The sequence below is a fragment of the Cyprinus carpio genome, chromosome A15 (assembly GCF_018340385.1).
Source record: "Cyprinus carpio isolate SPL01 chromosome A15, ASM1834038v1, whole genome shotgun sequence".
Taxonomy (NCBI): Eukaryota; Metazoa; Chordata; class Actinopteri; order Cypriniformes; family Cyprinidae; genus Cyprinus; species Cyprinus carpio.
The window spans coordinates 27,349,462-27,410,409 of NC_056586.1; the positions used below are offsets into that span (position 1 = coordinate 27,349,462).

Below are 60,948 nucleotides of genomic sequence, written 5' to 3' on the forward strand. Positions count from 1 at the left end.
ATAATGGTAAAAATACATAATTTAATCTCTAGTGCCAGCTAGTGGACACCTGTGATACTGACCTGACAGTCTCTTCACAGTGAGCTAGTGATCTGCTGCAGACAGAAAAAGCCCTGATTTAAAATTTTCACCAGACTGGAACCATCTGGTTATATTCACTTTTGATTTTACAGGAGGAAGGTGAATCTCCACCTGCGAAGACGTAAAATATCATTATGCTCAGTCCAAATTTATATTTAGCAATGCCAAAATCATAGGATTGATTCCCAGTGAATGCATATACTAAATCTAAATTTATAATAAAATCGAATATTAAAAAAAATGCTACCGTATCCTACCTGATCAGCTGGGAGCCCCTGTATATGATAGTATGTAGCTGGTCCATAATATCCTCCAATGCCTCGTATGAATTTACCTCCACCAATCACAAAATAGCCATGTGTGTCATCCAACATGACATTCTTGCCAAATCTGCCCAAAACAGCAGTGCTTTCTTATAGCAATGATAGTGACATTTAAGTTGTACTGCTTTAAATGAAGTTTCTTACATGTGCTCAGCTGTGCTAACAAATTTCTGCTGTCCTTCCATACATGCAATAGAACTTTTCACCTACAGGAGAGGGAAATATGAGAACATGAGTTCAAATGTGTCAAAAACTGGATCAGTTTGAACTAGAACATTGAATCAAACTACAGTAGAGAAGTGTATGAATGTTTGAATGTGTGGCTATATTCTTTTCATATGCATAAAATAAGATTACTTTTACCAAATAGACTACCCATTTGGATTTCAAAATTCTTCAAAAATAAATAGGCTAAATAAAACGTTTGACTCCAGTCTCAAGTTGCTTTCCACAATTTTTTATTGTAAATGCAACTTCATTTATTTATTTCTCACACATATCCACATTATAAATCAACTGGAGATTATGGGATGTCTCATACTGTAAGATTCTTTCAAAATAAGATATTTCTAAAACTCCCAATCTGAGAACCAAACCTCTGGCCTTTGTGCACCAACCTATCATGAAATACTATGAGATCATTACACATGTATGCGTCCTAATATAATCTCACCACACGCCCCAGAATCTCCAGGCTATGACGACACCACTGATGAAGAGGAACCTTAAAAGGTGAAAGGAACGCTGATGTGTGGCCAGTGTCTCCATGCACCTGGATGTGAATCTTACCTGAACAAATCAGACAAAAATGAATTCTGTAAGTGATACAAAACAGAAATGAGTGAAAGTCGTTTGAGTGGTTCACAGCCTTACGAGTGTCAGTGAGAAACAATGAAGTAGTGGCATAATTATTTTCAGCATCAATGTGGAGCAGAAGTCCACATAAAATGGTTACTGCAAGGTTTCTCCACCAAAACCCAAAATGAAACAGCAAACCTAGAGTCCAAACCTTGAATCATATTTATCATAAGTTATTCCATGATTTAAATAAGCTTTGTTGCCAAATAAGTACAAATGCAGAAGCTCTCACCAAGAATAATAGATGGATTTGATTCTCAGCCCTTCCAAAACTTCTTCAAAAATTTCTGAATGGCTGGAGGGTTTTGATGATGCCTTAAGGTTCACCAGTAGAAGCATAAATTGTGGAAAGAAGCGATGCCACCTCTTAAAAGAACAGAATGAAAACTTGTGAGAAAAACTGACCCATTGCATGCACTTTTCATGATTAAACTTACAAATAAAAGGCAATTATTGTGCCATTTATGCATATTAATACAATTTTCCCTCCATGCACTGTGGCATGCCATCTCTCCTGACTCTCCACTCTCTTTTTGCTGTGTTCATGGTGCAGTCGCGCATGTTGCGTTATTTAGCTGGTTGCACCATATCCGCAACAAGGACCGTTGCAGTAGAGGATTTCACGTGATCAAATGCCAAAACAGGTACCCAAGCACACCAACAGGCCCGGAATGACATCCTGTTTGAGCTGCAGTAAGTTTAAGCAACACTTACTGAAGTTCCACTCTCTCTTGTATAGCTCATGAATAATTACTCTCAGTGCTGTATAAGATACTGGAAAACTGTAATTAGCATTGGAATGTACAAGTGAGGCTTCAAGTCCATGTGTAATATATTAATAAACACCCAATGCAGTTTTAAAATTATTGACATATGTCAACGGATGTTGCGAATTTCAGAATGAGTTCCATTTTAAGTTATTTTAATTAAATTAGCCACAGATAGGTAGTTAGATACCTTTTTTGGGGGGGCTACTGTATATATTAATAGAGAAAAAACCCAATATGGAATAATGGAAATCTCAGTTGTTTTAAAACCATTTTTATTGCTTTCATGCAGGAGTGATATAAAATTTGAAGATTACAGTTTTGAACATTACAGAAGATGCAAAATTATCTTTTTTACTTTGTTTCCCCACCTCTGTATAGTATAGGCATAAATAGCTCAAATGGAAAATTGAAACAGGAATATCTAAATGGGGAACAGTCTAAAACACCTCCCATCTCTCTCCTGTCCATGTTTGAGAACTGGTGTTGAGGGGGTGTTGAGAACATGCATCAACACGGTGAAGTGCAGTTCACTGGACCGGACTGATGCGCGCACACTGACACATACTCACTGACAAAAGAGCTTCTTCGTGCAAAAGAGGCACAGACGAAACAAATACATCTGCACCGTTGTATACCTGTTAAAGACTGATTGGTTGATATACATTTGGATGTGGTCTTTGTACCATCTTTCACAAAAAGTAATGACTGAAGAAACAGGATGTTCCATGCAGCGCTGCTTTGGTGTGCCTCCAGGTTAGTGGATATGTTGGACCTTCAAAGCCTGTGGGTAAAAAAACTATAAAAATGCATACTGACATCCCTCACCAAGTCTACTGATTCTTAACCTCCTCTCTTTTCAGAAAGTGTGCTTGTAATTTTAACTGCTCTGGGATAAAAGACGTATCTTAGTGAACATCATAAGCCACAAGAAGAGCAGAGACTGGTCTCCACTTCCTCTGAAAATGCACAGTGGTAAAATCCATCTGCCCGAACATCTGACCATTTAAAGGCAAGTCACTTCATTTTAACAGCAATTGCATGTTGCCTAGCTTTAAAATTACATAACAGAGCACCTGAAATCAAAGATTCAACTTTTTGTGTGGGTCAAAGAAAATATGACCTAATTCAGCAAAACAAAATAATATCCAAGCTCTCTTTCAAACATGTTAAAAGTAGTAAATGTAGAAACCCACTCTTCCACCACGATTTGGACTATCTGCACCTCTATAGAAAACCTATTTAATATCAGACCTCAGATCAGTGGTCTAACAAAAACTGAAATATAACCTTCGGGAAGTGTATACATTTCCTAGATGGTGGCTTTAGTTTGGCACTTTGAATACAAGATGGCAAGATCTGCTAAAGCTTTAATTACTCTTTGTAATTTGAACAAATTAAGGTATGCATTCACCATACATTTTCTTTCTTTGTCTTTTTTAAAGACATGTTTTCATGGGAACTTGGATTTTGGATGATGCCATTAGAAACAGTCAGCAAACTGGGCATGGTTAAGAGTAAATGCTCAAAAAACATTAATGTGTATGTTCATAATCCTCCTTGTATTTTTCTAAATGATTTGGAATGATCGACAATGGTCAATTATTCTAATCGCGTAATTCTTCAACATACTGTACTAGAAATCCCTGAAGCCTTAGAGATATGTCCAGTGTCTTGGTTTGTGTAAAGGTTTTTAGTGCGTATTCCAGCATATTCTAAATTTTCTTTACAAAACCGACACATCAACATTCAGAAATAGTGCAACATATTTTAGGGGAGTTTCACACTGATAGTTCAGCCCTTTTACAGTTTCTCTGACCATTGACAAACACTTATCAAAGAGTACCATTAAACGCTAAGCTGACAATTCATTTGAACTTGAAATACAAAGGAGTGTGCTGATAGAAACAAAAGAACCAGGCTGTTTCGCGTTTTAAGCAAAGGGGAGCAAGAACCAAGCAAACATCTAGGAGCATTCAAAGTTCAATCAAACAAAGGCGAAGACATGCAAACTGATACGGATTATACAAGGAAAGAAAAGTCCATCAGAGGGGAAGATTCCTTTGAAAGTCTGGCACTGTCTCCTGCTGAATAAATAATGCGTTACATTCTCAAAAAATAGTCCATCCCATACCCACTGGTGTGTCATTCCCACCCTCCCCCAAAATCATGCTTGTTCTCAAGTGTTCCTCTGAAAAAAGCAAACATTTCTATAAAGACCTCGGAAAGGTGTCTAGTGGTGCCGTAACTTCTGACCAGAAGGGGGAAAAAAATCAAAACATTTATATTAACAATAGGACAAAAAAGACTTTAAGGGGAAAAACAAACAGTTGTCCAGTTGTCTTATTTCTTCTGTTTTTTGAAGATCTTGAAGGTATGTTTCTTGCGACTGGCAGCAGAGTCAGTGTCTTCACCTGTGGAGCCACTGTCCTCCTCTAGGGGGCTCTTTTTCAAGGAAATCTGGGGTATGCGGTTTCCGGCCTTCCCCTCAGTCAGTCCAGCGGGGGACGGGGTATCAGGTTCAGTGGAGTTTGGGCTCAAGGAGTGTGAGGATTCCGACACGGACATCACCGCTTGGGAGCCGTGGATCTCGCTTATACTGGCGGATTTTCTCCATGCAAATACACCTCCTTCATTAATATGGGACTATCAGAATCTCCATCGGGAGATGCCCCCCCATCTTGAACTCTGTTGCCTCCGTTATGGGTGTGGGAGTGAGCTCCCTCTTCAGAGCGTGAAACGGGGCCATGCAGGAGCGAAGTGGGCTTCACAGGGAAGCCTTTGGAACTGTAGGATAGGCGAAGCTGCTCGCCTGTCTGGGATATACACAAGGAGGAATCAGAGTCGGAGCGATTCAAGTCCCTGTGAATGAAAATAATGAAATTAACATCAAGAAATGAGTGAGATATCAGACTTATCCTAAAAAAAACTTGCTGGCTATATGTAATGGCGCTTTTCCACTGCATGGTATGGCTCAGCTGAGTTTGTGTTTCCACTGCGAGATTATAGACATGTTGTCAAAGTTGCGCTGCCTGAAAAACTTTTTCATTCGGTGTCGTCCCATCAAGCTCTCGCTGAATCCGCTCCTCTGCTATCAACGAGAGGAACGTCTGTGATTCCTAAACAGACCACAAAACAGCCATTATTCTGTTGTTTAAAAAAAGTTGCGCTCGGTCGAAACGGTCGCGTTCATTCAAAAAAAAGTTGTGTTCGAACCTCGCTGGCTGTGCTGATTTAATCTAGTGGGTCTAGTGTCATGTGTCGAAAGTTTAATAACACGTATTCAAGACACCAAATCACAAATCAGCAATCATCACATTTCACACTTCACAAACAGTAAATCTCACATCTAACCTCAGCAAAAGTGGCACTGAAAAAAGTACCAGGTAACCAGGTACTGTACATGGTGGAGACCCCCCCCCAAAGTGAACCGTGCCGGGCAGTGGGAAAGCACCAAAAGGTAACACTGCATTTACAGCTACCTGAACCCTTTAGAATTAAGACAGCAATAATATTTCCAATCTCCAAAGTTGTCTAAGCTGAAGCACAACATGCCAAGGCTTAACTACCCAGCACTAGAAAAGTACAAGCTAACAGAGCAGAAGTCTGCTCCTGCTTTCAAGCAGATGAACTGCACGCTGGACCTGAACTCTACAAGGTGGCGGCCCTCCAGGAACAGGACTGGATAGCTCTGACAGGGTTGTGGCTAGCACAATAAATACATTTTTCTACCTTGATGCAATATCTCACCATAATATAACAACAAATTAAATTTGCAAAACCTATCACATTGTGTTTTATTAACACCTACACCTACCCAAACCCTAAACGTACTATAACAACAGTGCAAATAAAGCTATTATTGTTGTTCAGCATGACAAAAATGATGCAATATTGATGTGCGCATGCCCAGTAAACCCTGGTGCCCATAGCTTTATCCCTTTTAGCTCCAACCCTGACATGGAGACACCCAACAACAAGGGTGTCCAGTCCTGCTCCTGCAGAGTTTAGCACCAATCCCAAATAAGCACACGTGAACAAGCTAATCAAGGTCATCAGCACTTTTAGTAACTTCCAGGCAGGTGCACTGGGGTAAGTTCGAGCTAACTAAGACTCTTCAAGTCCAAATCCAGTCCCAGTTTAATTAAAGTTAAAACTTAAGTCTGCAGGACCCTGGCCCTCCAGGACTGGAGTTGAAGAGCCCTGAGCTACACTCTGCCGGATGTTACCCACCCCTGCACAACATGATCAATTCAGGCATGCAGGTGTGAGAATTAGTTCAAAGTATGTGACAAACATTACAAGAACAGATTAAGCAAGTAGGTAGAACGTCACAGGAAGTTGCCCAGACAAGTTGCAAGCCGCAGTGTCATGAACTGTAGTGAGTATAGCAAAATACATCAACAAACCCCACAAGTAGTGGTTCACCAGAAAGTGTGAAATGTGTGGTAAAAGAGCCCTGTTAAATGTTTTGGACGAAAGTCCCAGGATCATGCCAGGTGAGAAGCACAAATCAAGCACAACAGAATGAAGTGATACCCATAGCTGCCGTAATGGCGGGGGCGCTCTGGGCTGGCATCATAGGGGAGGTCTGGGATGGTGTCCATAGGCTGGAAATGTGAAGAGTGATAGTGGGACGCATGAGGGGCAGTAGCGACAGAAGAGCACTGGGGAGCGTGGGATGAGGCAGCGGAGTAGATAGCAGGATGAGACACTGCTGAGGAAAGAGGGAGGCAGTCCCAGAGAGTCAAAGTGCCCGAAAGATTGGCTGCGTGCCTGGCGCATCGCCGTCCTAGACCTGGGTGAGTACAAGCTACCCTCCCCTTCCTGCCCACCAAGTGTGAGACAACTCTCTACCAACCTCTGCGAACCCAGGGCCAGCTGCGGGTCAATGTGTCGTTGCCGGAGTGACATCATACTGGGAGCTGTAGGGGCACAAAACAATAAGGTCACTCAGAGAAATGACTCAAAGCATGCAGACACTGTGATAACATTGGGTGATGGGTGGCAAGCTGGAAAAGGTGAAACAAGAAACTTTGAGAATAAAGTGCGAAGTGTACAGATGTGTACAGTCAATGGCTTTTCTCAGAAATAGACACAATAACTAAGTTGTGGACAAGTTTGGACCCTGACCATCCCTTTAATACATTTATTCATATCGCATTTCCTGTTTCTATCCATCAGGAATTGATAGGAATCATGAAAAAACAAAGGGATTGGTGATGTCACTTGATAAAGAAAAACATATCAGGTGATTACTATATTTTGATTAAATATCTATATACTTCTACTTTACACTTAACTCTAATTGTTTGCGATAAGACCAGGAATGTGTGCTAAGGAAGTAAAAAGGTCTATTTTAATTTCATATTGACTCCAAGATTATTAAGATGCACAAAAATGTAAAACAGTATCATGTAAGGATCGACTTGCAAGTCTGAACTTAGTGATATGTGATAAACAGATTAGAAAACAAAACAAGCTAAGACAGGTCATGCATTTTAGAGTAAATCATTTCACGGCTGTGGACAAGAACAAGATTGAGATGCGTAGACTCAGAGTGTTTCTTTCGGTCCAGTTTCCCTTTGTAGTAGCTAGGGTTCTGGGCAGCATATCTTTTTAAACGAGAGAGGTTCAGGAAAACAAGAGGGAGTAAGAGGAGTTGCTGGAGTGAAGGGCATAGTGGTTTAGCCCACCAGAGTACTTCCAAATGACTGGCAATCCGAATTCAAATGAGCAGAGATCACTTGCTCGGCGGCCCAATAGCCACACTGCATCTGAAGGGGGTAAGGGCAAGGGTAGGGGTGCAACTGTTAATAACTGTACTACTAACACAGTGCTACAAGAACAGACCTCTTCTTTTTGGCAATGATTTGCTCAATCAATTAAAACACTTAAAGGGTTTGTACAAATCTTGAGCCAACAAGTTCTAATATGAAAAAAGCTATGAAAAATTAACTATTTGTTAAAACAGCAAATAATGTATATTGTGGAATGACAGATCATCAATACAAATTTCAAAATGAATACATTTTGCCCAATAAACACCAATTTTATTTAATGTTTTGTACCTGGGAAAACAGCTATTTTTCTACGAGCTTGTTTGATAAACATTATTTCACACATTACAATTATTACAATCCACAACAACAACTTCAGACTTCGACTTCAGACTTGTACTGGACCTCTAATCTTAACTCGCATATGGACCCGTTTTCTTCTGGCCTACTCAGTAACCCTCCATCAAATTCAATATGATAAACTAAAAAAAAAAAGAGATACGTACAAAGCGTGCATAGTTGCTTTACCAAAAAACATATGACAGCAATGTGTGGTGCAGATCTTGAAGTACTCCCATCTGTGTAATACAGATCTGTAGATGGGGGAAAACACTCCAGCAGAAAGCATATATAAGAAGTGTGCAAACACGATCGCTGCATACAACCATTTCTGACAGAGCTTGCGCACAGACAATCTAAATAGCTCAAAACTAGGGATTTTTAGATTTGGTCAAAAGACCACGAGGTCTTTGCTGGCCTTTGGTGACAGGGGTTTATCCCCATCGCTGTCCGGCAAGTCCTACATTGGAGTGTTCCTGGTGCCACTATGTCCTCGTCCATGTCATCCATGTCGTCAGACATGAAGTGCTGGGGTGTGCCGCGGCCCCGCGCCCATGAAGCTGGGGTCCAGGTTGAGGGCAGAGGCCAGAGAGGGCAGGCCTGGGTTATTGACCAGCATGAAGCCTGTTAAGATCTCAATCTGCTGCCAACGATGGAGTCTCTCTCTCAGAGCTGCTGTTACCTCACCCAGAGCTTGCCTAGACAGAAAGAGATTAAAGGCAATACGTGTTAAAAGGTAATTTTTTTTCCCGATATAGTGTTCCTGTGGCTCAGTGGTAGAGCAGTGTGTTAGCAGCGAAAAAGGGTTGTGGGTTCAATTCCCAGGGAACACACACACTGGTAAAAAAAAAAAATGTATAGCCTGAATGCACTGTTAAGTCGATTTGGATAAAACCATCTGCTAAATGCATAAATGTATAAGTAAAATGTTCTAATATTTTTTTTTTTTTGTATTTTATTTTTAAATTTTAAATTAGCATTCAGAAATATTGAGAAATGTTTGTGAGACTTACTTGGCTGCAAGTATTTTGTGATCCACATCATCCAGTGAAGAACTATGTGCCACTTGGAACGTCCCAAATAAAGTATTTCTCTTCTTCTTAATCTTTTCTGCCTAAAAAAAAAAAAAGTAGTTTCAAATTTTTAAAAGAAAATTATTATTCATAAGTATTTATATTTTATTGTATTATAAAACATTTACTTATCTCACAAATCTATTAAAGGTTTTGTCTCACCAAATTATCAAGATTTTTGTTAATTTTTTAATAAGAGTCTAGCATCCTAGTCAAACCTTACATTACAAAAAAAGTATATATATTTTCTGATAGTAAAATATATACTTATTGGACTATCATTATAGTAGCATTCTATTATCACCTTAAAAACATTAAACATTTCTAAAAAGACCTAGTAAAGTTTTTATCATCACATTCTGGGGTTGTCCTACAACAAAGTTGCACTGTCATTAATAATCTAAATGTGTGTTTACCATTGTTCCATCTTAGTTAAATGAATGACTGCGACAAATGCTGCTCACCCCTCTTTTGGGCCACCTGCAGCTGTCTCTCTCTGCGCTCTGTTTTTTTGTGTTGTAGTACTGCACCTCAACCTCATGAGTGAGCTGCAGCCATTTCTGCAGGGCATTAGGAGGAAACCAGCTTCTGCGAGGACTCCAGCTCCTTCTCTGCCTTCTTCAGGGCCATACGCACCTGCAGGGGGCGCCAGAGACACATCAGATCAGAGTACAAAGCAAAAAACCTCACAAGGCTACTTTCAGATGTGGGCACTTTTTAATCAATTAAGAAATCGCTCTTATCAGCTCATAATAAAAAAAAACATTAAGTTTTTATTTAATATTTGATTTCTGTTTTCGTTATATTTTTCGTTAAAGTTTTAATTTGTCGCAGGTTTTTTTTTATGTCTATATAGTTTTTTGGTCATTTTTATTTGTTTTAGTCATTTTTATTACTTCATGTTAAGCTAAACAATACTGAGAATATTGTCTTGGCATTAGCTTAAAGTTGTATTATTTTTTTTTATACATTTTTTTAATGGTTTTTAGTTTGGTTAACAATAACCTTACCACACAGAATACGAAATCGGTAAATGCAGCAAAATAACAACCCAAAACACTTGGATACTGAAATGGCAACTATATTTAACCTTTTAACTTCTTCTATTTATCCCATAATTTGCATATGTAATTAGGACAATTAGCTAATTTGCATGACTCATGAATGACTAATTTGGCAAACTAATGAGAATAAACAGCATCAATTTCACCGCCTGAAACATTTTGCAACAACAAGATGCAAATTAATTAGTCACAGATAAGCTTTACACTCCAACCTAACCTTACTAGGATAAACGCAATTAATCAACTCCTCCGTTATAGCAGTAAATAAACAGATCTCATCCAATAAGGGCCTAGGGGGCTGAGTGGGCTGAGGGGTCGGAGAGCCGAAAGACCCCTTTTCTTATAGAACAGCGCTAATGAGCTTCAAACCCACAGAGATTTGTACCGCCCTCTGACCCAGAATACCCACTTAGCGCCAGGGGTTTTAATAGGCCAACATGAAAACAAACCAATTCATCCAATAACATCCAGAGCTGCCACAAATACAGGTTGATTAACACATTAACGGTCACAGAAGCGCCTTGAATATTGGAGCTTGTTACAATTCTGTGATCAGCTTCTGCAAAAAATTTTCACCAGATCTGAAGTATTACAACTGCCCCTTCATGCACCAGCACAGCGGTAATTTCTGAGTAAAGTAGGCCACAGCGTGGTGGTACACTGGATACTGCACTGGGAAGATACTCAAACTTCATCAGTACAGAAAATCATTTTGTTGATAACCTTTCAGATCATCTTGCAAGCATTTCCACCCACTTCCTGACCAAATCAGAATCAAGATATGGGCAGTATTGCAGAACCTGCAAATTTAAGTTCTACACCACTTAGAGCAGCTAGATCCAATCTAACCCACGCTTGAACATCTTGCATATTATTAGGGGACTTTCACCTGCTCCAGCTCCTCCTCCTGCATATTTCTGTCGACTCAGCTCGTTCTCAGTTCCCTCTCGGAGCCCCTTCAGTCTCTGCGCTTCCTGTTTGGCATCATTGATCTCATCCCTCAGCTTCTGCTCCAGGTTTACCTTCTCCACCTCCACTGAACGGTGTTCATCCTGAGCTAATCTGTAGCCTGCGAGAAGGCAAAGTAAACCACACAGAATAAGTTTGCAGAACACTAGTGTTACATTCTGCTAGTACAAAATTTTTTCAAGAGATTTATTTTTGCTGACCGCATTGCAAAAGTCAAGAAAACGTAGCCAGCAGGGTAAAATCAACAAATTAATGATCAAGCAGTAAGTGTTTGTTTTAGCATTGGGCTGAATGAAATACAGGTGGCAAAGCATTTGATTTCTCACTAATGCTAGGCGCTCACCTACAAGGCTTGCCTTAGGGTGAAAAGTTAAAACTTTGCAATTAATATTCAATGAACCAAGCCACGCCTGGCAAAGTTTGTAGACTAAACTTTCAGAGGAGAAAACGACACATGAACAATCAAGTCCATTAAAAAGTGTGCATTTTCCATCTTTTCAGATGCATTCCTGCAGATCAAAACAGTAGAACATTCCTTTAGCAACACCCTTGATTTTCAGCTGTCCTGCTGGGAATTTGAGTAAAAATACAAAACTCCTATCTATCTAGGGTCAGTAATATTTTTTTTAAGGAATTAAATACTTTAAGACTGACTGAAAAAAAAAACAAAAAAAAAAAAAACAGGTTCTTAACTATGTGACTCTCATTCAGTTTAGATAACAACCAGTAGACTGGGAATCAAAACTTCTGCACATGGTGCATTTCACAGGAATCAGTACTGGGGAGCGGATTCTACGCTCTTAGCCAATTAACATATATCTCACTGGTTTAGGACCCAACGAGATTTTTGTGTTTGCAACAGTTCAGCAACACTAGATAGCTGTGCAAACAAGGACCAAAGAAAGTATGATTGCAAGGATAAAGACGCTAAAGTAAAAATGTGCAGCTGAAATGACTAGGATCCAAGACTTTAAGCAGTACATTGATAAGAAATTGTGCTGTAGCAGACAAAACGAACCACATATAAGCGTTCACAAGTTAATTCTCAGCAGCTCCTTACAACCCAAGCTGTGCATCTTTTAGTTCAGGGCCAAGGAGAAGTAGTAGAGGGCTTAAGGTTCCAAAAAGAGCGTCAACGCTCCACAGAGATTCCAATTCATAAAAAAAAAAAAAAAAGAAAAAAAGCTATGTTTTTTTTTTTATATACCAATATGACCACCTGGGGTGCCAAACATCTGACAACTGAAAATGGTTAGTATGTTTGTTTATTTAGTTATTAATATGTAAACAAACAAACAACAAACAAATTAATTTTAAAAAAATAGTCAGTTTGAAGAAAAAATATCTGGGCCACCGACACAACACAACACACACTTCTAGAGCCTACATCCCTGATCCATCAAACTAAAATCTCTGACCACGTCTGGCGCAAAAGTCGTCCTTTTTAATCTTCCAAAGGTCAACTTGGCCCATTCATTGCCAGGGCTTATACAGTTATATGGCCTGGTCATAACTGGACATACCCTTTGATCCGTTATTGGGACAACAATGATTCCCAGATTTTGTCACACCCACCCAACCACACTTCCCACACTAAAAAAGGTATGTGGGCCCTCATAAAAATTTTTTTATAATCGCACATTACAGGATCCCAAACTTTCAAAATTTGGATATGAACCACAAAATGAAAACATAATCCTTCTGTTTCCCGGGTTGTCGTTGTGGTACATATTTGAGCAGCCAATTTCAATGGAGTTTTCCCACAAAAATCCAGCCCTTCAAACAAAAACGGGGGGAAACTCGGGGAACGCAAAACGGGGTTTTGGGGTTTTAAAAAAAAAAAGAATAAAAAAACAAGATGATGATGTCATATCGAGCAAGAAAGAGCAAAAGAAAGGACCACTCCCAACCCTGGGTTTCCCCTGAGCACGACGGTTTAAACCCATTTTTTCCTGGGGGACAGAGAAGGAACAGCGGACCCCCTGTTTTAATCGGGCGCGTCTGTATAAGACCTCAGATAAATCTTCCCCTTAAAAGGGAAAAAGGGTTTTTATCTGCTGGGGGTTTCGCTTGGGGCTTTTCCCAATAAAAAAAAGTTTAGGGACACGGGACTCCCTCGAAGACACGAACCGATCGCCCCAGGATTCTTAGTACATTATTTTTCCACGGGGAATTTAAAATTTCCCAAATGAAGCTTAAAACGGTTGATTTCAGTTTTTGCAGCAGGTTTTAACATCCCCTGTTTAAAACCCCTGTCATTTGGGTGTGAAATTTTTTATGTTAATTTTAAAAAAATCTTTTTTCTCCAGGAGAAAAGAATGGGTTTTTGGGGAAATTTGGACCCCAAAAAATTTTGGTTGGTATGGTCATGCAGGGGTAAATGATACCAGAAAGTGGGCCAGACCAAAGGGCTTAGGGGGCCTGATAAAAAAGGGAGAAACGGGTTTGGAGGGGGGGAGAAGTGGTCTTTGGGGGAAAGGGCCCGTTTTAAGGGGACGGAATTACAGCCAAGAACTAAAAAGGTCAAGCCCCAAATCCTGACCTTCCCTTTCACCTCCCCCCAAAATTTAAAGAACCCTTTCTGGGGGTTTACAAGCCAACAAAAACTATCTGGGAAAGGACAAGCATTTTCCTTTACAATTTTAAAACTTTTTTATGAATAAAATACTATTTCTGTCTCAGGAGCAAAAGGGGTTTTATTTTTTTTCTAATCTTTCAATCCCATTTTTTCTAATTCAAAAAAAAACTTTTCTTTTGCCCCTGCCATTTTTTGCTCGAACGGGAACGACGTTTGTTGTTTTACTCTCACATTCAAACAGAACATTCTTTTGTGCTGGTGAAAGAAACAGTTATAAAAACCCAAAAGACCCCTACAAAAAAAGGGACTGGGAATATGCAGCAATGTTTAAATTAAATCCTTTTTAACCCTCCCCCACAAACATGCATTTCCCAAGTTTAGATAAGCAGGTTTTCCACTGTGCACGAATGGGGAAAACTTTTTCTCACTTTGATTTTATGGGGGCCCCAAAAAAGCATGGGAGTGAGGGAGAAAATTTGGGGATTCCTAAGAAAAAGATTTCCATGTAAGCTAACTAAAAATACAATGAGGGGGAAAACAAAAATGACAATTTTGTCGTCCTCTCTCTCTCTCTATATAAAACTAAACACATATAAAACAATACCAAAAAACCCCTATAAAAAAACACTTTTCCACACAACATATATTTTTACACATTTTATATATATAATATATTTTAATATTGATAATATAATATATCCACACACACACACATTTTACACACCCCAACATATATTAAACAAAAAAATAAATTTAAAAAAAAAAAAAAATTAAAAACCTAAAGGGCCCGGGAAATACTTTTTTCAAAGCAGTTTGCCCCCGAGTGCCAGTTACATTTAAAGGGGCCCAAAAAGTGAAATCAGCTTTTCAATTAATTTTGGCAATGGTATTGGGAAATATTTTAAATGAAGTTTGTGAAAGTCATAAAATTTAAATGTATTTTTTTATAAAATTATATACTACTTGATGAAAAAAATAAAAAAACTTCAAAATAATTAATTTGGGCAAATGTTTTTGAAGTCTACAATGCTCACCAAGGCGTAATTTTTTGATAAAAAATTATTTTATTGGTAATTATTTCCCCAATATTGCTGTTTTTCAAAAAGTAGCCCCTTTTTGAAGAAAAAAAAAAAAAAAAACTAATTACCCGGGGAGTGTATTTCATATATTTAAATTTTTACATAAAATAGTTTAGTAGTAGCAGATAAATACTATGTCCTGCTCTCAAAAGAGTAAAATATGAAAATTGAAAACAGAAAGTGTATTTAATTTTTTTAAAATTTGTGTTCTTTAGACTTTGGCTGGTAATGTTAAAACTAAAAGGGTTTCCAAACCCCTGCAAAAAAACCCCCGAAAAACCTAGCAAACCTCCTCACCGGGGTTTTTTTAAATTGGGGAGCGTTCGAGGAAAAGGGGTTTTTGGGTGAAATGCAATCAAACACCTCACCCGGAAACTGCTGGGAAAAAACCCCACTCAATTGCCACGGTCTGATAAGCCTTTACAATGTCTCAAAGGGGGGAAAAAAAAGCCCACATACAAAGGCCAAATGCAGTTGTTTTTAAAGGGGTAAAGAATTTGTTTCCCTCTCAAAAAGTTCCTAAATAAACCTACATAAATTAAATTACTTTTTGGGGAAAAGGGCCGCCCCAAGGCCTGCGTTCATGTTTTGAGATTAAAAGGCCCGAGTCATTTTTTTATTTTTTTCCTTTGGGGTTTTAAACTGAGATGATCTGAAGTTTGGGATTATACCTCCCTCTGGGGGGGACCGAAGCATGTGGCCTTAAACCCCCCAAACCCCGGAGACGAGACCCAGTGAAATCGGCCGGCTGTGTCAAAACCCCAACCTTTGGACGCTCCCACTGTAAACAAAACCTCGGTAGTTTCCATGCCCGTCCCCTTCACCCCACGCTCTCAAACTTCATTAACCCTGTTTAAAAAAATACAGGAACTCTTTCCCGGGCCCCTCATGTTCTGTGCCTTTCTTCAAAAGGTGCAAGGGCTATGAGTCTGAAGGGGGGACTTCTACAGGAAGCTTTGCGGATGAGGGGGTTTGGATTGCGGGGTCAGAGCGTTATTCCCGCATTACTGCAAGATAAATGAAAAATTTGTTTTATGTTGGGAATAAGCCCTTTTAAAAAAAAGGTTTAAAATGGTTAAAAATGTTTGTTTTTTGGGACATTACAAGTACCAAAAAGGACTATTTTCAAATATTTCAGTTTCATTTGTCATCCATTTTAAAAAACAGCCCCTCCCAAAAACATTTAAGACAAAAACTTTCAAATTTAAAAATTTAAAGAAAGTAGTGAAGGAACAATGATTAAAAAGATAGAATGCCCGACAAAAAGACAGATAGGGGCAATAGAAAAATGATAGGAAAAATAGAAATGTGGGCAGTGGGAAGAACGGGTGGGGTAGACAGACAGAAGAAAAGAATGCCAGAAATAATAGAACAATAGTTAGAACCGGTAGACAGGGCAGGGCAGGGCAGAACGGTATTTTAGAATGATAGACCGATGACAGAAAGATAGAATGATAGTAAATTTTTTTTAAATCATTCCTCTTTCTCCCGACCCAAAAACGGATGTTTTCTACAGCCCGTTTATTCCCCTGGGGCTCCCTATCCGGGTTTCCCCACAAGGGAATCCCAGGCTCCTAAAAAAAAACCCTTTAAAGAGGTTTTTTTAGCGTAAAGGCTTACCCGTAGTTTAATTTACTATAAACAGGAGTACAAGGGTCACCTGGAGGTCAAGGTTATTTCATAACATGGCGGCCTCATCTAGAACCCTTGGCTTAGCACAAAAAAAATGCCCGAAGGGCGTTGCTAATTTCCCACACAAAAAATGGGATTTTTAAAAACAAACTTGGGGGGAAATTTTCCACCTGATGCAAAAATTGGGCCCCGTGTACGGCCCCCCTTTTAAAACAGTTTGGGAAAACGATGTATTTTAAAAATCGGTTTTTATTTGGGTATTAACCCAAATTGATTAAAAATGGGCACCATTAATGGAGATGGGGCACTGAGAAAGGCCCTTGTGCAGAAGTTAAAAAATGAAATGAAAAATATCTATATAAGTAGTAGTGGATGCACCAAAATTTTTTATGACTTTTTTTTGGCATGCTATTTTTTTAAAGACAGGGGGGGTGCAAGGTGCACAATAATTCTCATTAAAATAAAATGCAGAAACTCCGTTTTGAGAAAAAAATTTTTTTGAAAAAAAAGGAAATGATGCCCCCATTTATATTTTGGGGACTGATCCCTCGGCCGGTTGAAAAGGTCCAAACACAATATGTACAATACTGCGCACAGAGATGTTTATGTGTGCAGGCAAAATCCTTCTGTGATAGTTTACACATTTGGGAAAGGGTAGAATTTTTAAAAGGGAAATTTACACGTTTATTTTATTTTTTTTTCAGGGGGCGCGCCGGGGGTATGCATGGAAATGTATGGAGATGAGGTTATGGGATGGGAAAACTAGGCGGTTTGCTCATATATGGTTTTTTTGGGGCGGGGGGACGGGGGGGGGGGGAAAAAGCAAAGTTACGCCAATCTTTCTCTCACTGGGATTTTTGCGCAGGTTCTGGTGAAAGAATGGTTTTATAAATCTGAAAACTTCCATAGCTTTCGTGCGTATGTACACTTTTAGGATGAATTCTACATAAAGTTTTATAAATGAGGCCCCGGGTCTTTTTGAATATCAAAGCATGCTCTGCAAGTTTTTAAAAGCTCGTCAAAAACAATTCAACTTCATGCAACTTAAAACTGTGGTTAATATGGCATTAGACACATAGCATTGGACAAAGACGCCTGTCTAACGCATGTTCATGCACAAAAACAATTTAAAAATAGGGCAAAGGAAAGCCTTACACCAGCGCAAGTGCTTCAAGAGTCAATAGTTTCTCACACTCGTTCAAGGATCTAAAAATAGAGACAAAGCAGAACAGGTTCTCACTTCTGCTGTAGGTCGTGAAGGCTCTGCTCTGCCCGCTGGAGGCTCTCCAGGTCTTTCATCATCTTCTTCATGGTCTTTAGAGTGCGGTTCTGGGCTATCGCGAACCAGCAGCCCTCCCATTCCGATGACTATTGACACCACCAGCATGAAGTCCTTCAGATGGTTATGTCTGTTCACTGTGAGACAGAAACCAGCATATACTTTAAACCAACAAGTAGTCATTTAGCAAACCCAGGGAGTAACCTGGGGTTAAGTGCTATTAGCCCAAGACACAAATTAACTCATATTTGCAGCATTTCTAATAAGTCACTTCCAGTAAAAATTACTTTTCTTTACATCGTCTTTACAGGGTTCACAGTCCTTGTGCTAAGAATGAATTTTGAACTGATACTTCAGTACTGAATGAAATAAAGACAAATAGATAAAAAAAAAGACAATAGCTTTCACATCAGGAGTGTGTCGAGGATGCTTTAATACGCTGCACATGTAGGCAGCTCAAAAGGTTTTGGAACACATCCCATGACTAGTTTAAGAGTGCAAAGCTGAGGTGTAGGTGTAGGTTGTAGTAGTAGAAGTCAATCTGCATTCTGAACAATGAGGTAGAACATCTAAATTCAGTTTGCAAATTGATACACGTAAAAACATTGGCTTTCTCTGCAAGCTGTTCAAATGCTTCCCACAAAAAGCTGTTTAAGCAATTTTCTTGCAAATATTGTGCTGTACAATAGTGTAGCTGCAGTGCTTTCATCTCGTAAAGGTTAAAGCGTTCATTTACATTTACTGTAGGGTACATGGGCTTCTGCAGTTAGAGTCCTGCAACACTTACCACTGCTGGGGCCACTGGGCAAGACAGTTACCCTAACAAACAGCCCCGGGGACAGCACACCGTCCTGACCCTGGATGACTCAATTTCTTACTCTATCTGTACCATAATCATGATTAAATATAAATGTCTGCATTAAGAGATGGAAAATAACACTCTTCTCAACTCCACATCCTCTAGGGAGCACGACGGTTGTCTCGACGAAAAATAGTCTGCATCAGCTTGTTTAGCTTTAATAAACAACCTAACATACTAAAATACTATTTACAGAGCTTTTGCCTTTGATTGTAAGGATAAAAATTACGGTAAAAGGATTTTACTGTTTTAAAAAAAAAAAAAAAAAAAAAAAAAAACTCTCCAAAGCTGCATATATTTAATCAAAAATATAGTAAAATCAGTAATATTGTGAAATATTATAATAATTTAAAAGAACTGCTTTCTATCTTAATATATTTTGCAATTTATTTCTGTAATGCAATGCTGAATTTTCAGCATCATTACAGTCACGTGATCCTTCAGAAATCATTCTAATATGCTGATCTGCTGCTCAAGAAACTTTTCTTATTTTCAATGCTGAAAAGAGTTGGGCTGCTTAATATTGTTGTTGAAACCTTGATACGCTACCATTCAAAAGTTAAGTAAGATTTAAAATAATAATAATTTTATTTAGCGAGGTTGCATTAAAATTCATCCAAAAATGACAAAGTTCTTCAAAACTGACAGCATAAGATTACAAAAGACTGCCATTTTAAATCAATGCTTTCTATTCAACAAAAAACCCAGAAAAAAACTGCATGACAGTTTCCACAAAATATTAAGCAGCAAAAACTGTACAACACAGATAATAAAAACCATTAATAATTAAGCATCAGTAATAACTGATAATAACTGAATAGCAAATCAGCACATTAGAATGATTTCTGAAGGCTCATGTGACACTGAAGAGTGGAGTAATGATGCTGAAAATTCAGCTTTGTATCACAGGAATAAATTTCATTTTATTAAAACATATTCGATATTACTGTTTTTACTGTATTCCGCAAAAAAAAAAAAAAAAAAAAAAAAAGGGGGGGGTTTTGGTAAGCATAGGGCTTCTTCAAACATAAAAAGACCAGTAGTGTACAAGTAACAGGAAATCAAGGAGGCCAAACTTAAACCTGCACTGACCCACATGAGGGACCACAGCTCAATGAATCTGGGAACATCTGCACTAACAGCTGCAGCACTGTAGCTCTAACATTAAAAAAAACAAATCTCACAAGCAGAAGGCTGTGATGGGACGCCTCTCTGGAGACAAATTAACCACAAATGGTGTTGTTAAATGTTGAAGCGTGGGCTATTAAAAGCCTAATCCAACTGTGTCAGCCGAATGAACAAAGCGAGGGGGTAAAAGGTGTTCGTGTTTCTGATGGAAGTATTGTCGAGGTACCAGGGGAGCAGCTGGAATCAGTAGGGTGGTGTTGAGCCGTCACATGCAGGCTTCCACCATCTCCCTTGTGGCCCCTGGGCGGGACCTCTTCAGGGTCCTTCCCACAATGAGATCTGCCACCTTACAGAGCCCTCCTGTCTGTGACTCCTGATATTCAGACCTCTGAGAGGGGCGCGGTCTTGATGATGGCTGCCAGCAGATATTTCTTCTAAATGGAACCAGAGTAGGGAGAATGTCCAAATGCAAATCACTTAAATTAAGGTTGCTGGATCTGAAGAGGCTGAATTGCAGACTTTTATAGCATTTGGTTTTTTCCTAGTTAAAGTTAGATACAACAACAACAACTTGGCAATTTTCCATCCTTGATGATCTAATAGAGACAAAAATCTTAAATTAATAAAACTTGGCGAGACAATAATAATAATTTAAAAAAAAGGTTAACTGACATCAAACTGTTAAAAAAATATACAGTACTGTTCAAAGGTTCGGGGTTGGGTAAGATTTATTTAATGTTTCTGAAAGAAATTACCTTTGTTCAGTTACACTGTGAAATAATTATAATTTAAATGAATGGTTTTCTATTTTAATATATTTAAAAATGTAATTTATTTCTGTTATGGCAAAGCTGAATTTTTAGTAGTTATTACTTCAGTCTTCAGTGTCATATGATCTTTCAGAAATCATTCTTATATACTGATTTCAATGTTATCAATGTTGAAATCCGTTTTGCTGCTTAATATTTTTGATAACAATGATACGTTTTTAAGATTCTTCAATAATATTTAAAAAAAATTTATTTAACCTTATAAACCTTTATATAATCTTTATTGTCACTTTCAATTAAATTAAGGCATCCTTGCTAAATAAAAGTATTATTTTCTTTCATAAAATAACTGACCCCAACATTAAACGATAGTGTATACAATCCAACAATAAAAATATTTGTGTAAAAGAAACACGAACACTCAAAATAACCAAATGCACATTTCTTGTTAACTGCTGGGAATATTGATATTGAAATTCTTATTTTCATAGTGTGGCTGAGAAATGGTCTATGTTAAAATGTATACAATTTTGTCTATTTGACAAAAAAAAAAAAAAAAAAAAAAAAATGTAAAATCACAATATTATAATGCATAGTACGAAAAAAAAAATTTTGAGAAAAAAAAAAAATGCAATTAAAAAAATTAAAAAATTAATAAATATTAATTATTATTAAAAAATGTAAAAAAAAAAAACTAAAAAACAAACAAAAAAAACTTTACATTTAAAAACTACTATCAACAAATAAATAAATAAATAAATAAATAAATAAATAACTAATGCATCTGTAGTTATTGAAGATATATATATATTTTTTCCCTGAATTTCATAGCTTCACACCGAGAGTGTTGTGGTAGAGTATGTCTACATAGTACAACAAACTATAAACTTTTATATATATAAAAAAAAGGAAATTCTTGATCATAACAAAAGGCATGTGTAGCTGCATGGTTATGTCAGCCCTGGTGTATACTGGGGTGTGGCGTAAATCAAATCACATTGCAGTGTTACTGTCTAATCTGTGACGTGCAATCCGAGCTGATGGATGGTTAGCAAACAGAAAGAGCAAATAGTGCATGGCACAGACTGATCCCGTTTCCATTTCAAGGCAGATTCTTTAGATAACACTCCCAGGAATGTAACAGACTGTGCAAGAATGTGCTCCTGGGAACAAGCTTTGTAAACACATAAGGGCATTGATGGGGAAACAAAAGAAAGGGAATGGATCAAATACGCTCTCTCTTTTGCAATACCTCTAAACCTGTCGAACAGTACACCAGCATTCTGGAAGGATAGACATGATGGGCCACATCCGTTTTCAGTGTGTAAGACGTGTGCTCAGAATGCAGAGTGATTGTCTACACACCCTCCCTATCCAACCCCTCAAGCCTTCCCTTGGCCGATACAGCGAAGATGACTACGAGCCTCACAAGACCTGTGGATACTGGCTAATTGGTCTCAGAGAACATTTAAAGAGGAAAAATGGACCACCGTAGAAAAATAAATGGAAGAGGATTGCATTGATCAATATGGCAGAATATGACAAAGGGCTCTGGACTTTTTGGTCTGGGACCAACTTAAAAGTGGCTATTGTTAGCCTGTTTTAGGTCTCTATAATAAACTACTGTTCAAAAGTTTGGAGTTAGAGTTTCATTTTTTTTTTTTTTTTTTTAAGAAATCAACAGTTTTATTTAGCATTAAACTTCTAAAAATATATTTAAAATAAATGATGTTCTTTTCAACTTTCTAATTACCAAAGAATACTGATGAAAATGTAACACTGTTTCCACAAAAATATTAAGCTTGTGTTTTCAACACTGGCAATAATAAGGATTGTTCCTTGAGCAACAAATCAGCATATTAGAATGATTTCTGAAGAATCATGTGATGCTGAAAACTGGAGTTATGATGCAAAAAATTCACTACAGGAATAAATTACATATATTTCATTATTTTACATAGTAATACAATTTCCCCCAATTTTAAATGTTTTCAAAAAAATGCGGGCTTGTTGGAAAAAATTTTAACCAATGTCAAAATTTGAACAAAAGTGAAACTACTCCCTTTTGACTCATTAAAAAAAAAACTTTTTGGCCTTCCTGCATACAAAAGACTTTTAAATCATGATACTTTCCAAATGCCAAAGCATTTTTGGTGATAGGTTTTTCAGAAAAATGAAAGGGGCCAAACAAACAGTTGGCTTTTTCCAGTTTACTAATCTAAATCCAAAGTAACACCAGGGGGGTTTGAATTTTACTGCTCCTCCCATATATGGGATCAGAAATTTGGGGAAAATTCAAAACAAAACCCAAGTAGAAAGCAGGTTTTCTAAAATTTTTGCATGTTTAAGGGGTTTATCGACCCCCGATGTGAAAAAGACACCTAAAAAGCAGCGGGCTCGCTTTTTGAACATTTTTAAATTTAAAAGGGACAGATTAAAACCCGAAACAGAAAAAAATCCCCAAGCAGCCCCAAAAGGGTTTCCAGATCGTTTCAAACATTTCTAGAAAATACATCGGTTGAATTTTTTGGGTTTTTGGTTTAGATGGTCTACCAGGGGGAAATCTCCTCCCCTCATGGGAAAGCTCCAAAAGAACTGTACCCGAGCCTTGAGTTTAGTTTCTGAAAGGGGACCCCGGTTGGGGGAATCTTGGGGCCGGTCTCTCAGAGGGGCTTTCTTACCGCCAATCTAAAAACGAGAAAAATAAATCAATAAAAAAGTGCAGCGATGGCTCTGAAAAGAGGCCCCGGGGACTTTTGGAGTCAAATAAAAAAAAATGAGTTTCAGATTTTAAAAACCCAAATGAATGTGCTCTAAGCGGTCAAGTTTTGAGTTTAAAGTAATTCTTGTCTCGCTAAAGTGGAATAAATGCCCCAGTTGGATAAGTTTTCAAGTTTTTTCCCATTACACTCAGACCAAACAAATTAAACCAGCAGGTCAGAATTTAAAAAAACAGTTTTAAAGGTATTTAACACATGTGCCTTTTTTTTTTTTTGAAAATTTCTTTTTAATTTCTCCACAAATGGGTACCCCCCAAAGGGCCCAAAAGATGGCCTTTTTTGGGGGGGAAAAAAAAAACAGATTTACAAAAAATTTCCCGTTGTCTTGGGAAAATAAAAAATGTTTTTTTTTCAATTTTTTTAATATACTTTCCCTTTTTTTCAAAAAATTAATGTTCACAAAAAAAAAGAAAATTTTTAAATTTTTTAAGCAAAGGGTACATTAAAAATGTTTCAAAAGGGGATTCCCGAAGGATAAAGTGACTCTGGGAAAAAAAGACTTCTGAAAATTCAAAATTTTTCCCTTACGAAATAAACAAATTTTTGAGTAATTTTTTCACATTAATTTTTTGTTGTGCCTAAAAAAATTTTTTTAAAAGTGGGGAAAGTAAAATGTGTAGGGGCCCTATAATTAAAATTTTACATCAAAGCAATATTTTAATAACACAATTTAATGGGTATTTAAAAAATATTATAATAATTAACACAGCAGCTTTAAAAAAAACTCTTCTTGTTTAATTTCTGCTGTTTTAAACTCACCGAGGCATGGATGTACCATTGAAATTCCCCTTCCCGGGGGGGCTTCCCCTATTGTGGAAACTCGAGGTAGGGCGATAAACCAATCCACAACCCAAACCCCGTCCAGTTTTACAATGGAGAACAGAAACACAAACTAGAACCCGGCCAAAAAATTTTAAAAAATTGCCCAAGGGCCAAATTCATTTTTCAAAACAAACTGATAAATGCTGGTTTTACAAAAAGTGACCCAAAAATGGGGGTTTTGACTTAAAAAGGGGGTCTTAAAAGGAAATTTTTAATTTTAGTAAGAATCGTTGCGGTTTTTAAAAAAAAATCGTTACATATCAGAGGTTGCAGGGAAAGAGCGTGCCAAGGCGGCCCAAAATTCTGTTTTGAAGGGAAACTTCTTTTTATGTAAATTTATCTTAATTGATAAAAAGATCCCCATTCATAGGTTTCAATTTATTTTTGGCCCTTTTAAAAATTTTTGTTTGTCCGACTCTGACGGCCAATATGGCCCCTAAAATCTTTGGTAGAAGCCCCAAAACTTTTATTTCAGACCCGAACTATCTGTATTTTAGAAAAGCTTTTTTCCCAAAATGGGTTTTTGGGGGAAACTGCAAAAGGGGTTTTTGAGGTTTAAAATTTAAAAACTAATAATGAATTTTAAATAATAAAATAAAAATCCATTTTAAAATATAATCTATATTAAAAAAAAATAATAATAATTTTAAAAAAAAAATAGTGAATAAAAAAAATTTAAATAAAACACTTTTCTAAAAAAAATTAAATATTATTTGGTTTTTATATTTTAAGTGATTTTTTTCCTACCTTCAGCTATTTTTTGGGGCTGGCTAGCATTGGGCCCGGGTTTCTGAGTGTCCATTTTTGACGATGAAACAAAAGGAAATTTGAAAAACACAGAAAAATATTTAAAAGAGGCTAAGATTTACCAAATTTAAACCCCCGTCAAAAGGGGAAAAAAACTAAGCGATCAAAAAATCCCATGATTTTTTTAATGAAAAGGGGAAAAAAAAAAAACCAAAAATAAACCCTACACAGAGAGGGACCCGCTGGCATAAAACCCTCCCCGTACCATCCCCCTTTAAAAGGATAAATAAAACTGGCATAAAAAAACAGAGATAATCACTTCCCCACCACATTTGAAAAAAACATTTGATGCCAGCTTCAATGAAAACACTGTAAGGTATATTTTCTCTCGCGTCACCCTTTACCATAGCCAAAAAAACTGTGCTTAGGGGGGGTTTTTTGGGGTGTACTGCTGCTGGGACAGAAATTTGGGTTTTTATAGCCCTTTCCCCTTTAGCTGTGGTTTGAGGAAGAGCGCAATGCAGGATAAAACCGACCAGAGGAAAAGAAATAAAAAGAGGGGGGACCCGGGGAAACACTAAGAGAAAGCCCGACCCCAACAGACAATTTGGGGGGTTTTTTGTCAGATAAGATTTTCCCAAAAAAGTGCAGTTAAAACAACCATTTTTTTTAAATTTTTTTTATTTTTTCAAAAAAGGATTTTTTGAAAAAAAAAATCTTCTGTAACAAATGTCCCTTTCCCGTCCTTTTTATCAAATTATTAGTACTTGCTGAAGGAAAAAAATGAATAACCAAAAAAATAAAATAAAAAAATAAAAAATAAATCTTACTGACTCAATTTCAGTGTAGTGTAAAAAACATTTTTTTGCACTAAATATCACTGGATAAATTAAAAAGGGGATAATCAATGACGCAGTCACAATATGTTATTTCTTCCAATAAAGAAAATAAAGATTTCTAACTGACAAGTTGGTTGCTGAATAACTAGTATTTTATTTTACCCTGCAAAGTTTTGTTCTGATTTGAGAATGAGCAGCAAACCGTTTCATTTTATATCAGCCTCTTACCTTGACAAAAAAATTAAGGGGAAGCGTTTCCTCTTTTTTTTTGAAACCCATAGGCCAATTATTATGTTGTCCTAACTTACACTAATATTGGTTACTTAATTCAGCACTTTTTTTCTTTCAGAAAAAACCTGTGACATTTCGGTCCACAATCACTGCATTGTGCAGCAGTATATCAACTGCAGCCAGCAGCACACCCTTTTATTCCCTTTAGTTTTAGTTTTACCAAGGCCTCATTCAACTTTATGGCAGGCGCACATGTTGAGGTCTGGAGGGGATTGGGGTTTATCTGGATTTGGAGGAGGTGTTGAAACCACTGAAAAGTGGCTCCCTAAGTGTTCACTCCTGCAGTTAAGAGGCCCATTTAAGTTAACATTTAACACAACACATGCCCTACATAAAAGAACCATGTCCTAGCATTATGATTGCACCATGTTACATTAGAATTTCAATTTTCATTATTATTACTACTACTACTAAAATTAAAATATTTATGTTGTAATATTTTAATGTAAAATAAAAAGAAAATATAATACAATATTAAATAAAATTAAATATAATTATTAATTACAATAATAATATAATTTGTATTAAAAGTTTACAGTTTACAGACTGTGAAATAATATAAATGGTATGACAATAATAATATAATTATATAATACTGATTCACCATCATATTAGCATGGCCAAGTAACTTAAAAGAAAACCATGTTATTTATAATACATTTCCAGAAATGCCATGGAAAAAACCCATGTGGTATCACAGAATGAATCTGGGATGTATTTTTAATTTAAATCAACCTTTTTTTTCCACATCATTTTACCCAAAACTGTACAGTTTAAGGCACACGTGCAGTCAACTGAAAAAAAAAAAAAAAAAAAACTTGATGTAAAAAAAAAAAAATTATGACTTAGAGTATTCAGGTCAGCAAAAACCTTCTAGAATCTGAGTCTGCATTAGCAAAGGTCAACCAATGAGTTGTTTTTCAATAAAAGGTACAACATATTCCACTGCATGTGAGAAAAGCATGACATGCAGCTTTCTGCGTTTATGGGTCATATAAAAGATTGTGCTCACCTTTCGAACTCTTCCAGGCATCCAACAGGTCCTCACGTTTATGAGCTGGTCGTCACCGGGAAACTTTTGGTGCTTTGCTTTGGGGGTCATGGTATTTGAGGTCCTCTCTTAAAAACTGTTGGATAACAGGGAACAAATGAAATCTATTTCAATAGGCACTCAATGATACCAGTGCATTCAAAATATGATCGCTTTATTCTCCACTAGCAGAGATTTTTTTTTTTTTTTTTTTATGTTCCTTTATAAAGCCTTGAAGCAAGATATATTTATTTTTAATATTTCCTCAAAAGACCTTGAATGGAGATGTGGTAGAATAAGTTGGTTGCCACAACTGAAAAAAGGGTAAACAGACACTGAATCATTCCTTAACATTACTATAGTGTCCATGGTACAGTGAAATATCGCGACAATAAAAAAATTAAAAGTAAAAACCATATATAAAAAAAAATTTTAAAAAATAATAATTAAACATAAAAAAAAAAAAATCCAAAAATAAACCAAAATACATAAAACAATATTATAAAAAAAAAATTTAAAACAAATAAAAAAATACAAATAAGCATAAAATAAAAATATTAAATGCCATAAAACAAAATAATTAAAATATAAAAAATAAATAATAAATAGATAAATATTTTTGCTAATGGATAACAGAAGCCTTTACAGTCTAACAGAACTATGTAAGGACTTAGATTTTAAACCCGGCTATGACACACAATATACATTTTGTTAGTCGCTTGGTTTCCAAGCCCTATCCTGCTAAACCAAAAAACTGACTGGAGCAAAAAAACCAGTTTTTTGCCCTGAGCAAATGACCAGAACGAATTCAATGACAATTTAACGTTTACTCTAGGAACATTTAACAGCCAATCAAATGGACAAAACTCCTACATGTAGCGGCATGATTTTTTAAGACATTCGGGGTCTATTAACACATTGGTTTTCTGACATATATGAGCAAACTCTGTTTGCTCAGCCCACAGCAGACGGCAAAAATGATTAGGGTTGCACGATAAATATCGGCCAATAATTTATGCGCATCTCGTCAGTAAAGCCGGTTATCTAATCAGTGGTAAATTCCATCAAGTGCATGATTTCACATAGAGCACTGTTACTACACAGAGCCTTGTTAATAACAAGCTGCGCAATCCAGTTTCCCTTATCAGCGTGGTTTTTGCACAGTTTGTCAGTTAATTATCAGCCGTATTTATTGTGCACCCCTAAAATGATTACACAACAAAACACAACAGAAGGTCAGAGTGCAAGTCACAGAATATTTAATACGGTAAAGAGTTTCAAACTGTGGTTAAACTGCAACCACGTGGGAGTTTGTCATAAATGTGTATAACTTAGATACCCTGACAAACCAAACCTCTCTCTTGAAACAAATTTTGTTTTTTAACAGCATTTAAAATGGCTTTGACTGACATATCAAAACATGTAGAGATGCTTGACCTTTTTCCACAGTGGCAATTAAATCCACAATTTCACTGGAAATGCTGTCACCAAAGGCATAAAAAGAAATGAGTCATGGTTTTCAGATAAAGGCCAAGACATTTTCGACTTGCCCATCAAGACAAGTGCTGAGCAAGATGAGCAAGACTGCTGTGTGGAAACCAAAACTGAACATAGCGTAACCGTTTCTATCAGCTACATTTGTGATTGTAAAATGCACTACATGCCTTCAAATCATCATTTTGAGATTTTGGAACACCAACTCTCACAAAGAATTCAGGATGCTTGCAAATCTATGGTTGCCATTCCGTCCGATTTGCCTTGATGCTGCTTCGAGGAGGCTGGGGCAGCGGGCAGCACGCCTACACAACATATCTGCGACTGAAGGATGCCAGGGAGGGGCAGGCCCTGGATGCTTCCAAAACGACACCCAACGAACACGATGACTGGCTTTTCTGGGCAAATGGCCACCGGTTCAAAAGTTGCATCAGAGATTTTGGATACCATTAATAAAGAGTTGGGTACAAGAGGATATGTGTGAGTTTATGTTAGAAACTAGTGCTGAAAGAAAAGAACATGAAAAGCCCTAGTCTGTCGGGATCTTGTCTTTCATTGCAGTTTGAGTGGGTTAATGTTGCTTATGGTAGCTAGTGGGCTATTTTCACATGTTGGTAGCAGCTAGGCTAACTTTATTGGGTGAAAGAGAAAAACAGATTGCATTAAAATGAACAAGCAGGTGCACTTGAAAAACATTTAAAACTTATAAGACTAACTTCTAAATTAAGATAACTTAAAAATAGTTTTATTATCAAAAATCTCTGTAGTTTTTCTTGTAGGGGGCAAAACATATTGCAAATGAAAAAAGGCCATTGCTCGAGAGGATGAACAAACAAAACATTCCAATAAAAAGCCGCGCTGAAGCATCAAATTTGGATACTATTATTTGAATGATTTTTGGGAGATTTGAATGAAAAAAAAGGGATGTGGAGGATTGTGTGTAACAACAGGCTTGTCAGAAATATGTGGGATTTGTGTTGATTTCTTATTTCAATCCTAAAAATCATGTATTTCAAATTAGTATTTATAGACCTTAACAAACATGCTAAGGCGGGAAAACCTCCAAACAACTAAACTTTCGTGATCCAATGCAACGCTAAGATGTCTCGCTTGAAAAGTGCAGGCGTACAACAATGTTACTTAAAAGAAAAGTGCATATAAAACGCAAAAATGCCGGGAGAAGGTTATGCATCTTATTTTTCAATGCGCAAACATGTTTATTTCCTGTAAATGTGTACAAGACGCCTAATTCATTGGCCAGTTGAGATAAATTACTTAAAAGATATCAAATGTAGGTAAACAGATAAAACGTGCACTATATAAACTAGTGTGCTTATGACTTTGATAATGAATTAAACTAAAAAATTATAAATAAATTAATGGATTTGTAAAAACCTTTAAAAAATAACAGGGGACACTGAAGCCTTCAACATTCAAGCTAAAAAAATAGCTGAGCACATACACAGAAAAAACATAAACAGGATATGCTACTAAAAAACATTTACTACTTCTACTGAAAACCACTGCATTAAACGCATCTGGATAAAACCAACTGGACAAGGTGGTGTATGGATAGTTAGTATCATAAAATCCTTGACGTATTCTTATTCCTGGAGAAGTTTCTGAGCCTGCCAGTCATCTGAGATGTGACTAGGGATAACTGCTGAGAAAACGAGCAAAAATATGTCCTTTCACAACGGACTAGTCTGCATGCAATATCCTTGAGTCATAGAATGCTGCTGACAGATTCAATCATCCATAAAACCAGTTGGCAAAAGTCTTTAAGATGAAGGGTCAAAAACACATGACAAAATGGACATGCACAAGGTTAGACTAGTGCAAAGCCTCTCTATCTGTTATTCTTTTGTAATCAGGGGATGTATTAAGTGACAGGTCAGGCTGATCCCAGATGAGACCTCTTTCTGCAGGAGTTTGTAATTTTTAAAATCATCTCTGAGATAGCTGTTATGGATCGCGGAATTTTGCAGAAAATAAATTTGAAAAATACTGCCAAACCACCGCAGCTCATTGTACTCCATAGAGTAAATGAACCGATAGCTAGTAAAAATGAAAAACATAACCCTAATATCAACAAGCATCAGGATACCTATTACGCCTGCTGCAGTTTACTCATTCACCATTCTGAAAGCTGTGAAAAATTCATGCTTGAGAGAAAATTAATCAGCTGCTTAATCAGCTACACTGAGAGTGAGGGTTAGAAAGTGGCAGAACAAAGGTCAAGCAGCTGCCTAATTAACCAAAAGTTGTCAAACTAAAAGCAGCCTTTCGCAAGTAATTCACCTGACCCACCATCGGGTTTCCAAAAAATACACATTACCATTGTCATCGGCCATCCATTTGCTTGTGGATGCTATGTAATGGCCTCAAAACTTAGGATGTATGCTTTCATCCTGGCAGAGCAGGCTCATCAATGCGGGCAAAGCTCTCCAAGAAAAGAGACAGACACAGTTACTGAGATACTGAACACAAACCAAGCTGCATACAAAATTCAATTCTTAAATTTACCAATTTCTATTGTATTATATTTATAATTCATGTTCTGGATCCTTGTAATCTTTTTAAATGAACTGCCAAAAGCCAATATCTTACAGACTAGGCCAATGGCTGACAAAAACTGAAATATGGATGTCACACTCATAATTTAAAAGACAGTAGATAACATGCACAACAATTGCCTCTGACATGAACCTTATATTTTAACTAAAGAATCAACAATGCTATAGTACTTTGTTTTTCCATACATCAATTATTTCTTAACAGTTCTGTAACTAATATATTAGGATAACAAAAAAAATGATATGGGAATTTTTAAAATTAAAAATGCTGCTGAAGATGTTTGCATATTCTTATTATTATTATTATTATTATTATTTTTTTTCAAAATTATAATCCAATATGGTTGCATATACTTAGTTTTGGCGAATTTATTGTTCAAACACTAAATGTTCTGGCAAAGTATATCGGACTAGTCCTTCTTGTATAAAACATCCACTTGTTTATAAATCCTGATGGATAAAATAAAGATGGGGTCATATAATTTTCTAGTTTATATCCTGTTTCACACAACCATTACAACAAATTAATATGTAAAGTTATGGAAGTAGAGATGCAAAAGGAAATTCCACGATACTTGTAAGTACTCATTTTGCAGATGCTTTTATCACTTAGTTATGTTCACATCACTAGTTGCAAACCTGGGATCAAGTGACTGCTTTAATAATCACAATGATGCAAGATCCTGTTGAGTTCAAAACATAGATAGTCTTTCGGTTAACCAAGCCACAGGATCCTTTAGCATTAACCAACAAAAAAAGCCTAGATTGAAGCATTGTTGGTTTTTGTAATTGAGAACTAGCAATCATTTTAAACCAGGGACCACATCAAAACAATAAAAAGAGAGCCTCTTTGGAAATAAAGGTGAGGCTTAAAAAACCCAATATGGCCTGTTGCCTTAGACAACAAGTTAACTTGTAATTTTTCAGGGGCCGCGAAAGCACTCTTAGATGAGAAAATTGCGTTGCTAATATGAAGACATTAATGATGAGAAGCCACCGTATCCCAATTCCAGAAATTCAGAGATGGCTTCTAAACAAACCTTCTCCAAATCCCACGGTGTCCGTGGAGGTTCCAGGCTCAAACTGTGAGGGGAGCTAAAAAATTAGGACCAGGCGTGGGGTATTAACTTAAAACTAGCAAACACTATTGTTAGGACCGCAAATATATGCACAGCTGTTGTGTTACCACAGTCAAGGTTCTGGAGGGCCAGGAAAGCTCCGGTTTGTGCGGAGTCGCGAACACTGGAGTCGCTTGTATGAAACGTTCACAAGTGGGTCAGGGGTGTGGTACTAGAGAAACTGGCTGTGATTGTATCCGGTCGGTGTTTGTGGTATCTCAGAGTGTTATAACAACAAAGAAACCGGTCCAAGAAGCTCCTGAGCTTGCAGAACTACACCTTGCCATTTGTTTTTTTCATAACACCAAGACATTTAGAAAACTTAAGAGGAGACGTCTCTTAAAGCTCTCCCTGAACAGAGACAAGAAGTCTATCCTACGCCTTTAAAGTTCACCTTGAAGGCGTTGATAGATGATTGGAAACCAAAGTTGGGGGCTAGGTAAATGGAAAGGATGGAAGCATAGTAAGCAGTATCTGGTGTTCTGAAATCGTAATCACACTACCACAGTACAATGAACTACAAACCTTTATGTTAGATGTATCGTCTCTTGAATAACCAGGCTGTTGCTCAAAACAAATTGAGCCAAACCTGAAGAACACTGACGTTCAATATCTATTTGTTGCCTGAAATACTTGTCTTGGGCAGAGTAATCACAAGTGATCAGCAAGGAACAAGATTGCTGCTATTACACCCGTAGTAAACAATGCTAGTCTCCTGGCCTAGTTACATCTCCTGTGACATGTCCTGTGATCGGATTCAAGAGGAGGGTCTCTCTTTGGGACTCTTGTTTAAATGTGTTCACTGTTACTGCATGTTAATGTAGGCAAATAAGCCCAACTTCCCAAAAAAAAAACAAATAAAAAAGTGTTACATTATTTTTCCCCAAATATAATACTTTTAGAGTCTGCACAAAAACTACCATTCTCAAGTTTGTTTTTGAAAAGTAGTCGCTCACCAAGGCTTGGTACAGTTTAAAATACCTCTCTCTATGGTAATATATTTTAAAAAAATGTGATCCAATTCCTGCTGATGCAAAAGCTGAATTGTTTCAACATCAATTACTTCAGTCTTCAGTGTCATTTATGCAGCTGTTCAGAAATCATTCTTATATGGCTGCTCAAGAAAGCATTCTTATTAATATCAAATGTATAAACAGTTTGTTGCGCTTAATCGTTGGATGTGATACTTTTTTCAGTGATTAAAACAGTTCACAAAAGAACAGCCATTTATTTCAAAACAGGAAAATCTTTATAAACATTTCAAATGTCTTTATAATAAATGAGTATTTAATGAAATCCTTGACAGAATAAAAGTATTAATTTCTTCCAAAAAAACTTGTGGAATGGTAGTGTATATACACAAAATATGGAATAATAAAATATATCAAAATAATAATAATTCTATTACATTCTATATATAACTTTTTAATCCACAAGCACAAATGAGATGTTTCAACCAGATTGCATCAAAAACAACCAAACAAAGGAAATACTATACACCTGCATTATTGTGACTTTTAGGTCACCGCAAAGACGTACAATTTCCCTTGTACAGATTTACAATGCTACAAAAAGCATGATTGCATATCGTTATGTATGTATCAAAAAGAAAGTCATTGACCATACACACATTTCGCCAAAACTGCCACATCAAAACATGTTGCCATACCCCTATCAGTTCGTGTCTTTTAGTGGTCATGGTGATGCAAAACAAGTTGGAGAAAACTGAGTCAGAGTAGCTAGTTAGTTTCAAGCATTTATAATGTAACTGTACCAAAATAAACAGACAAGGATATACGCTATTGACCCCCTGATAATATGGGTGACAAGGAATGATATAGAATAGGACGTACACACTTGGCAAACGCATTTTGCATACTTGATATGTAGAGTGATGTCTTTCTGGCCTTTTGGTACCTGCTGGTTGGTCCCTATAAAGTGCTTTATATAACCTAAACAGGCCTAAGATCAAAACCACTGGTCAAAGCCACGCACCACTGCCTTTGTAAGAAAAAACATGATTCTCGGGTATCTAATTAGAGTTCAGGGAATACAGTTATGTAATGCAAAACTACCCTTACAAACAAACCAATTATATAGTCTGCTAGACAAGAAAAAGTAAATTCATCAAATTAAAGACTTGATATAAACGGATTTTATCTAGCAAAGAAAAGAAGGACAGACAAGGCCACTAGTTATTTTCTGTCAATTCCGCGGTTATATAACAGACAGGGACTAAGGAGATGACGGGGCCAGCTGCCATTTTTCGGGGAGGCTGAACAACTAGCACACCAACTGTGGGACATGTCATTTCTCCAAACAGGACTGGAAACCCAACTCGGACCAGTGGCATTGGGGAGCTTTTGTACTGTCTGAACCTGACCATCAGCCCAGGGACAGCTTGAGCTTCACATCCGGTTGCGGTTCTCAGACCTCATCCCGAGTACAGCAAGTTGTCCAAAGACAAGGCATGTGGAGGCTGATGGGTAATGATCCTCTCTGCTGAAGCTTGAAGAGAGTTTTTGGTCACAGAGGAGGCTGATGTTGTGGTCAAGAATAATTAATAAAATGGTGATAAAGAGCGACGTTTTAGGACATTTACCACTACTGTGTTCAAAAGTTGACGTCGGTATAAGACTTTTTGGACCTTTCAAAAAAGTCAAGTCTTTATGCTCAGCAAGACTGCATTTTTTGATTAAAGAATATGGTTAAACACAGTAATGTTGTGTGAAAACATTTACTACAATTCAAAAATAACTTTTCTATAGTGAATATATTTTAAAATGTCTATTCTATTTAGTGTTGTATGGCAAAACTGTTACATGTTGTAAAGTTTATTTTATTTCAAATATTTTTTTTTTATATGGATTTAGTTACAACTATAATAACCACTGGTGCTCAATAAAATATTGGTTTTCTTACTATTATCAATGTTGAAAGCAGTTGTGCTGCTTTTTTTGGAAAAACCGGTGATACATTTTGATGATTTGCAATAATTTAAAATTTAAATTGTTTTTAACATTAGATAGCAATGTCTTTACTGTCACTTTTGATCAAGTTAACGTTGTTCTACTGAATTAAAGGGACAGCTATCATAGAGGTGTTGACAAAGGATTAACATTAATTCATAAACCGTTTTCTTGTTCTTGTGTAATGAGTTTTGTAAACAACACTCATGGTTAAGAAACGGGGAACAGGAGGACAAAAAAAAAACCACGAGAAAAAAAAAAACGGGAAACCCCAAACTTCCTTGAACTGCTTGTGACACTGAATTCGATTAAAGGCCCAAAGTTTGCCACATTTCCCATGTGATTGTTAATCTAAGTGCTGGGAAAGCCAGGAAAAACCTCCATTATCTAAGACTAATTTCTGTTGCCTTAATTGTCTCTTTATGCTGTATATATAAGTGACTTGGCATGTTATTTTTGTTTTAAGTGAAGTGAAAGTAGTGACATGTGGCCAAGTTTGGTGAACCCATACTCAGACTTTTGTGTTCTGCATTTTACCCATTCCAAGTACCACACATGCACACTGTGAACCACACACACATTGTGGACTGATGCAAAGAATAAAATATCCTTAAATATAAAGAAAATAAAGCATTGTAAAACACCAATACATGAATTTCTAAACTCACAGTTACGAAATTTAATAGGCATACGAGCCCAACCTGCTCAGAAAAACAGGATAGAACACACACAGTCGCTACAGTGTACCAGACATTGATAATTTTGCTTTGCAAACTTCTTACTCTTAAAAAAATATTACATTAACCATGTTCAAGATGCAAATAACCAACCTATGGTATGTTATTTCCACAGTCAGAGAAAAGAACACATGTTAGTTTAGATTCAGAAATAGCATGCTACTTTTTATCGTTTGCCAGTATATATGTGGTGTGGTGTGTGTGTGTGTGTGGTGTGTGTGTGTGTGTGTGGTCTGGTGTGTGTTTGTGTGTGTGTGAAAGTATACAAATTCTCTGCATGCACAAGATACCACAGGTTATCTGCTACTTTTACTTAAAGTTGTAGTATAAACTTCAATTCCAGTGTTAGTGAATGTGGTGGGAAGTAATGTTTTGATCACTATATGTATGCCTAAACGTAACATACTTGTCTCGTACACAATTATTGCATTAAAGATTGCAAAATAATCATGTGTTAATACTACAATACCAAGAATAGCATACTAACTGATTGAGATACGTAGACCTGGATTGATTTGCAAGTACAGGTGACTCTCTTACGGGTCAGATCAGTGCCAAAATTTAGTGTGAAAAATATGGTGGAGCAGTGACACCATCTACAATACAGATCATTCAAACCAGTAGCGGGACGGTGTGTTTTATCACTTAATGACTGGGCTCTATTCCAGTTCTACAAAGGTTGAAACCACTCTGGACTTTAGGCAGTTTCCCAAAGGGCTCTTAAGTCATTGTACACTGCAATCAAGATCAGACGGTTTGATTCACTAAACATAACACAGAAAAGCCAGACCACTAGAAGGCCATAGCTACTTCCATTGTAGAAAGACAACTTTTTTTTTTTAGTCTTTAAGTTGTACTACACAAAAGCCATTGAGGCAGGAACACTGATTGATGACAGACAAATATAACTTAAACATCAGTCTGGTTCACATGTAATAATAATATGGTAAAAAGACAAATGCATTAAGAAAATTGGTGCCACTTAACATTTGCGTTGAGAAGCTCCATAAATAAGATATGGAAATAATAAAGAAAATAAGATTAAATCTAAAACTCAAAAAAATCATCATACTGGTTACAAGCCAATAATGGCACTTCCAGGGTTCCCAGGTTATTGCTGAACAATGACATGGAAAAAACAAGTGAAAGTGATGTGACATGTCCCATACTTGGAATTTGCGCCTGCATTTAAAACCCATCCATGGGCCACACACCACCATCAGTGAGTGGTGAAAAAACACACACACACACACCATGGAACACACCCCCAGAGCAGCGGGCAACCATTTTTGCCACAGGCTCCCAGGGAGCAGTTGGGGGTTCGCGTGCCTTGCTCATGGGTCTCACCTCAGTCGTGGTTTACTGAGGGTGGAAGGAGATCACTGGTAAATTCAACTTCCCTTACCTACAATTTAGTTGATTTTAATAATTAATATATTGCATTTTTAAGGCTGAACATTAAACTATTTTTCATTATTGCATGTATTATTTAATAAAATTATACACTTCTGCATTATTTATAATTATACGCTTTATAAATTACATTATTAATTATATGTACTTTTCCATGTCTCCTCAATGACTGAAAGAAGAAGGGAATCCCTCAGGGGCTGAGTGCAGTGTAGAGAGTAACACTGACCCCTCCTCCTCCTGTGGTGGTGCAAGCGAGCGGTCAGGGTCACATGTGTGTAGGATGGTCGAACTTAAGGCCCGCGTAACTTTCACATTTTCAGCTTTCCTTTCAGTCTCGTGCGTACAGCCGCTTCCGCACCGCTTTCAAAAGTCTACCGCAGATTGAGCGCGGACGGGACCCCGAGGATTGACACCTGCGCAGTACCACGGGGTGCGCAGCTGTCCGGTGAGCCCTTTTGATGACGAAAATAACGTAATGCCAACGGTGCACGGACGGACGAAATATACTTTTGGCCTTTACGCAATCGACAAACGGGACCGTTTTTTGCCTTATTGCAAACTCTGTTCTGGACTTGCACAAAACTGCTTGCAAGTGGCAATCATTTTCCAACAGAGGCACTGAAGAGGGACGCAGAGAGGAGAAAATACTGTAGCAGGCTGGCCAGAGGCACTGAAGAGGGACGCAGAGAGGAAAAAATACTGTAGCAGGCTGATCACTACTGTTCCCATGATGCACGAACTATTGAAAGAAAATCCTCAATATTGATTTGGGGGTTTATATGAACGTGTTTCTGAGGGGAGCTGACTGTCTTTTGAACAGTGTACGTAGTATAATTTGCCCAAGTTGCTTTGTCAGAACATTCTGTTTTTGCTTCAAATTGGGTTATTATTGAATCAAATTATGTGTATGATTATTATTATATAACGAAATGATATAAATGAAATGTATATGAATATATAACTAAAATTAAATTAACTAATTACAGATTAAGGTTAAATAAAGATGTCAGTCTTTAAATTTTATTTTTAGGAAGGAAACAATCAAAGAAGAAAAAAAAAACTAATTTACTGTTTCTACATTCTGTATGCTGCTCAAAATCAAAATATATGTGTCTCAGCGGGAATTTTATTTTGTATTATTTGGTTTTACCCAGTCATTTAAAAATAACACATAAGGTCAAAAATCTCATACTGGCCCATGCTAGTGTAATTTAGAATACTATTTATTTTGATTTAGAATACTATTTATTTATTTTTTTGTTCTCTATATTTTTTTTCTTTGCTTCTTGGGTGTAACTTTATACCAAAAAATGTTCACATTATTGAAATAATTTTCTAGGCCTGGAAAATCACTTTTTTTATGAGCTTTTAAATAAACTTATTGCCAAAACTCAGAAATGATTCAAATTACAACAGAAAATCAGAATTAAAAACAGAAAAGCCCGCACACACCCCCACAACGCACACACTTTGGACTGAAAAACTGGTTTGTTTCGTAGAGCAAGCATCGGGCAAGAAGCAACAGATCCCAATCATCACTTATAAGTAAACTTGTAGAAACTCTAAGGACAAGGCCACCCTTTATATGGGCATTTTAAAAAACCATTTCCTAGAAGCAATTGTACGCGCTATGATGCTCTAGGCACCTTTATTGACCATGCTGCACAAGTAAGGACAGTGCTTAACAGAGATTGCATTCCCTGACTATTCTCAGCCGGGCCACATTTAGACCCCCATACAATTCTAAAATAAAGACTACAGCATGAGCACAGGGGGCTTGCAAAGCACAGAGGCACTCTAAAGTACATTTTGTGTGTTGATAAGGCTGTCAGCTATGATGGGACACAGCTACTTTTATCCAATGTAAAATAATAATTCAGACAGTTCAAACTCACCTGAGACACCGTTGTCCGATGGTAAAGGGGTCTGGGTTTTAACATGATTGGATTTGTCGCTCGACATTCCAACAAGAAGAATATACATACAATCCAGAAAGGCACAATCTGCTGAGATCCATAGTGGGACAGCTGGTTGGGATACGAGAAGAGACAGATCATGTGAGCAAACAACAATCCAACCCTGCATGTCAAGTCGGTGTGTTAAAGTAATCCTGAGATGATATAAGGAAGAATGCAGACAACCTGAAACACACTCTGAATAAGCCTACTTCCTCACTATATAGTAGGTGGAAAAACAGCTGTCCAAAATTCAATAATACCACCCATATTCATACTATACAGAACATACTCTTTAACAATGGAAAAGTAAGTTTCATTAAAACACAATAGTACATATTTTGGACGGAGCTTTAATGTCTTTAATTATGACACTTAGTCTGCACATCGCTGTTAAAGTAAAGGTAATAGATAAAAGACTATATTTTGAAGCTATATGTTTGTTTGTTTTTTTATGCTCAGTATTTTTTCTTCTACTGTATGAACTTACAGTGCCTCCTGAACTTAAAGTTTCTATTTAAAACTCAATAATACATATTAAAAGTATTTAAAGGTAGTAATATATTGTGAAATATCAATAATGTGGGCACCACACCAATTAACTTTTTTTTCTTTAAAAAGCATCATTTCTAACAGGTAAAAAATTAAAGAATTATAACAATATAAAGGTAAAACCCACTCAGTAAGCAGAATATAAAAGGGTTTAAATCAATGTTAGTTATTTGATAGTAATTAAGATACAGGGTTTGCGTTAAACATTTGAACTCATGCTGTGCTGAAATTCTCCCTGTAATTGACCTGAAAATTATTTACTATTTTACTTTTTTTTTGCCATTAATTTATTTTAATTATTTTATTAATGCTTTCAAAAACTTTTGACATTAAAATATTAGACGGAAAAATGACCCCCAGTAAAACACTGTTGAAAAAAACAAACAGACAAAACAATAAATAAATGTGCCCCAAAACACCAACAAAGAAATGTTACAAACTGTTTGTGTTTTATCAAAACGAATGCGACGGTTTTTTTGTACGCATGACCTGTGATGAATGTTATCGAGTTACTCCCCTACTCACCTGCCAAACTAGTTAAATTTCTAAGGGGAACCATGTACCGTTAGTGTAACTATACTTACCATTTGAAAGGTTTACAGTCTTAAAGGTTTAGCTGTACCATATGAAGGGCACAGACTTTACACAATAATAATCTTAATAATTAACACTGACATTAACCTACGTATCATATCTCCAGATATGGCTAAGGAGCAGTTCATAACTAGTAAGAGTTCCTTCACACGGCATTTCGCCCTAAACAATATCAGTCATAAACAGCTGATTCATATCAACCGACTCAGTATATATTTGTTTTCATGCGGTTGAATGCGCAGCTGGCTTTGTAGCGACACGAGGCCACTGGTTTCCACCTTTCCCTCTTTCTAAACACCCAAATCCATCTCTAAACAGTCGTGTGATGTAAAACACAGCGAAAGCAAATGTTAAACGGTTTAAAATGAGCTGCGTTACCTCGGATCCTCGCGTAGACCGTCTCAGTGTTCGAGGTTCGTCTTCAGCTGCTCTCTCCTTCCATCAGACTCCATGGAGGCTTTGTACTGAAAACACTCCTAAAACACACGAGCACACGGTTCTGTGCGCTTTCCCGTGCCGACGATAAGAGCATACGGCAGGTGGACGTTGGTTCGCTCGTCCTCGGTCAGGGACCGGAAGCATAGGAGGCCGAACGAGCTGCGCTTTCCTCCCCTCGACTCACGCCGGGCTGGCAGTCTGCGGCGCGACGCATGCGCAGTCACACACACTATGCCTAATATCGAACGGCCTCTGTTACAACCTTTATACAGTCGTATGGTTACAACAAACACACACATGCTGCTTGTTATTTAATGGTGTCGACTTTAAATGCACTTACTTAGTTTTTTATTTAAGTAATGATATTTTCTAGTATGTTTATTAATGATTAGTGTGTTTATTATGTTTACCACAATTAAGGGTGTTTTATATTTTAAAAAATTATATAATTTGGCATAGTCTGTTTATAATATATAATATTATTATAAATATAACATTTAATATTAATCTATGTTATTTTTTTTAATATTTGCATGTACTTTATATTCCCCTTATAGTATTATACTTTATATTAATATCATTTTAAAAATGGCATATATGCTACAATGTAGTTTTTATGTTTAGTTAATGATTTTATAGTTAATTGATATCTCCTGACCCACTTGTGAACTTCACAAAAACCTTTTTGCAATTTTAGTTTTTCATTAGGTCAGTATTTAGTTTGTTTATTCTTTACCACAATGAAGGGTGTTTTATGATAATCATATTAATAATAATTATTATAATATCTAATATAATTATATAATATTACATTCATTTTAATAATTATTATAAGGCTAATTTTTTATTTTATTTTTTTATCAAATATTTGCACATAGTACTTTATATTCCCTTATAGTATTATACTTTTATTCATATCATAATTTTTCTCTTAATTTATGCACTTTTATCCAAAGTGACTTACATTACATTCAAAGTATACATTTTTATCAGAGGATGCATTCCTTAGGAATTCCTTAGGAAGTGGCCTTTTGACTGGTGAAAAAAAGAAAGTGCATTCACTGTTTGGTTGGCCACCCACATCTGTTGTGAAGGTGTTTTCCTAACACTTTTGTTTTTTCCTACTCAACAGTTCATGTGAAGGAACTGCAGAGTGTGCTCGTGTCTGTGAAAAGATTACAGTGCCTCCGAGTGGCCTCGTGATGACACTGAAAAAGTTACTAACTGATGTTAACATTTTACAGTTTCAGTTTGAGGCATCCCGGACCCTTGGATCATGCATTTTGAAGGAAAAGTTCACCCAAAAATGAAAATCTGATGAAAATGTGCTCACCTTCAGGCCATCAAAGATGAAGATGAGTTTGTTTCTTCATGGGAACAAATCCTTCAAGGCGTTTTAAATTTAAAACTATAGCCAAAATACCAGTCCATCAATCCATAATAAGTTTCCTCCAGTGAAAAAGTCCATCCACTCTTGTCCTCTCACATGAAAATCCACCAACATATTTGTTTAGAACTGTTTGTGCTTGTAAACAGCTCCTTGATCTAGCATATTTCATTCCTGATTGATACAATATGACTTTGTCACTGGAGAAAGCAATATTGCAGATAGAGGACTTGCATATATTTTTGGAAGCAATGATTTGAAGTTAAAAAAACCATCATATTGATGGACTGTTTATTACAAACATACAGCTTTCTTCTTTATGAGAAAATAACTTATGAACAACAAACAAATTCACCAAAATCTCATCATATTAACAAACAAATCAGCTGTTTGGACTTATTGGTGTGCACCTGCCCAACCTTCAGGACTTGTACAACTCCAGAGTGAAGAAAAAGTGAGAGAACACGGGCAGACAATATCATCACAGACCCCTCTCACCCCGGCCCCATCCTGTTTGCACTTCTCCCCTCTGGCAGACTCTATAGATCTCTGTGCACAAGAACATCTAGGCATAAAAAGTTTTTCCCCATGCCTTCTCCATCTTAAACAGCTAAAGCAGAAATGATATTACCTGTTTTATGTAATCATTTATCCATTTCCTGCAATTGGCTGTCTTTCAAGTATTATGTAAATACACAAGCATATTTTATTTTATACAACTGTACAGCAAATAATGCACAAATCTGTACCAGATTTTACCCACATTATTATTATAAGGATTTTACTTATTTAATTATTCTTTTTGTTCTCATGTCATATATGTATGTATGTATGTATGTATACCAAGAGCACAACTAAAAAACACAACAAATTCCTTGTGTGTTTGCACACACTTGGCAAATAAAGCTAATTCTGATTCTGATTCATTCTGATAGCACCCATTCACTGCAGAAGATCCATTGGTGAGCATGATGAATGATTGGATTGCCTGAGAATGAGTACAGTTTTTTAGAAAATGTATATACATTTTAGGCCATTAATGTATGGCCTATATCATCTTTAAACATCTCCACCAGCTTTTTGCCTTTTTGTTTTCACTGACTTCCTCTCAGCGCATTAGGCTGTGCTCACTTCCCTCCTTCAGTCCCCTGTGTCACTGTGTTTAGGGAGTTTTTTATTCATACCACTATTGATAATTTCCTGGACGCTCTTTTGTATCATGCACGGTGAGTTTGATCTCTTATTTGCATTTGATTCTCTGTCCCAAAACTCTCCTTCCTATTAGCTTTTATTCTAGGTCAGATTTAATTCGCATCTCGGGTTTGATCATTTGTAAACTGAGAAGAATGCATTGATGTCATTAGAGCAGTTACATGTTTTTTTTTTTTTTTTTTTTTTTTATTCGCTATAGTAAATGGAGCTCTGTTGTGGTTTATATATCTGACCAAATAATAATAAAAGTTAATGTAATGGTATTTTTAATTTATATGTATTATATAAAATAAAGAAAGAAAACCTTTACTTTTCTACTAAAAAATACAGTGCAAGTTACAGTATGTGAAGCCTACATAGTATTGGTAGCATTTGGATATACAAGAACACAGACAACAATTTGTATTTATTAGATAATAAATGAAAAATATACAAGATCAGAGGGTTTGATGGAGAAAGTTTCATAATCTGAAATATGTGAGATGCACATACATTGATTTGATGACTCTGGCGAGTCTGACTCACTTTGTAGTTTATTCGGACAGCCTCAGAGACAGAAAGAAACTGTCAGTAAAAATACCAAACCAATGTGCAATTCAGAAAATATCCTTGTGAATATCTAAAACTGCTATTAACAAAAAAAAAAAAAAAAAAAAAAAAGAAAAAAATATATATATATATATATATATATATTATATATATAATATATATATATATATATATATATATATATATATTTTTTTTTTTTTTTTTTTTTTTTTTTTTTGACATGGCACCTAGTAATTATAAAAACATGCATTCCTACTACTGGAATTTGCAGTGTACTCCTTTTGATTGGAGCTTAAGATTTTTTACACAAATACTTTCCTGCACAATATGAATCATACAGTAAGTGAATGGACTGTTTGCGGTTCTTGACCCCTAAAACAATGCAGCTTCAAGTTCTAGTTTCTTTGAAAAATAAAAAAGGAACTGTCTTTTTGTCAGCAAAGTCATGTCAGACCCCTAAACCTATAAATACTGTACTGAAGTCACATTTCAAACTCAGATGTGCATAACTAGGCCTTCAACAGATGTAAAAAGAATCGACAGCCTCTTCATTTGATTTTTCTATGATGAGGAGAATGAACATAATATGTTCTAATAAATATTGCAAGATTATTACATTATTGCATCGTTTCAGATGTTAACAGACACCCATGTGAGATGAATTACTTCCCTTCCAGCTCTGTGCAACTGTTCTTCTCAGAAAGATATAAATAAAGGTCACTGACAACACTAATGCTTTGTGGGCGTTAAAGGCGGTCATTTTTAAGCTTAAATGCATGTGATAATCTGACATAAATATGACTTACTCAACCATAATGGACTTCTAGCATGAATATGTTAATTTATTTTGTTAAATCAGTATTGGAATGACTGTTTTTGTCTAATATTAAAGATTCAAGATTGATATATTCAGTATTTTGCATGTTGTTTCAAAAAGATACCTGTTTAAAATAACTGTTTTCTATTTTAATAAATTTTAAAATGTAATTTAGTGATGCAAAGCTAAATTTTCAGCATCATCCGGTCTTCAATATCACATCATCCTTCAGAAATCATTCTAATATGCCGATTTGCTGCTCAAGAAACATTACTTATTATTAGCAATGTTGAAAAAAGTTGTTCTGCTTCATATTTTTGTAGAAACTGATACACTACCGTTCAAAAGATATTAAAAAGATAAGAAATTTACACTTTTACTGAGCAACAACACATTAAATTGATCAAAAGTGGCAAAAGACATTTATAATATTAAAATAATAATAATAATAATTCAATTTGAAATAAATCTTTATATTCATCAAAGAATCCAGGAAAAAAGTATCACAGTTTCCACACACACACACACACACACACACCACACCACACACAAAAAAAAAAAATTCTTTAAAAAAATCTTAAATATTAAGCAGCAAAAGCTGTTTTCAATATTGATAACGATAAAAAACATAATCAAATATAGCTGCAAGCAGCAATTGCGGGGCCAAGCACTCCAGCGGCAAGTTGAGGACCTAAGCATGGCATGGAGCATCAGATCAAATGCAACAATGAGCAATAAAAGCAATTTTAGGATGATTGTAATTGAAATGGCTGAAAAATCATAATACAACCTCTAGTAGCATGATATATTGATATACTTATGATATACTTGATATATGATATACTTATCAAGTGTGACCAATAGGTGGCGCTGTTATCAAATCGATGTGGTGTGTTCTGTGTGAGTTGACAATGACACACACAAAGTTTGGTGTCAATGTACCAAAGCATTGCAGAGATACAGCTACAAGTGCCATTTTGGCATCATGCTTCAAATTTGTTGCTGTGGTATGCGAAAACGGTTTTGTCTATCAACACAAAATCCAGAACTTTTTGTCAGCACAGTCTGAAGATCATCTGACTTAATTTTGGTAAAAATCGAACCAACGGTTGATGAGGAGTTCCAAAAAGTAGGTTTTTTCAACATAAATCAAATGGCGGACAGGAAGTTTTCAGCTTACTCTGGCATATTTGGTATCTATGTTGTCGGCATAAGCCCCTGGATATTTTGAGACCATTTTCATTCCAATAGGCTAATGCAATAAAAGTTATTAGCATTTTTATAAATGTAATTATTACTGATTAATGAATGGTTTATTACTCTTGACCATAGGTGGCGCTGTTACCAAATTGATGTGGCATGGTCAGTGTGAGGTGACATGGCACATACAAAGTTTGGTGCAAATACGTCAAAGCTTTGCAGAGATATAGCCTCAGAATCATTTTGGCACCGTGCCTAAAATTTGTTACGGTGCTGTACGAACCGGTTTTGTCAATCGACAAGAAATGCATAACTTTTTATCAGCACAGTCCTGAAGATGATCTTGACTTGATTTTGGTGAAAATCGGACCAACAGTTGAGGAGGAGTTAGAAAAAGTAGGATTTTTAACATAAATCAAATGGCGGACAGGTAGTTCAGATTTCCTACTAAAAAAATGATATGTCTGTTGTTGGCATGACCCAAGGAATATTTTGAGACCAGTTTCATTACAATAGCCTAATGCAATCAAAAGTTATTAGCGATTTTGGAAATTTTCATAATTAAAGGTTAATGAATGATTTATTACTCTTTGCCAAAAGGTGGCGCTGTTACCAAAATTGATGTGCCGTGGTTAGTGTGAGGTGACAATGGCACATACAAAGTTTGGGTTTAAATATGTCAAAACCATTTGCAGAGATACAGCCCTCAGATGCAGTTTGGCATCTTTCTAGCAAATTCGTTCATGCGCTAAACGAAAACCATTCCGTGTATCAACACGAAAATCCATAGCTTTTTGCCAGCTTTGTCTGAAGATGACCCGAGCCAAATTTGGTGAAAATCGGACCAACGATCTAGGAGGAGTTTCAAAAAGTAGGTTGTCAACATGAATCAAATGGTGGACAGGAAGTTCAGGCAAATATTGATAAAAATTGGTATCAGTGTTCTCGAAAAATTGGTATCAGTGTTTCTCATCATGATCCAAGGAATCTAGCAACATCAGTCGGATTACAATAGGTTAATGTTAAGCAAAAGTTATTACATTTTTCTAAATTTCATCATAACTTTTGACCACAAACGTGTCGCTGCCCCCCAAATTTTTGAGTACCATGAGGGTATGGCGCTGAAGATTTTTGTAATTAGTTTTCGTAAAGATACGCTAATGGCATTCGTAAATACAGCGTTTTAGAAAATAATTTCAAAATTGCTGATGCCCAAAATGGCTGACATTGGAAAATTGGGTTTCATTTAATTCGGGCATGATGCAACCGATCTAACGAGACCAGTTATGTGAATTTTGGCCAAAGCATTCAGAAGTTATGAGCAAAAATATGCATTTTTCATATCTTCTGACCACTAGGGGGCACAGCGCTGAAACACTGCAGGTAGTCTCAGGTCATGCTTGTTATAACACACACCAAGTTTGATCTCAATAGGCCAAACCGTTGCGGAGATATAGCCTCACGTCCACTTTTGCATGCCTTTCGTAGAATTTGTTCACGTGCTATTCGGAAACAATATGAATAATCAACTTTAATTCCATAAATTTTTGCCAGCGTGGTCTAAGGATGATCTGGTTCAATTTTCGTAACAATCAGTTCAATGGCCTAAGATGAGTTCGAAAAAGTAGTTTTTACGAACAATTGAAAACAGCAAAAAAAAAAACTTAAAACTTACGATTTTTTAATTTTGGTGTCTCTTCGACTCGGCATGAGCCAAGGAATCAAAGGAAAAATTTTAAAGAATTTTAATTTTGTGGTTTTACGGTTTCAAAAGTTATTAGCATAAAGAAATTGAAACTTTGGACAAGTGGTGGCGCTAGACAGTTGGAGTTAGAGACTCCAAATTTGCTATGGTTAATGTTGACACTGTCCTCTATCAGTGTCCCAAATTTCACAACTTTCCCACAAGTGGTTCTATGGGCTGCCACCTTCGGTGCTTGGCCCCTAATAATGGAACACTAGTAATAACTGATCATATTTTAGCAGCAAAATGATCTGGGGGATATTTTGCAATATTACTGTTGTACTATATTTTTTATCCAATAAATGTAGCCTTGGTGAGCAGACTTCTTTAAAATATGTAATTATTCCAAACTTTTATAGTGTATCTAGAATTTAGTTTCTGCTTAATATCTCATGTACTGCATGTAAGTCACAGAACAACATTTGGTCCTTGTGTATCTTTCAGTTATTGAAAGTTGAAGGAAGAAACAACAATGCAGAACATCAAGTGTGGTTGTGGTTGGAGATGGTGCCGTTGGGAAGACCTGCCTCCTGATTTCCTTCACCACCAACGCCTTTCCTAAAGAATACGTCCCCACGGTTTTTGACAACTACAGCGCACAGCTCGCTGTAAACTCTAAAGTCGTCAGTCTGAACCTGTGGGACACTGCGGGACAGGAGGAGTACGACCGTCCTACGGACCCTCTCCTACCCACAGACCAATGTCTTCATCATCTGTTTCTCTCCATCGCCAGCCCCTCATCCTATGAGAACGTCAAGCTAAAGTGGTACCCCCGAGGTGTCAGAACACTGTCCTAATGTGCCCATCCTGCTGGTGGGAACTAAAAAGGATCTGAGGGATGATCCAGAGGTGCTGAAGAAGCTCAAGGAGAAGAACCTGTCTGTGGTGTCCCAGCAGCAGGGGGTGGCACTGGCCCGACAAATCCAGGCCAGCAAGTACATGGAGTGTTCAGCGCTCAACCAGGATGGGGTGAAGGAAGTGTTTACAGAAGCTGTTCACGCTTTCCTCAACCCCAAATCACGATCCCCCAAGAAATCATGTGTAATACTTTAAATGGGATAGGACCTGAACATATGTATTTTTATATGGGGTATTTGTTTTAATCACATGTACAAATAAATGGAAATCTTTTAAATAAAATCTTAAAAAGTATAAAAGTTTTTACATTATATAACAAAAAATCATACCAAGTGGTATTTATTTCAAAGAGAAATTAAATATATAATTTTTTTTAAAGAATATTAATATAAATAATGTTAGGTTTCAAATAATCAAAAATAGAAATACACTATACATGTTTCAAATAATTAATTGGTTTGAGTAGGCCATACTTAAACAAACAAGATCACACAAATTAACTTTTATAAGCGCTTGGAACTTTCTCTCTCTTTTTTTTTTTTTTTTTTTTTTTGGGGGGGGGGGGGGGGGGTCACAAAAACTGACACAACAAAGGGCATCTGAGTTTTTTTCATTGTTTCGAATTTAATGAACTTGTTTTTGTTTGTTTTTAATTCTGAGGAACTTAAATTTTTACAAAAACTGGGAGACTGGGGGGCTGGGGATTTCTATTTCCCAGCATGCTTTGTCATGGCACTCAAAAGGGCACTAACTAAAATGTTGAGATTTACATGATCATTTTTAGTGATAATCAAAATGTATGAGTTACAGTGGTTTACTCAAATATTTCAAGTTACGAGCAATTAGCATGTATTAGTTACAAAATAACAATCTGACAGTTCTTCTTAAACTTTAACTTAAAATTTTGAAGTAACTGATTATCTTATATTATGTTTACAATTGACGTGATGAGCACAGTGACAAATATTTTCGAAGTTGTAACTAAAATAAAGATTGTTGGGGTACATTTTTCGAGAAAATCCTATTTCATTTTTTTTCTACTTGAACATTTCTACTTGAAAATTTGTTACTTGCAGTTTCTTTGTAATTATTTGTGAAATTATCTAGCAATTTCAGGTTCTGGCTCTGAGAAAAGCTCTAGCATAAATTTTTAATTTTAATTTTAATGTCACATGGACTGTTTTACCGATGTCCTGCTACGTTTCTGTGTCTGGGAACATTTCAGTTGCATTGCTGTCTATGGAGGGTCAGATAGCCCTCCAGATTCCATCAAAAATCTATCTTAATTTGTGTGTTCCGAAGATGAACGAAGGTCTTACGGGATTTGAATGACATGAGGGTGAGTAATTAATGACAGAATATTCATTCTGGGGTGAACTAACCCTTTAAGTTTCAAATCACTGAGTCCTATTTGTGAATGCTCCCGACTATTAAATTGTGTTTTTCTTTGTTACTCAAAGGTAAATATAACCAACAAATGTAAGCAAAGCTGTCACTGATTCAAACTACAGTATATTAAACTATGAGGTTTAATTCATGATATTCCAAATAATCTGCAGATATAAAGCATGAATAAAAGAGTCTGACTTTGCATGTAAAGCAAAGCCTGTTTTCACTATGATGTTCAGTGGCATATTTAATCTCACTGCAGCAAATAGTATTAAAAATCATGTACTGTTGAACACAAGAAAGAAATTCTGTGCCACTTCTGTGTGAATAAGTTCACACAACTACTGTCACAGTATTATAGGTTTTCTATAAAATGCTGACTTTGTACTTTTCTGCACACGTTAATAAAAAGGAGGAACCGTTTATGCAAATCTGTGCTTTACACACTTACCTCACGATTACAAAACATGAAACTCATTAGTTTCAGGTTCAGTTTTTTGGGGGGAGATGAGTTTGTGGCCGCTTATGAAGCAATTTTCATGCTTTCATGTACTTTCTTTTGTATTGATTTTCAAGTCTCTTGTTAGTGAGAGCAGAAGAAATGAGAAACATTCAGTTCCCTCCTCAAAATCCTCAGCTATTTCTGGCACAGTTTGCAGCAGTCTTGGTTTTGTTGTATGTCTGGAGTCACAAGAGAACAGAACAACAGAATTAGTCGCTTTTTAGCTGGAAAATAAAATAAAATAAAATGAATCTCAGGGTTGTGAATAAAAAATAAAAACTCTAGCCCTTAGAAAAGCTCTAGAAAAAAAAATATTACGGTGAGTGAGACATTGAACCAGATCTGATCTCATCCGTCTCATCTCACAGAGTTGCATGGTGTTGCATTTGCCTCAGTGTGATTTGAAAGTAAAATGAAGTAGACTAACATGAGACTGCTGCAGTTGTATGATGAGGCAAACACTGCTGTTCATTCACTTAAATCCTGACCACAAGCCAGAGAATTTGACAGTGAAATCAGTGTTATGGCCTCTGGCAAACCCTAAACAACACTCTTGTCTTCGTTTGGACCTTGCTGGCTTTCATTATGTTTTAACATTTGCTTTCTCATTAATTTAATTATACAAATATGAGCTCCAGTTTGCAAACCTATTTACAAATACATCTATTTCTTTGATCATGTAAAAATATATATATATTATGTGCGAATACTGCCAGCCTGTGGACAAAGATTGAAAGCACCTCATTTAAACTTGCTAAACATGAGCTGTTGGTTTTATTCAGGCCTTTCCCTAACAGTATTTGCAATCAAAATAATGTGGAAATTGGTGAATTTCTGTGAGGGTCAGCTTATGTCTCATCAATTTTTGTATGACAATTGCATTAAATATATTATTAATCTATTGCCAGGGTTTTGAAGCTTTATCTATTTATTTATTTATTTGCCAAATAATGACACTTTTGTCTTCTTAAGAGCATTTTGACAGCAAAAATATGTCATTTCATGGTACAGTTTTGCATCACTTATTTTCCAGTTTGTTTCTGTGAAGCTGCTTTAAAACAATTTGTATTATATAACACAGCTATAAAAAGATCCATAAAAAATAGATTGACGGACATAATATTACTAGTAATATATAGTCAAATATATTTTTGTTAATTATTATTTATTTAATCAATTATGTACTATTTAACATTTATGAACTGCCTTTTTATGAATAAATAATATTAATAATAAGAAATAAATGTGAACTCAATGGCAGCAAAAACATAATACTATGTCAAATAGAGTGAGGCACAGAGGCTGGATTACACACATGCTCTGTTTGGAGGATTAAAAGGTTTAGTGTCTCTGTGTTTTATTGACTTTTTTCATATAGCAGCTGTCATCTGGAGTTGAGAGACTAGATCTTCAATGAATCGAACATCTATTCACTTGTCATTTAATTCCCCATTGCAGGGCTTCAATCTACTGAACTGCGAGATGACTGCCAAGAATGTGCAATATTTTGCCTTTTTTACCTTCTGCTTGATGTTTGTGCCAGGTAATGCTTTCTTCTTTATTACATATCAATGTGGCACTGTGCTGTTATTAGTTTCTGTTCACAATTGTTTGATTTTTAGACCGTAATAGGTCTTAAACCTTCTTTACATTCTAAGCATATTCATTTTAAACAGTCTAATTAGTCAAAAGTATAACAAACTGTAAAAAGTGGCATTGAAGTGAAAGTGCATTATTTGCCATTTATGCAATGATTTCCATCTATATATCTATTTCTGAGTATTGACATCACATTGTCAGTCCAACATGATAATCCTTTCTGTAAATCTCTTTTAAAGCTTTACTGACATGACAAAGCAGTACATCTGGCAAAGTCTAGACCCGTGTCTATATCACTCAATTTCAGATAGATAGTTTTCAGTACCTATTTAAATAATAATTTTCCTCTTATGCACTGCACTGGGGTACCCTGTATAGTGAGACACCATGTTCTCTGCTACTGGGGCATGTTGTCACAAAGTGTCAGTGTGTTTCATGAACTTTATCTATCTATTATATATATATATATATATATATATATATATATATATATATATATATATATATATATATATATATATATATTATATGTATATTATGGACAATAACAGTGGGAATATTCAATATTGGTATACTGACCAGCTGCTTAATGGTAGATATACTCAATCTCTTGTGTTGTATAGCTTCAAATGGGTAATCTAGCACAAAATCTCATCCCTCCACTCCTCCCGATTAAGCCATCTGTCATGTGGACGTGTGTTATCCATCATACATGTGCTGTCATGTGGACATGTTTTATCCATCACACATGTGCTGTCATGTGGCTCTAATTGACAGGTGGCTCTGATCTATTGCTGTTCAGTAATAGAAAACCACATAATTAAAACTAAAATATTACAATAAAACTGAAAAGTTATGATTTGGTTTACCATAGGATGAATCTTGCCTTGTCTTTGCTTTATTATATTCCAACATTTGTAAGTCGTCATCTGTTAAATGAATAAATGCAAATAACTCGCCACATCACATTAAGACTAATTTTAAATGTTTTTTTTTTTTTTTTTTTTTAAGAAGTCTCTTATGTTCATCAAGGCTGCATTTATTTTATAAAAAAATACAGTAAAATCATTAATCTTGTGAAAAAATATTACAATTTAGAAGAACTGTTTTATATTTAAATACACATTAAAAATAATTTATTCCTGTGATATAAAAAGCTGAATTTTCAGCATCATTACTCCAGTCTTCATTGTCACATGATAATGTAATGATTTGCTGCTCAAGAAACATTTATTATGATTATCAGCGTTAGAAACAACCGTGCTGTTGCAACTTATTTTTGTTTTATTTATTTACTGATGAATTGATGAATAAAAGTTCCAAAAGGTTTAATTTGAAATAGAAAACCATTAAAAAAATTATAAATGTTTTTACTGTCCCTTTCGACAGATTTGCATCCTTGCTGAATAAAAGTATTTCGCTTCACCATCACAGGAACAAAATTTTCATTTTAAAATATTCAAACAGAAAAGAGTTGTTTCTTTTTTTCTTTTTTCCCAGTTTGCTGGGGGGCCAATGGGATCTATGCCCAGAAACTGCTCAATGATTTATTTAGAAACTACACAAGTGCGCTGAGGCCAGTGGAGGACACAGAAGACATTCTGAACGTCACACTACAGATCACCCTCTCCCAAATCATTGACATGGTATCTCCCACAGGATACACAAAACCACAGCCTACCAGAAAATGAGCTCCAATGAGGACACTGTAGAGAAAATGTTGTTGTTCTGTTGGATAACAAACACAGATACATGTGCAAGCAACGCAAATACTGTGTTATAAGTTAGGAAAAGTCAGTAAGGAAAGAAATAGTGTCTAAAATAATGCATTTTACATGATTTTTGGAGTATGGTTGGATAAAAAAGGTTTGTTATATCTTGTAAAAATGCAATAATAATAAAAAAAAAAGTTTAATAGCCATTTTGACGAGTTAAGGAGGCTAACTAGTTAGTGTTGAAGTGAAGATTTTTTGAATGTCGTTAATGATGCCTGCCATTCAAATGAAATCTTTCTGTAAACTGGCCAAACAAAAGCTTTATTTGAATTTATTTGCTTGTATATTAAACCATGCACCTAAAGATGTTTTATTTTCTCTCTAAGGCAAGCAGTATAAATTGCTGAGTGTGTGTACCCTTCTGTTACAGGACGAGCGTAACCAGATTCTGACGGCGTATTTATGGATACGTCAAGTCTGGATTGATAAATATCTCACCTGGAATAAGGATAACTATGACGGGCTTGATACCATCCGTATACCTGGTAGTTATGTATGGAGACCTGATATAGTCCTATATAACAGGTCAGACTGGTATTGAGATTGCCTTTTTTGCTTGCTCTTTCTTTTTTCCCCTCATGGAGGCACAAGTTTAACACAAGCATTTATGATTGAATGTTCATAGAAACATATGCACCTGTTTTTAAGGCTCTAAGTAATATTGTTAGGCAATTAATTTATTTCAAATTGAAAAAATAAATAAATAAAAAAAAAAAAAAGATAAAACATCAAATGGAGCAATATTTAAGTATCATTCTATAGCTGCCCCTGCACTGAATATGGAGGATATTGTACACTCTTATTGGAATATATTAGTCAATATTGTATTGGTCTTGGCTTCAAACAGACTACCACTCTATCATTAAATTTGTCCATGTTAGTATTTTATTGTAGCATCTATTTCAATTAAATCCAATGAACGACAAGAACAGAATAGTTTTTGTCATGTCAGTTAATAGTTAACTCAAAAATAAAAATACTGTCAATATTTACTCATTAACAAATCCAAATTTAAGTCATTTTTCACTGAATTGTTGACTGTTATGACTAGATCAGAAAGTCATTAAGTTAGATTCAATTAGACAAATGAATGAATAAACCATTCAGACCAGTTCGGTGACTTGAATCAAATGAATCTTTAAGCAAATGTTAATCTAGATTCTTTCTCAACCACTTTCTTTGCCATTTTAGTGGAACCTAATGACTCTACAGTGGCTATAAAAACAAAACAAAACAAAAACCACACAATCCTGTTAAAACAGCAGCTTTTTGAGGTGTAAAATGTTAGATGTGCTTTGGGGAAAATAATAACTGTGGGTGTTCATGAAATATCTGAAGATGAAGGCCTGCATCTTTCAGCACAATAATGACCTCAAACAGGAGAAGAAGGTTTTAAAATGGACCAGTTCCAATTCCAGAATTAAATTTAATTGAAAAAACCTGTGAAATGACTTGAAGAGGACTGTATACAAAAGATCCCCCTGAAATATGATCAATCTGCTAATCTTTTGTAAGGAAGAGTGGAAAATATTGATTAATCAAGATGGGCTAAGTTGATAGACTCTTAATCAAAAATACTGAATGCTTTAGTTTAGAGACATGTACACTTGTTCTACCAGGTTAAATTTCTATTCTTCTTTTTTATTTGTTTGTTACTTGAATTTTGAATCTTTTTTACTTGGATTGATTAGATGAATCTTACAAAGCTGGAATTTTAACAGGGGTGTGGACTTTTTATGGCCACTGTAAAATGACCCTAATTTCTCTACCGTTTACTGTAGAATATTCTATGTCTTGTAGCGCTGATGATCACTTCACCAGCACCATGGACACTAACGTCGTGGTCCGTCATGATGGCCAGATCATGTGGGATGCTCCAGCCATCACTAAAAGCTCCTGTAAAGTTGACGTCTCGTTCTTCCCCTTTGACGCCCAGCAGTGTCGTCTGACCTATGGGTCATGGACCTACAACGGCAACCAGCTTGACATTCTGAACGCCATGGAGAGCGCAGATCTCGCAGACTTGGTGGACAACGTGGAATGGGAGGTGCTGGGAATGCCGGCCGAGAGGAATGTCATTCTGTACGGCTGCTGTGCAGACCCTTATCCGGACGTGACGTACACTCTGAAACTGAAGAGAAGGGCCTCGTTTTATGTGTTCAACTTGCTCATTCCCTGTGTGATGATCTCTTTCTTGGCTCCGCTGGGCTTCTATCTACCTGCAGACTCTGGAGAGAAGGTGTCACTGGGGGTCACTGTGATGTTAGCACTCACCGTGTTTCAGCTGTTGGTAGCCGAGATCATGCCTCCCTCAGAGAATGTACCTCTTATAGGTGAATCATAACTGCTGAAAAACATATACAGTAGATATGATTAAAGTTTGTGTAAATACAAAGCTTTAATATAAAGTCAGCCTTAAAGCATAAACTATATAGCATAAATAGTGAGCATATGCATATTTTTTTTATTTTTTTTTTATATTAAGCTAAATATTTCGTTTTGTTTTGCTCTTATGTAGATCCGAAATCGAAATCACTCCCTACACCCTCATTCACTATTCCCCACATTAGGCCACTAATAAAGTTCACTGGAAGGAGTAAATAAAAATGAGTGAGTGAATTTGGACACTGAGTGCACTGGAAAGCATATGATTCAGCTGTGGGTGCCGTCTTCTGGTGAGACACCAATTTATTCGGCACGTGACTTTCACAGTGCATTATCTGTACGATCAAAACTGAAAGTGTAATTTAAGTTCTTTTCGGGGTTATCAGGAGAAAATACCCCAAAACGCGTATACGCGTTAATCGACTTCAGAGGGTTAACTAGCCTTTGAGCATACATCAGTTGTACACTCGTTATTGCTGTACATTGTGGGAGTAAATGACTCTGAGTCAGTTATTTTTAATAAATTAAAATCATACAGCTTACATAGTGCAGCTATCTGTGTGAATACTGACTGGTTGTTCATATGGCAAAGTTTAAAGGTTCACGTTATGTCAGTTGCATTTTATAAATATTAAATACATAACCACATTTCTGGTTAGTTAATACAGAATGGAAAGTATTGGCTTCTAACAAAAAGACTCTAAAAAGTCTTTGTAAACATACCTTTGGCACAATTAATTTTTTTAACCATCTCATTATTTGCCAATGGGATTTATGTTTTCTTGACTATTTAACTACTAAAATAGCTGAGCCTACATATAATGCAACATTAACTGATAAAGGGGAAGTTTTGGCCTAATGGTTAGAGAGTTGTAACCCAAAGGTTGCGAATTTAAATCTCGGTTCTAGCAGTGATTGTAAGTGGGGGAGTGAATGACTAGCGCTCTATTCCACCTTCAATACCACGACTGAGGTGCCCTTAAGCAAGGCACTGAACCCTTAGTATGCAGTTTGGAAATCCATGAGAAATGGAACATCACACTTAGCCACCATACTTAGTGTCACTCACTCACTTTTAAAATTCTAAACTTGTCAAACTAATATAATCTTTTATTGGCAATATCATTGAGTCAAAAGGTTTCTGAACTTTCTCTTATGTTTTACAGGAAAGTATTACATAGCCACAATGACCATGATCACTGCATCCACTGCCCTCACCATCTTTATTATGAACATACATCACTGTGGCCCTGAGGCCAAACCCGTCCCAGACTGGGCCAAGAAATTCATCCTGCAGTATCTGGCCAGGATTTGCTTTGTCTATGAAGTTGGTGAGAACTGCATGACCTCACAGCCAGAGAGACCAGACCCTGAACCACCAAAACCGCCTGAATCCAACTGCAACATGAACGGCCAAACTGGGAAAGATGACTTTGTGTTCAAATTTGAGAGAAGTCAGGATGCCATGTCTCCAAAGCTCCCAGGTGACACAGAAGACATGTCTCAGATAATGAGTCCGGCGTGCTCACTGGGAAAACACCCCACCTGTCACTATGGCTTGTGGAAGAGGGAGTGTTCATGAGCATGGATTGCGGTGATGGGGTGGCAGAGGCGGGAAAAGCCACAGGAAGAGGAGAGGATGGATACAGAGATCATGATGGTGGGCTCAAAGTGCAGTGCAAGTGTGAGCAGCAGCATCTCATGAGGAATATTGAATATGTCGCAAACTGTTACCGCGATCAGAGAGCTACAGCGAGAAGAACCGGAGAGTGGAAAAAGGTCGCCAAGGTTCTGGACCGATTCTTCATGTGGCTGTTTTTCATTATGGTTTTCTTCATGAGCCTGCTTATAATGGGGAAAGCCATATGACATGAAATAAAGACGACTGAAATTATATAACTGATTATATAAAGGATGCCATACAACCAGTTGGCCATTATCACAAAACAGATTACAGATTATTTTACAAAAACAATCAGCTAGATATACATTATCCCACTTACAGTAAAATAATGGACAAAATGGACAAAAAATATGTATTTTAGTTACAATTATTTTTTTATGTGAGAAAAGAGACTATGGAGTGACACGAGACAGTACACCTATAGAGGTCAATATGCAAAATACTTGAGCATATAATACAGCGACTGACCAATTAGAATCAAGCATTCCAAAAAGCCGTTTAATATACATAACTTATCATAAAACTATTTAGCATGCATGCCTTTTGACTGATAAACTGAATTTTTTATTTTTTTTTGCTGTATTTACAAACATAATTTGGAGTAAATGTATGCTATTATAAACTAAGCAAATCCAGTCCTCTCCTCTGATCAAAATGCCTGAAACAGAAGCATTAAAACACTGATGACAGATGTTGTGGTGCTTTGTTGTTTATTGATTTTTTCTCCATGTTTCCCGGAGCTTAATCTTGATTTTATCCTTTGCACTCACAGCTGAACTATGTCATTACACAAGCAGTGTGGATCTCTTTTTTGTCTGTGCACATCAATATAGGTCCTCCCTTTCAAGAGTTAATACAGTCTAACATCTTTGCAAAGGGAAGAGCATCTTACTCACAATATTTATTTATTTTTTCATTTCTTTCATCTCTTAAAAAAAAAAAAACTCATCCTGATTTTTTTTTTCTGGCTAATGATACATTTGTATCAAATTATGGCAATTTTTTTTCTATATAAATATGCTGTTTGATTTCATATAACTGCATGTACAACAATCACCCATTTGTGCAAGTCCATAAAATGAGGAAGTTCTCCAACAGAGGAAGGATGCATCTTGTACATCTGTGAGCTGCTTTTGCAGTTCTAAAATTAAAGCTTATGAGAACACTGTGAATGGTTTGACTTAAAGCCGTAAGGCCAAATATAAAAACATTTTTGAAAGAGTGAACTTAATCATTTGATTTTAAGGAACTCATTTTTTGTTAATAATGCCTGGTTTTTGATTATTCTGAAATTGTAAAATATTATGTTAAGTCACTGCCTCTTCACAGATCCATAAACTTATTTTTGCCATTCCTGAATGTTTTCTTCTTGTTTAGATGTTCTTTTACAAATAAACAGTGTGAATGAATTCAAAGTCTTTAAATTGAATCCTTTCTGTGTTTTAGAGGCTGTTAGTAGGACTAAAGTGAATTTTAGACCACTCAGATGTACTGCACAGTCCACGCACATGAGAAGCTGTGCAGAACATGGAAATGTATAGGTTTTCATTTGATAAATACGAGTAATATATTAGGTATATCAGGTAAAAGATTAAGATGAATGTGTGCAAATTGTGAATGAATTAAATAAATGTGGTTACTTGACATTCCTGGAAACCTTTTAGTAAAATAAAGATTTTTAAATGCATTACTTTACAATAAATTGTAGTTAATTCTCCATTTTTTCTTTGTTCTTTATTCACTTTAATCCCTTTAAATTGTTTAATGAAAAGGACCATTACATTTCATTTGATGCCGATGACCAGAATCATGAGGTGAGTGGGCGGAGCTTCACTGCGGTCCACAGCGCATTTAGGACGGATAGCATTTCCTTTACAATGGGTCTGTCACCTGTCCCAATACCTGCACTAGTGGTCTTGGCCACTTGAGAGTGTGTGCACATGACAGGAAGTAAGTGCACAAGAATGTCCCAGGTCTGAAAAATGGCAAAGCTCCGTGCCCTAAAAGGGGTCATATGATGCGATTTAAATTTTTCCTTTCTCTTTGGAGTGTTACAAGCTCTTGGTGCATAAAGAAGATCTGTAAAGTTGCAAAGACTACAGTCTCAAATCCAAAGAGATATTCTTTTTAAAAGTTAAGCGTCAACCACACCCCCCTAAAATGGCTTGTTCTAACACGCCCCCACATCACTACGTCACTATGTGGGAAGATTTCATAGCACCGCCCAAATGTTCATGCAAAGAAAGTAGGCGTAACTTTTATTATCTCTTTTGCCGCCACTGCCATGTAATGGAGTCGCTGTGTGTTTCGTTGTGAAAGCGAAACTACTTTGTTTGGCCTTCCAAAAGAGGACACAACTAGAAATCAGTGGTTAAGTTGTATTTCAACACTGTTCCAGAACAGTTCAACCCAAATATTCAGATGAGTGCTGCGCATTTTATGGAGGATGAGGACTGTTTCCTAAACTAGTAGCCTGCAAAGCATCTGTGGCACAATGGCTGTTTCTATAAAGTTGGGCAGTTCAAATTTTGCAAGGACAGTCTGGGTTTCTGACTCACAGCGTGTAAGTAAATTTTTTTTATATTTAAATAATTTGCTAATGATGATTCAAACGTGAGTTTGGAGCAGTAGAGTAGGCTTGTTGTTAGTTGTTTCTCAGATCACAAATGCAGACATGGTTTTATGTTTATGCAATGCAACACGTAAAAAGACAGTATAAGTCATTATAATCAGTAATTATGTCACTACTGGATGCAACAAATGCCTCATTTGTAATGTGTTTTATTGGTTTTGTCTTGTCTAATGATGTCCGGATTGCGAACGAATCTATTTAACCGGATTTTCTTAGTGAACCGGTCGAACCAGTTAACTAAATCGAACTGAATCATTTGAAACGGTTCGCGTCTCCAGTAC

At 36.3% G+C, this 60,948-nt stretch overlaps 1 protein-coding gene, 1 long non-coding RNA gene and 3 pseudogenes across 3 annotated transcripts in view; 2 read left to right on the plus strand and 3 right to left on the minus strand.

The window, feature by feature from the left end:
- The window catches only part of LOC109104420, a 4,039-nt gene extending 3,739 nt beyond the window's left edge, over positions 1-300 (minus strand). For both annotated transcript variants that reach the window (XR_006161822.1, XR_006161821.1), the window contains exon 1: positions 63-300. This is a non-coding gene — a long non-coding RNA (uncharacterized LOC109104420). The remainder of the gene's footprint in view (positions 1-62) is intronic.
- A 26-nt stretch (positions 301-326) lies between these two features.
- Positions 327-1,823, minus strand: LOC122134300 (protein sel-1 homolog 3-like; the record flags this gene model as incomplete). The annotated part of the gene is made up of 4 exons (XM_042771763.1): positions 1,782-1,823; positions 1,078-1,413; positions 549-610; positions 327-471 (listed from the first exon to the last, which is right to left on the minus strand). Coding segments are annotated over exons 1-4 (585 nt in total), but the record flags the coding sequence as incomplete, so codon positions are not given.
- Positions 1,824-3,783: 1,960 nt separating this feature from the next.
- LOC109104422 lies at positions 3,784-27,160 on the minus strand (annotated as a pseudogene).
- Positions 27,161-48,315: 21,155 nt separating this feature from the next.
- On the plus strand, positions 48,316-48,938 carry LOC122147868 (annotated as a pseudogene).
- Positions 48,939-52,065: 3,127 nt separating this feature from the next.
- On the plus strand, positions 52,066-58,724 carry LOC109108075 (annotated as a pseudogene).
- The last annotated feature ends 2,224 nt before the right edge of the window (positions 58,725-60,948 follow it).